The 60,948-nt window shown below is 42.1% G+C and overlaps 1 protein-coding gene across 1 annotated transcript; it reads right to left on the bottom strand.

Annotated features, from left to right (window-relative positions):
• Nucleotides 1-18,352: 18,352 nt before the first annotated feature.
• On the bottom strand, nucleotides 18,353-37,377 carry LOC121317983 (cullin-associated NEDD8-dissociated protein 1). The gene is made up of 15 exons (XM_041254102.1): nucleotides 37,037-37,377; nucleotides 34,141-34,284; nucleotides 33,816-33,970; nucleotides 30,575-30,698; nucleotides 29,768-30,024; nucleotides 29,495-29,600; nucleotides 29,255-29,400; nucleotides 28,145-28,437; nucleotides 27,608-27,749; nucleotides 25,456-26,952; nucleotides 24,944-25,039; nucleotides 22,606-22,775; nucleotides 22,307-22,471; nucleotides 20,562-20,669; nucleotides 18,353-20,137 (listed from the first exon to the last, which is right to left on the bottom strand). Exons 1-15 carry the CDS (start codon nucleotides 37,102-37,104, stop codon nucleotides 19,913-19,915), a joined length of 3,696 nt encoding a protein of 1,231 aa, XP_041110036.1. The 5' UTR covers nucleotides 37,105-37,377; the 3' UTR covers nucleotides 18,353-19,912.
• Between the last annotated feature and the right edge of the window lie 23,571 nt (nucleotides 37,378-60,948).

Consider the following 60,948-nt stretch of genomic DNA (forward strand, 5'->3'; position numbering starts at 1 on the left):
CCATCTAGCTAGCACCACTTCTAGGTATTTAAGAAATCGTGGATTTGTTACAAATCCTGTATATCTATTCCTATGTACAGATACATAGACATAAGCAGACTGTCTAAGATTGTACTTTGTGTATTACGGCTTACAGATTTATTGAACATGTTCAGTTCATTCATATGTGCATTATATTACGCTTCCATTCAACAATACTAGGAACTGCAGATCCCTCCAATATCGAAGGATTTCCATTACATGAGAGTAGATGCTAAACTTCATGCTGATTTGAACTCAGCTAGTTCTCACACACTCTTTTTGTAGCGTTTCCGTAGGAGCTCAGCTCTGTGCAATGTTGCAAGATTATCTTTTATGACCGTTTGTAACAGATTGAGTCCCAACTTCTGACTTTGTTCTGCTTTTCCCCATTGTTTCCTCAACTGTCTCCTTTCTTTAACAAAGCGTTCAATCTCCTGCTGCCGTCTAGACTTTCCAGGAATAGTTTGTACTTTTTCCTTCCTTTTTTCAATTCCAAACCATTAGCTTCCATATGCGTAGATGATGTCCCCAAATTTTTCCAGCTTCTTTTCAACTGTTCCATTTAACCTTTCCAAAGTAAAACAGAGATCCGTGTTTACTGTGTCCCACGCAGTTTTCTCACAAGCTCTTGGCCATTTAACTCCAGGCTTGTGCCCGTTGAGGTTCTTTTCACTCTTACACTGATTCGTCTGACCGGCTTCGTAAGGTTGTAGCCACGCAAGTCCTCCTCATGTCTATGACAGGGGTGCTGATATCCTGCAAACTGTGGTTTGCTTCCTGTTGCTGGATTTCATTCGACTGACTTGACTGATCAGTACTTACGAAGTCAATGGGAGGCCCTTGTCCCTTCTCCCTTAAGCATTTCATTCTCTCTTGATGAATTTTCAAACCCCTGACCGTTGTTGCCTTGCTCAAGCCGCAGACACAAACCTGGAGTTCCATGTCTTTGCTAACTGCAGATCTTGAACTAGTCTTTTGTGAAGTACTCTCCATTCTCATATCCGTTTCCATTCCTAAGTCGTTAACCGTGTTATCCAATGTTGAGTCATCTTCTGCCCCCCCCTCTCACAGACTCTAGGGGTATTTTTCTCTTTAATTTCTTAAAAGCCTTGGGCAGGTGTCTCCAGCATCCTGTTTACCTTTGAAAACATAGAGCTGGATACTGCCGACCAGCGTAGCTAACCCTTGCCAGCCCCAATGGGGTCTCACTATTCACAGCAGTCACTAGATGTATCCAGATGTTCATGATTTCCATTACATGAGAGTAGATGTTAAACTTCATGCTGATTTGAACTCGGCTCTCGCCAAGATAAGCACAAACTAAGACGTAGCTTTGCAGTAAACTAATGTGATCCATCTGCTTCTCCATCCATTTGCGTTGTTTTCCATCTGATGATGTAGATATCCTTCTGTCTGGTGTTGATTGCTGAAGTGTAATGCTGGCTCCAGGGATCAGCTCATTTTGCCTCCCCAGCCCATCAGCACACACAACAGCTGCGATGCTGGCTCCGGTGATCAACCCAGTGCAGTCTCCCCAGCGCATCAGCATGACAGCCGTTTGAATTGAGCCAAGTAGGGTACATCTCTGAGGTCTTCAAGTGGGCACCTTCATCCTCGGTGTTTTGTTGACTAGCCCACGACACCTCAAGAGGGCTCGACAGTGATTCTGGCGTCCCAGTATCACCCCCCTCCATCCCCCAATCAGCTCAGCCCAGCTTACTTACATGTACGTCAGCGTTGCTTTCTTTCTATTGTGTTTGAGATCCCCATCCAAAATCTTTCCGTCTCAACTATAGCCAGTTGCTGCTTCTTTCTGCTGCTTCAGATAAGTTCTTCACTGTGCAACACAACTCTTGGCCAATGAACCCGATGTCTCTGAGAAACCGAGTTGTAGAGTGTGCCACAAATCCTCGACAGCCCACCTCCACTGGGTAAACCCAGACTCTCCATCCTCGCTGTTCTGCTTCAGCAGCTAGTTGAGCATACCGAAGTTTCTTCCTCTCATATGCCTCATCCACAGCATCTTCCCATGGCACTGTTCACTCTACCTGAGTTTAAGCACTTTGTAGACTGAAGGCACCACGCATACTCGCAGCAAAGTGAGTTTACCAAAATAGCAACAAAAAAAAATAAAAAAATACTTTCATGATTCATTATTTCTAATCTAACAGGCTGACAGCCAACCTTAACTAAGCCTACAGGATAAGGCAAAAAAATAAAAAATTCAGTACTGAGGGTACGTAATGTATAACACTGTGTGTTTAACCACCTGAATGCTATTACTTTATTTTGAATAGTTATATTAGCTGTTAAGAACAAGCTCACTAACATGTAAACAAATGTGTTTCAAGAGATTTTATTTTAGAAGGGACCATGTCCTCTATTTTCATTGTGTGCACATTGTGTGTTGGTGAATGCTCTGTTAGTAGCAGTAGGCAGCTAGCTTGGTCCAAGGTCCAGGGCTCAGCGTGCTTTCACTCCTCACAGAATGTCTGCAATGCTGTGTGGGTGTTCTGGGAGGCCAGTCCCTCAGCAATAACCAGTGAACCTCGAAGACTCTTAAACTCTTGTGTGAACATTTACTAAGCACTCACACACAACAGGGCAGCGCTCACACACACACACAGAGCAGGGCAGCGCTCACACACACACACACACACACACACAGAGCAGGGCAGCGCTCACACACACACACACACACACAGCAGGGCAGCGCTCACATACACACACACACAGCAGGGCAGCGCTCAGATCTGCCAGCCGATTTTCTTGATATTGAACTGGCAGACATTTCCACATTCCTTTATGCCGTTCATTTCAATCACAACATCGAGAAGGAATTCTCAGTAATGCAGCGAATCAGCACGGAGTATAGCTTTCAGTTTCAGGAGCTTATGAAATGGAATAAGCCCAAATTGGAAACAGAAACACACAGAAGTGATTAGTATTATGGATTTGTATTGCTTTTGCATTGCAACACACCTCTCTGTGTCTGTGGTGGGATGCTGAATGTGCAATCCATTATAAAAGGCTCTCTCCTGTACTGACCTTTCATTAGTTGTCGGGAGGAGGCAGTGTGGTCTGTCTCTCAGGACCAAGGGCTGTTGAGTCATATAAAAACACAATTATATAAAATGTAGAATAGTGATGAATAAAGGAAAATATACATGGCTAAATACTCAATACCACAATGTCTGTATTTATTGTACCCAATCAGAAAATGGTGTACAGTCAAACAGTTTTAAACTGAAGACAAAGGGAAAAAAAAGAAAGAAAAACCATCTACAGACCCTAATCTACAGCGGAGGGTCTGTGCCTGTAATCCCATCTCTCTTTACTGGGAGGCACTGCACTGGAGAGCAGGCGAGGACTTGTGAAATGTTATTCTGTATGTCAGCGCATGCGAGGGCCGGGGCTGTCGAGTTTAGGATGATGTGCGCACTCCACAGCTCTGCAGGGCAGGATATTGGAACAGGCATGTGCCCTCCTTGTCTCTGACAGAAGTGTGAACAAGATTCTAAAACTCAAAGCGACTCCCTGCCGGGCCCAGCGTCTGTGAGGTCACTGACTCCACTTGTACCAAAAAAGAAGAGTTTATTTGTATTGGGATTAAAATAGAAAATGAAACATCAGAGAGCATATAAAGAGAAAACAGGATTCAGCAGGTAAAACTTAACAAATGCTGGCTTTGGAATAACCACTGTGGAGAACAAACATAACAGAAAAACATACACCGGATCCTGGCAGCAGTTATCAGAAAGGATGTGTTCTAGTGTGCAGGTTTACCAAACATTAGACTACATATTCTACCTCCTGCAGAGAAGCCAGTAATCATGGTTGTAGATATTAACTGCCAAGTGCATTCCAGCATGCAATTAGATCAGTATTATGTTATTGTTTCACTTCAGAATGAATTCTTGAGTGTTCGAAGTTAAGGATGAATAAGCACCAAGTATCCATGCCTGTGTATCTCAACTACACAACATTCAGAACCAAAAGGGTTATTTTGGGGATCATTTCACTGTTACTGTACATTCCAACCAGCATGCTTTTTAGCATGTAATAAATCAGAGGGCTTGATTCAGTTAACTTCTAGCTGGATGAGAATATTTCCTATGAATCCTAAACGAGTTATATATATATATATATATATATATATATTATATATATATATATATATATATATATATATATATATATATATATATATTATATATATATATATATATATATATATATATATATATATATATATATTATATATATATATATATATATATAGTTTTTTTATTTGTTTTTTTATTTGTTGTTTAATTTAGTATTTTTATTTTTTTTTTTTGTTTTTTTATTTGTTGCAACTCTAAATACAAATGCAGGTAAAGTAAACCTTTTGTCAGACAAAAAGAACTATGGTCCTTATGAAAGGATTACATCAATGGCTAAAGTACTTTCAGTACAAACATTACTGAAATATGTATTAAGTTTTAAAAAGAGTAACTAAAGGATTCAGTGGCGACACCATAAGTCAGCTATGTGATGCAGTCAGTATAGTAGTCTGAGCTCCTGCACTCAGTATACAGACATTGTCAGCTATGTGATGCAGTCAGTATAGCAGTCTGAGCTCCTGCACTCAGTACAGACATTGTCAGCTATGTGATGCAGTCAGTATAGCAGTCTGAGCTCCTGCACTGTCGGCACGATATCTGGGTCTACCTTAATAACATCAGTGAACAGCGGATTATCAAAATCACTCATAATGCAGCTGGGGTTTACTGCCCCCCACCCTTACATCACTAAATGCAATAAAAAAAATAAAAAAAACTGGAAGGTCCCATGCATTTCTGCCAGCGAAGCAACACGACTGTTGGGAATGGCTGCATGGGCAACGGAATTTCGCTGGATGCTCCACCTGGTTCCATTAGGCCAGATTCTCTTTTTCACTCCCAGATTGTCATTAGCGCATTTTTTCTGGAAGGAAAATGTTTATTTCTTGTTTAGCTTTATGGGTTGCTTTTTAACAATTGTGCAAATGGCGATTTGGAGTAACGAGCTTTGTTTGAAACAGTTTAAACTTTCTCCCTCTTTACGCTGTTAGCTAGTGCGATAAGATGAACTGATCAACAGATTATCAGGCCTGAAACATGTTTTTTTTACAATGCAATAACAAGGTGGGACAGCTGGTTTTGCACAATTACCGAAAGGAAATATCCCATCACTGCATCGATGGCCTGGGCGACGGCGTTGGGCAGGTCATTGTAATTTTGGGAAGGAGGCCTTCATGAGAGCTTGCCAGCTGAACCGTGCGGTCGGGCAGAGGGCTTTTCCAGCGCACAAATTCCAGAGGCTGCAGCAGCTCCAGGTGAGGTCTGTTCACCTGGATCTGAACACAGGGATTGAAAGTGCCATCGGCCCCTGGGGCAGGACTGGCATCAGCTGTCGCTTCGACTGTCAGCGCCAGGGCTTGCCTGTCTCTGTACACGCCTGGAGAGTGCAGGAGCTGCCGCCGCAAATATTCGTGAAGTCCTGAGAAGGGTTCCAGCAGTGTGTCTGGCTGGACAGGAAGGCTGCTTGTTTCAAACTGTTGTTCGTTCAGGTAAACTGGAAAGGGGGTTGTGACGCTGTAGGCACAGGAGGTTGCTGTCTGTGGAAAGCGCTGTTCATTGAGGAAACTGTCCGCGTTCAACAGCACGAGCTCGGCTGACACTCCGCTCCGAACAGGAGTCTCTCTCCTTATCTGAGAATGAGCCTTCCAGTCAACAGATTTCTTCAAGACAGACTTCATTGGTGGCTTCTGATTGCAGCCTCTTAAATGGCTTTCTATTTCAGGAAATGTAATTCCTGCCTCTGTTGTCAGGCTTTCGCTGTTCTCCCAGAGCGTATCGGCCAGATCTTTGCCCCTTGGCTGTGAAGGGTTTTTTCTTGATTCCTTTGCCACTGACCTGCCTGCGGCGACTCCCACGGACTGCCCTAAGCCTCTGCTGGTGTGCGAGGCAAGGCTGGAGGTGCTTGCAATGGAGAAGCTGGATTTTGTGCACTGACGCTTGTTCACTTTGTCAGCTCTGTCACTGTCCGGCGTTATCGGGAATATGTCCTGCACCTCTGGGCTGTGGAAGGTAATTTTGGCTTGAGGTACCGACTCCAATGATTTCACTTTCTCACTTCTTCTTCTGTCTGCTGGAGGTTTAGTGTGACTGATAGACCATGGATCCTGTTCAGTTTCCAAACCATCCCACCGAGTCCTTCATTAGAAAAAAAAAAGAAAGAAAATTAATCAACGTACTGATCTACTTATTCAACTCTAACTAATAACCCCCTTCTCACTAAAAGCAAAACAGATTTGTGATTGTAGGTCAGCTGCAGTTAATTCAGAGGTCAATCGATATTCCTCAGGCCACAGAAAGCTATTAGCATTTTAAAATTGCAATGAAGACTTGCATTACGATGCCTGGCACCCATAGGGTTTTAAATGAGCCCAGTTTTGCACATTGACATTCAATTTATGCTTCATCGCTCTTGATTTAAGAATTATATAGCTTGTATGATTTATTATTTGCAACACTTAGGGTTATATAGAACATTTTACAGCTTCATCGAATCACCCTGGATTGCACATACAAGCACATATTTTAGGGGGTCATCTCTGGATAACCATGGTTAGGTACATACTGTATACCAAAATATGGTTTGCTTGATATAAGTCCAGGGTCATTTCCCAGTGCTGTAAAATGCTTTAAAACATCCATTTGTGGCTTATCCCAGCAAGATATAGCCTGAGAAAATTAACCTCACAGTGAAAAAAGATCCAGCAAATACCAAACTAGTGAACAATATGGAACAAATAATAATAATAATAACAACAATAATAATAATGCACATCCTTTCCTTAGGAATGGTCTTGCATGCTAACAGTACCCAGCCTCATCTCTGCTGCACTGCTTTCAAATTAACTCAATAAGGTTTTTAGTATTTTATAATTTTAAAAGGTAACACGATTTGAAGTCCTTTGCTGAGGTTAAAAACAAAACAAAACACAAAAATAGTGTATATTGAAAAAGCCACCGCACATCCAACTTCTAAATGTGTTGCCAGTCTCTGAACTCAATCAGATTGGACTTGCTTCTAAAACACTTATACTCTGTTTCACTGTAAACAGCATTTGATAAACCTTGAGTTTTATATAACTGTTTCTATTAAATGACACTGACCAGCAAGGACTGTGTGCTAAATATAAGAGAGGTGCCGCCATAGAAATGCAGAAGCCTGGGTTTCAAACCACATGTAGTACCTGCAGCCACTTCTAGACGGAGGTCGCTCCAGCCCTCTGTTTGAGGATGATTTGGCTTTGTATATAGGTGGGAGTGCAGAGTACTTGGGACAGGTGGTGCCAGTGACTATTAACTTCCCTCTAAAAAAAATATATATTTCTATCATTAACATCTTCACAGAAGGGGTGTGCAAAAACTCCTTACTTTGAATTGTCTTTAAGAAGTGTTTTTAAAAACCGGCAAGTATTCAATTAATATTTTAAAGCAAGAAGAGCTGTCAGTGTTAGTTTACGACCTCAGCACAAAAGTAGAAATGTCCGCGCCCCAGTTGAGAGGAAGAGAGTCTCCCAGCAATCTTTAAAACACTCAATATGGAGGTCAACTGCCATTGATTAGTACTGAATTGTAAATGTGAGGGGGGCAGCTTTACTTGCTTTAAATCAATATGTTAATAAACTGATTTACTGAATACTTCTTAAAGACAATTCTGAGTTTTTGCTCATCCCTACTAAACAGGCTTAAACAAACGACATGCAGACATGCGCAAGGTTAGGAACTCTCACTCAACCAGCACCAGTCCTGTGTTTCACAACTACCATTACTGAAATGATCAGGTACCACAAGGGCCCTGTTCAATACATTGTCTCTTACCTGAAACTGCTTGAACAACTCCTAATAGCAACCCTACACGTGCAGGTGTGGTCAGTACAGCGGAGATCCTTCTACCTGGTCGTTTCAATACTATACCTACACAAGGACATGGCTTAACCCTCAGTATACAAGAACAAACCCTTCAAAACACTTTGTACTACAGCTGTGTTCTTCTTTAACACCAACCTATACAATTCAAAAAGGCACACAGGACCTTCTTCATTGATATGTTACCGGCTATCAGTATTACCTTATCCACACTAGAGATAAGAGACTGCAGGGATGGAAATAAGCTTCCTGTTGCATAGCCGTTTGTCCCATTCCACATTTTAATATGAGCCTGATTAACCACAGTGTATAGGTAACAAACTCAGGTGTGCCTGATTAGACATAGCAAAACCAGGAATGGATCGAGCTGCACTGCAATGGGAGTCTTAATACCACCCCTGTGGTGCAATCAACACGTGTAATTAGTATTTGAGCAGCATTACCCTTGGCTTCCCGATTCCAAAGCGATGGGTGGGAGCAGGGGTTTGTTATCCCACCTTCTCATAAAGCTTCTGTACCTCTTCACACTCCCCGTATCCTGAGAGGTGCTCCTCACGCTCCTCACACTCCACACACTCCTTACACTCTTCAGGCTCCTCACATCATCGTCTTCCTCTGCGTCTCGTGCAGCCTTGGGCCTGGTCACGCTCTTCATCAAGCTCTGGAGGAGATTCGCACACAAACACTTTTAAACAAGCGCAGCGATGAAGACAATAGCCATTCCCCGTACGTGGTCCATAAAGGACTTCATTTCAATTACCTATTGTAGCAGTATGGTGAAATGATCACAACTGTAACGTACAGATATAGAGAGCATTTCAACAGCCTTGTTGCATCCCATTACATACCCTGCGAGTGAGAGCCGTGGGCTCAGAGTAATAGGACAGCACTGGTGACGAGTCTCTGCGCGGTGAGTCGACTCTCTTCTTTCCTGAATGACGTTCCAGTGTGTCAGATGGCTTTCCCTGCTGTTGCTCAGACTGGTCTTCTTCCAGACACACAGGTACTTTCCTGCAGATGTTTAGAAAGGATTGAGATTGTGTTAAACTGTTAAAAAACAAACAGCGACATCCCTTCCCCTGCCCGCACGCTGTGAATACAAACTGAGTCTCGTGACAAAGAAGAGCCCCATAACAGACCCGGACACCTACCTGAGCATGCCGAGTTGCACACTTCTTCCTTTTCCTGTGTCCGCTGGAAACCACTTTCTGTAGCCCCTAAGAAACCGAGGGTGTAGAAACATAACAAGTCAAAGCCCCGTGGGTCTGTAATGCAGTGTTTAAAATATTGTTTGTTTTTAATCTTTAATTGGGTAACATATCCCCAATGGAAAAAGCAGCTCTGCAATGTATTTATTTTTTTGGTACTTTCGGAGGGCTGGTAAACAGTTTCTTTCTTTACCTGACCACCAGAGGGAAGCTGGTAGGTAAGCGAATGGTTAGGGTTAGGGTTAGGGTTAGGGTTAGGGTTAGGGCTGGTAAACAGTTTCTTTCTTTACCTGACCACCAGAGGGAAGCTGGTAGGTAAGCGAATGGTTAGGGTTAGGGTTAGGGTTAGGGCTGGTATAACAGTTTTTGTCAAGAAAAGAATGGAGTGGTGGTCTCCTTCGACCAAGCATTCGGGTTTTACCAATCCCAATCCCAGTTCCTTTCAATCCCGACCATTTGTCAAGAAAGAAATGGACTGGTGGTCTACCTTCGACCATCCAGATGGCTTAGCTGGTAGGGTTTGGTTAGGGTTAGGGTTAGGGTTAGGGTTAGGGTTAGGGCTGGTAAACAGTTTCTTTCTTTACCTGACCACCAGAGGGAAGCTGGTAGGTAAGCGAAGGGTTAGGGTTAGGGTTAGGGCTGGTAAACAGTTTCTTTCTTTACCTCACCACCAGAGGGAAGCTGGTAGGTAAGCGAATGGTTAGGGTTAGGGTTAGGGCTAGGTTTAAAGGGTTAGGGTCGGTTTGGGGTTAGGGGGGTTAGGGACCACCAGAGGGAGATCCTTGGTTTTACCTGACCACCAATGGAAGCTGGTAGGGTAAGCGAATTGGTTAGTTACAGTTTCTTTCTTTACCCCCACCAGAGGGAAGCTGGTAGGTTAGGGTTAGGGTTAGGGTTAGGGGTTAGGGTTAGGGTTAGGGTTAGGGCTGGTAAACAGTTTCTTTCTTTACCTGACCACCAGAGGGAAGCTGGTAGGTAAGCGAATGGTTAGGGTTAGGGTTAGGGCTGGTAAACAGTTTCTTTCTTTACCTGACCACCAGAGGGAAGAGCTGGTAGTAGCGAATGTTGGGTTTAGGGTTGAGGCTGGTAAACAGTTTTGTCAAAGAAGAAATGACCACCAGTGGTCTCCCTTCGACCATCCATTCGGTTAGGGTAAGAACCAGGGTTAGGGTTAATCCCAGGCTGGTAACCAGTTTTGTTCTGACTGGTGGTCTCCCACCAGAGGGAAGCTGGTAGGTAAGCGAATTAGGGTTAGGGTTGGGTTTAGGGTCTCCACTAACACATTTCTTTCGCTTACCTGACCGAACATCAAGGAAAGCTGGTTGGTAAAGAAAGAAATGGACTGGTGGTCTCCCTTCGACCATCCATTCGCTCGGATGGTTAGGGTTAGGGTTAGGGTTAGGGCTGGTAAACAGTTTCTTTCTTTACCTCACCACCAGAGGGAAGCTGGTAGGTAAGCGAATGGTTAGGGTTAGGGTTTAGGGCTGGTAAACAGTTTCTTTCTTTACCTGACCACCAGAGGGAAGCTGGTAGGTAAGGGTTAGGGTTAGGGTTAGGGTTAGGGCTGGTAAACAGTTTCTTTCTTTACCTGACCACCAGAGGGAAGCTGGTAGGTAAGCGAATGGTTAGGGTTAGGGTTAGGGTTAGGGTTGGGGCTGGTAAACATTTTCTTCGCTTTAAGAAAGAAATGGACTGGGAGGTAAGCGAATGGTCCCTTCGACCATCCATTAGGGCTGGTACCAATTTCAAATCCCTGATCCCAGAGGAAGCTCCCACCATGGTTTGTCAAAGAAGAATGGACTGGTGGTCTCCCTTCGACCATCCATTAATCATGGTTAGGGTTAGGGTTAGGGCTGGTAAACAGTTTCTTTCTTTACCTGACCACCAGAGGGAAGCTGGTAGGTAAGCGAATGGTTAGGGTTAGGGTTAGGGTTAGGGTTTAGGGTTACAGTTTTTTTTTTTTTTTTTTTTTTTTTTTTTTTTTTTTTTTTTTTTTTTTTTTTTGGATGGTTTAGGGTTAGGGTTAGGGTTAGGGCTGGTAAACAGTTTCTTTCTTTACCCGACCACCAGAGGGAAGCTGGTAGGTAAGCGAAGGGTTAGGGTTAGGGTTAGGGCTGGTAAACAGTTTCTTTCTTTACCTGACCACCAGAGGGAAGCTGGTAGGTAAGCGAATGGTTAGGGTTAGGGTTAGGGTTAGGGCTGGTAAACAGTTTCTTTCTTTACCTCACCACCAGAGGGAAGCTGGTAGGTAAGCGAATGGTTAGGGTTAGGGTTAGGGTTAGGGCTGGTAAACAGTTTCTTTCTTTACCCGACCACCAGAGGGAAGCTGGTAGGTAAGCGAAGGGTTAGGGTTAGGGTTAGGGCTGGTAAACAGTTTCTTTCTTTACCTGACCACCAGAGGGAAGCTGGTATGTAAACGAATGCGGTCTCCCTGAAGAACAATCCCAGGATGGTCCAACATTCTGCTCCTCCTGTCAGGGTGGAACTGCTGGAGAATGTGTCAACCGGTCAGGGTAAAACCTCTTCGTTTGTTGCCATCAAGCTTTTTAAAATCCTTTTCTTAACCAATCATCGGGAACCTTTTTTGTAAAAATTGTATTTTTTTTAATAAGTATTTAAATGCAAAGGTCCCGACGTTGTATTTGTTTAGAGTCTGATCGATTCTAGGAGAATTACATACAGTCAGTAGTGTCATGGCTGTTCACATGCATGTCCATGTGTAGGTGCCACTAATGAATTAATCGCCACATTTTTGAGCACAAAAACAGTAAAACTAAATCCAATAATTCTTCTGCTTCACAAAGAACAACAATGATTGATGAGTTCCTATGTGAACTCAGACAGTTTTGTGGTAAATGAATAAACAGCGCACTGTGCTGGCGCTCCCTGTCGTTATTTATTAATTCGATCAGACTGGGCTCTCACGCTTCAGGCTCGCCCCGGGGAGTATCACACAGGAATTCAAAAAATACAAAACCACATTCCACCAGTGACTCAAATGCACCAGACACTGCTTTCATTAAGCCTAACAAAACAGCATTGAAATACAACATTAAAGAAATGCCCTTCTTCTCAGAGGAGTCTTTATTCAGCTGCTGCTGTACATGCAGGAGATTGAACATTAGTAGACTGGGTTAGTTTCACAAACAAATATGGTGCTATATATAGAACGTCTGAATAGTAAATATTTTGTATCTAATTAACATAATAGATATCATTGCTAGAGGCATAACGACTCATCATGTAGGGAGGAATCGAGATTTCTTTAGGAGATGCATCGTGATAGACGCATGTATTGTGAAACAAGTCCAAATGCACAGCACAGCTCATAGCAGTTCACCAAGCAGATCTTGAATGAAGAATGAAGTGTGTTTTAGAGTTGTTATGACTGACTACATACTCTCCCTAACCATTACATGTTTGTCTTTTAACAATATAGCCCACCATTAAATTATCATTGAATTGTATTATGCATCCTGCAAGCCGATCAGGACCTTCACATGTATCGTGACACACATCTTCTACACCTGCATATCGCGATACATATCGCACCCTCACATGAGTCGATCGTTACTGTACTGCAGCTTGATATTAGAATGTATAAATGTAATTATGTTAGGCAGGACTAGATTAGTAAGTACACAAATGCGTTGTTACTATAGCTTTTAAACAAACATTGGCATACCTTGTACATAACGGAGTATGGTGATTCCGGAGAATTACTTTAATGGTATATATATATATATATAATATATATATATATATATATATATATATATATATATATATATATGTTCAAACAAGCCACTCATTATCTTACCACAATGTCCACCACAAAATGCACTGCCAGTAAGAAATCCCGAGAAGACAGTCGGGCTGTAGAAAGAGAAACGTTTATAATTTATTCACCCGAAATTTAGAGAAAACGAAATGGGTAGTCATATTTAAAAATAAAAATATATTTGGTGCAGCTACTGCAGCTTCGAAATATGCAGGTTTAGTGCCAGTAAAATCCTACAGGTGGTAACAGCTGCCAATTTTAAAACTGAATCGCTAATAAAATTGGTTTCAGTGTTAACTACATAAAATAGCTTCCTCTCCTTGAACCCTGCCGAGGCGCATACAATACTGTGACTAGTGAGCTGCCTAAATATACCATTGCAATTCTTAATGAAACCAAAGAAAACCTGACAGCATCGCTGACAAGAACGATGCATGCAGGCCTACACAAATATATATAGATAGATAGATAGATAGATAGATAGATAGATATTATATGAATGAGCGAGAGAGACAGACAGATAAAGTTTCAAATTGCTCGTATTTATCGACGACATTGTATTGATGGAGTTACTTACTTTGCTCGCAAGTCTGCTCATGTACAAGTCGTAGCGCTTGACTTGCCGTTAATGACCGTGTTGTTGTTCCATTCTCAGGCGCTTTCTTTTTTTTCCCTATACAGTGACATTAAAAGCACAAGGAAAAGATAGATGCGCTTCACCCAACCTTTCAGCTTCAGTGTTTGCAGTGTTTGCAGTGATAGACCCGCCAGGGAAGGGATTTCTCCACGGCTGGTTCGAGCAGAGTGCAGGCCACTTAACCCCGCAGAGACGGGTCATCAGTCACCCACCCCCCGCTGAGGATTCAAAGGTAAACCTCAAGCAAGAATAAATATAAAAGTAGGAAACATAGTTAGCAGAACAATAAATGGGCTCGTCTGCGCTGTTTCTTGCTTGTATCATTATACCATTACCATCGATTATTATTATTATTATTATTATTATTATTATTATTGCTGCTATTGTACCTGCTTCAAAACATAACAGCTATACATTCTGCTGGATTGCCTCAACATGTGTGTGCTGCAATGCGGGAAGAGTTACAGCAGCTCAGCAGAAAACCTCAGTTTTCTATGCCTGTGGCGTTATTATAAAAGCAATCTATAATTTCCCTGTGTTGTGATCAATGTGGTGATGCACTGCTGAGAGCGCAAGGGAATGCATTGGGAATGGGATACTTCACACTAATGCCCGAGGTGTGTTCTGTGTGCCTGCCTATTTTGCCAGGTGATAATTAAGGGCCATTTACTCACTTTATCCACTAGAGGGCGAAATGAAACTAATGTTACTGCTATGGAGATGTTTTCAAAACTTGTTCACTAGTTTTCAGAAGTATAAATCTGCTTTCTTTTCATATTTCAACTTGAAATGCAATGTTCAATATTGCCCTTATAGGACCTGTTGTTAACATCTAATTTATTATCTGTTTAATATCCCTTTATCTGTGTTCTCTGCTGTTGTACAGGATGTGCTGAGATCATTAATGCCATGCTTACTAACTCTCCAAGCTTCTGTTTCTTATGAAGAGGGGGGTACAAAGAAAACGCAGCAAACATAAAAAGGGTACTAAGAGAAACAAACTAAGAAAATTACATTTGAAGCTGCTTTAAAAGGATTGTGGTGTAAAAGCAGTGGAGTGCACTGCAGGGTTAGGATGGCTCTCTCTCAGAGTTGAGAAAAATATTGGCTGATGTTACCAGTTCAGGAGAACCCACAAAACCACAGCAGCTATAAATGATTCTGTGCCTTAAAAGTCTTCAAGTGCCTGTTTTAGCAGCAGCTCGTATCACCAACATACCTGCCCATGTGCTTTTAAAATCCACTCAACCTACTTGTACGGCAGGTCACCTACCTTCTCGGCGAGGGCCTTGTCAAGGAATAGTGCACAGCACAGGTGAGACTATATATAGGTCACCCTGAAGAAAAGCACAGCTTTTTTCTGCAGTACCAGATGGTACTTGGCCTGAAGCAAGAAAAACGTTTACAATCCTGGCGAGATTTGAACTGGTTCAGCAGAGCCCGAGAACAGTCCAGGTTTGATTTTGATTTTTACAGTTTTGGAACTATTTCATTTCTTTCCAATTTAATATCCAATGAATTTCTCTACTAGTTTTTTGGGAAAGAAGTCAGTATAGATGACCAGTCACCATATCATGTGATTGCTCAAGAACCAGGAAGCAAAGACGCATGACAAAATGATATGTGCCTGCAAGCAAGAGGACAGCCAGTTACAGGCAGCAATGTGTACAGTGTTTACACAGTGGGGTGGTGGCAACCCAAAATCTCACTGCTCAAGGAGAAAAGGTGCAATGGTACTTGACACAATCATGGAACAGCATCCCAGATGCTGCTGGATTTTGTCCCCAATATACTGATTAAGTCAGACTATTCCTACATCTTGAACAATAAAGCTAGTTTATAAAGGGAACTGTGAGGTACCCGTGTCATATTGTACACGTGTCACCACATGGGAAGGGGGGGGGGGGGGGGGGGGGGTTGTACATAATTGAGGTTTGATACAATATTTCACGAGTGCCTCAATTAATTTGGCCTTCCAGTTATATGAAAATATAGCAGAATAGTAAACTTACACTAACCTTATAGCAATTTGTTTACATGTAACAATACATTATCTTTACTACTGTAGTCTACTTGGCTTGGAAAAGTGGCAAACATCACATTTATATAACATTGTTTAGACCAAAAACACCTTGTATACTAATTGATGCCATTTTAACAAGAGTTAAGCAGTTTTATAGAAAAGCCTTTTCCTCATTTACAGAAAGTTGTATATCCATCATTAGGAATATCTAAATAAAAAATATGCACTAGTTTGTACTGTAATTAAAGATAAACCAATACTTTAACGGGGCATCAACACTTCACAAAAGGCTTGGGGGGGGGGGGGGGGGGGGGGGATATCTTCCCTTAATTCCAGGATATTTCCAGGACATTAAAAAAAGAATAGCGATGATTATCTTGATGACTTTTAGTACTATATTAGTAAAAATAATAGCAAGTATCATTTTACAGTTGCACCAGCTCAAAAAGAGAATAAAAACTACCGGTGGCACGAGTTTAGCTTTTAGTTCCCTCTTCGACTCATTAACTTCTTAATTGGTTAAAATGGCACTTGCTATTATCAGGGCTGGAGGTCGGTTTTTGTGGGCCATGGGCAGTGGACCTCCAGTGTCTCCCCCACCCACATTCACCACTAAATCACAAATATATTTCTATCAAAGAGGTTTTCATAACCAGTAGCCCCTCACTAAACCAGACATGTCTGGAGACATGACTTATAGGATTAAAAAAAAAAAAAAAGTAATAAATCTGTAGTCGGCCTATACACAAATCAAATTAATAACTTAGCACACTTTTACTTCAGCCTACCAGTAACACCAAATAAATCATGCTGCTGCATTTTACAAATACTGACATGTCATACCTTGTATCACTTTTTTATAAGCTGCTGCAAAATAATTTTACACATTACTGTACAGTATGAACATAGTGAAAAAATATGTTTAATTAAATATACCAGTGTAGGATTTTAGCACATTTTCTTTTTTCTGTAGCTTCAGGAGTACACAATTAACAAAACACACACTTTACAAAAACAGTGTGTGTATATATATATATATATATATATATATATATATTATATATATATATATATATATATATATAATATATATATATATAATTTTTTTTTTTTACATAGAAAATTTGATAAGTGTACTTTACTGCAGTAGTTTTTCTTCAGTTTTAGACATCCAGGTTTGAGTTTCTTTTTATTTGGAGATTCAGCAGGTTTAATTTATGATACCTTAAAATCGTATCATCATGAAAGTCTTGATTGTTGGAAAGTAACTGTGCCAATTATAATGTCTTTAATTGGTACATTTGTATAATATAGGTCGAGATTAGCCAATAGCTTTCAGCTTTACAAAGCCCTGGGGAGGACGGAAGCCAAAGGGAGTGAGACGAAGCGGGATTAAGGGAACAGGAGGCAAGCAAGAAAAGAGGATAAAGGGGGGAGTTCTGAAAAATTTCACAGCACTACACGCACAGTGAAAACTAAAGGCTGCTTGAGCAGGACAGCTGGCACAGAAATAGTACATGTATTCATATTTCCAATTTTATTTCTGTATGTATGTGATCCCCCCTCTGGCATCGGGCCCCCATGTGCTTTGCATAGTTACTGTGACATAATAGATCTTATAAGCCAAGCGCTTTTACGGTTAAGTTTTACTTTAAGTTCCCAGAACACATCTTAAACACTTGAATAGAATTATTAGCAAAGTGTGCCTCTCTCTTCAGCTTTTTGTAGCACAACAGCTGTTATCATAAATTTAGACTTTCAACAAATGCAAATCATCGCAAAAACTTGAGAGAGGCTGTTGCTATGATGTTTTTATAGGCAGAACAATTTTAAAATTTTAAATTTTAAACATAGTAGCACTGCAGCTTTTGGCAAGAAAGAAAGAGAATGTTTCATTTAACAACGTTACATTGTCAGGCCAGTCGCTGCACTTGTGATGTCCCAAAGCATGAACACTTTCCTTTAAGCCTTTTCACTTCTCACAGAAACTGCCATTTGGGAGCTCCCTGGAGAGCTTGGCAGGGGCAGTCGTCGTCATCACCCCACTCACCCAAATGGGCTACCTGGACATGTTGAGGCAAAAATCACTTGGATCCTTTAAGAACAGACTTGACCATGTTTTGAGATCAATCAGTTACTAAGCCCCTGGACAAACGTAGATATGTCCAGTGGCCTTCTCTCGTTTCTAAATGTTGTAATGTAGTATACAGTATCATGTTTTCTAAAAGGTCAATATTCCAATAATGAATTAACAGGTATGTAAATGTTGCACCATACAATTGTACATGAAGCTTATGAAATGTACTGTGTTGTTTAATACCCATTATGATAATTTTCATGTAATAGAGAAAAATTATGCAATTAACCAGGTCTCACATTCCTTGCTTATACCTCATTATTGGTATCCACAACATATGGTAGAGTTTGCTACTGCACATCCTAATGACACAGGAGTGTGTCAATTCAAACAGTAAAGTGATGTAACCCAAAGTATAAAATGAAAGCAAGGTACTTCACTGTATCACGACTTAATAACATGTCTACCATGCAGCATACAAAAAACTGTAGTACTACAATAGGTACAGTATGACATTCAAAAGAAAATATATTGAACATATCTTAAATGTGGACTTCAGATGCAGACCTTTAAAAGAACAAGAACTCTTGAAACTTTTTTTTTAAGAATTTGCAATAAGAATCACATTGGAAAGGGTGAAGTAGACTGGAGCAGGTTTTATTTCACTTTGGTGGCAGTCCTAGGGAAAAGGAATTCCAGACAAAATTATCAGATTGGGGAGGTGGACAGAACAGAAACCTTTATCATAAATTTAGACTTTCAATAAACCAATTTCTTCAATGAGGAATTCAAGAGGTGTCTATTTGTGGACAGGTGGGTGGCTAAAACTCTATACTGAAGCAACAGAACTCAGATAGATTGCAAATATCCTAAAAAAGGTAAAATACATACTACACTCTTGCATTGCCTTTCAAAACAATGCTTCCCAATTTCAAAACCCCACGACATCAGTTTAATTGCATGAAGAAGCACACAATCCCCCTACTCCCAACCACACTGTTTAAGCATTAGCAAAGTGTAATGTTAGCATCTGGTGTTGATAGAGGTATGTCTACAGTGTGAAGCATTCAATTAAGTACAAAAAATAAAACTGCACACCGCTGTATGGATTTAAAATGATGGGTTTTCTGATCTGTAACAAATTCCAAGTATATTAAAGTTTAAATATTTAAACTTGTTTATTCTCAAAGTTTAAAATGTTCTGGAAATTAAACAGAATCTAATCAACCCTACTAAAAAACTGCACGTCGTCCAATGGATGAGGACAGTAACAGAAAAACATTCCTAGTTGTGGCTGCCCAGTAAACTGAGAAAAAAATTCTGTTTTGCATGGAAATAATCTATATTCTGCCTACTTCTTTCTGGTGTAGTTACGTTTCAGTGACAGAAACACACTAACACTTTTCACACTTTACACTTTAAAAGTTAATTTACCCTCAACATTTTCAATGTTAGAAAGACACATTCGAAATGGTTGCAGACTGACAGTAGACATGTATTGATTTAAGTGTACATGCGATTATAATACAAGCTATACACTGGGTTTCTAGCTCATGCAAAAAAAAAAATGTATTGCCAAGGTACACTACAATAGATAGCTCTCCATTCACCTTAAGAAATGACATGGAGATATTACTTGCATTTTTACCAATTGTGCCACACCACTTTAATGTAATGTAAAATCTTACAAAAGCAAGTTCTTTTTGCTGCCAGTCATAGTTTGTATCCGGGCAACTGGGACAAAGATAGATTAGGCAGAAATGGTAACATTTCAATTGTACAAAACACAATTGTATGTGAACAGCATGAAAACTCAAAAGGAATGGGGGGAAAAAAAATGGTCATGAACTTACACAAGGTTTAAATCCTACCCTTACCCCCAAGTCTAGTGAAAAAACATATCAGATGCTACTCGTACACAGTAACTCCATAAATCTCCCATCAGCAACTTAAAGCGGAGCGCGGTTTTATTTTTTTCGCTACCCAGTGCTGTGTGGAAGTACTCTCTGCACTTTGCAGCTTCATGGAATAAACACTAGAAGAAAAGCAAAAAACAAACATACCATTTTGTTGAAAGTAAAAGTTGAACAGTGATAAGCTCTGAATCTTACCAATGTTTTCTTTTTAATTTTTGCTTTTAAACTGTAATTTCAGTGCAATGCATGGAATAATAAAAGGGTCCTCGGCTCGAAGCAGACATTTTAACTGGTGTCCATGCACTCCATGTTAGTGGAGGAGGAGTCCTTCTGGATGCTCTCGAAGATGGCTGCCAGCTCGGGGTTGGAGCTGATCTGAGACTGGAACTCACTCATTAGTGGACTCTTCTCCGCTTCAGGAATGGTCAGGAGTGCTGCTACTGCCCGCATGGCCGACCTCTTCAGCTCATCCTGCTTCTCAAACTCCTGCTTCACTGAGTTGGCCTTCACCTGCAAACGCAGGGAATTGCAACGTGAATGTGAAGAACTCTGCAGGAGGAGTTCATTCGTGGCTTTAAAACAGGGAGATGTCATCTCCTACAGTATGGGCAGTCAATGACCGATGACTTTAAATTAAAGTTTCAAAAGATAAATCTTTATCAATGTAAATATAGGTTTGTCCTAAATTATTAGTCACAGCCATATTCAGAGACAACTGAGAATGAGGAACTACCAAGTGTTTTTGAATATGGTCATAGTTTTCTTTTCAGTATAATGTTGTTACAGTAACATTAATAAAAGCCCATACTACCTTTTGCAAGTTTATTTTTTAAATATAATTTTCATGTTTTCTTTCTCCTGAACTTTTTGAAATAATCCAACACACAAGCATGTGCACTTACCTCATGTGCCCCATACAGAAGTGCATGCCTACCTTAGTTGTGCATGTAGCTCGCAATGGTTCCACTAGCCTGTCCAATCTTTGCAGAACCGCACTGGGACAGAGCGAAGAGAGTCTAGCTAGCATCAAGAAAGTCAGCATCTGCAAAAGGAACAGCACTTCAAATCAATGTCCACTTCTAAGCAAAAAGACAATTTGTACTAGGGATGGGTCAGTGTAGTTTAATACACAATAAACTATTCAAATAACATATTGCATATTTGAGTACACGAAAAAAAGCCTTATATATTAACTACTATTAGCAAACACATACTTTAATAAACCGAAATAAAAACTAAAAAATAAAATATAAATATATTACATATACACACACACAATATCTATATATATATATACACACACACACACACACACACACACACATATATATATATATATATATCTATATCTATCTATCTATAGATATATATATCTATATCTATATCTATATATATATATATATATATATATATATATATATATATATAGATAGATAGATAGATAGATAGATATAGATATAGATATAGATATAGAGATAGATAGATAGACAGATAGATAGCAAGTACTAAAAGGAGGAAGCCAAACTTCGGTAACATTGAAATTAGAAAATTAGAAAGGTAATTTAACTATTATGAATATAAAAGACATACTACATGCTAAGCAGAACAACGCAGTGACTAATAAGAAAAAGCAAGATACTTGGAAAGGAGTTACTTTTTAACTCTGTACTGCAGTGCAATGTAAAACATCTAATGATGTCTTTCTGTGAATGGATAGTAATGTTAACATTTTCTCTGACCATTAACAGTACAACTAGGTAAGTTCCTAGTTTTGAATTATTTACAGTTTAATGAATAAACAAAGTAACTTGACTTGGATTCATCTAATGTCAGTGCTTAATGGCTAGTTGCAATGGTAGTAATGCTACACTATTGTAAAGTATTTTCTATTGTCTTGGCCAGGTTACAATATTTGCAACATTTAGATTTAATGAAAGTTATGTGTTAGAATTAAACAGATGTAGAATATTTAGGTTCCTATAAGTTATTTTAGCTTTAAGTTTGTTAGCTTTAATTGGAAGAGATATGTGCTGTGAATGCATCTTGGTACAAGTGTATTTTAATTCAGTAAACAAACAAAAACCTGTAAATCTCATATTCGACATTGTTTGTATACTTTGTGAACCCAGGTGGATCCTTCTAAGAGTATTTAGACTTTAATGGCTTACACTGTTTGCTGTCTGCTTGTAGTACACAATTAGCTTTTTATTCTTGGGAGTGTAAAAGCAGGGACTGGAGTTAGGGTAATCAAATACACAGAAATTTGTACCCTGTGTATTTGAATAGGAAACTATTTGAAATTCCTACCCCTAACAATTACTCAAAATTATAACAGCGGCTGAAAATAAGACATGCTGATTTTTCAATAGCTATGTCCTTAAGGGAGTATAACACTACCCTTTCATGCATGGCGACCTCATACGGGGACAGACTAAAATAAATTATAAAATAACACTTCTTGTCTTCAAAAAGAGATATATAGAAAACACAAATGCATGACCTCATAGGAGGGTGCCATCTCTCTCTCTCTCTCTCTCTCTCTCTCTCCACACACACACACACACACACACACACACACACACTGTGTCCAGCTATTTTGTAGGGTTAATGATTGATCCTGCAGACAATGCATAACGTAAGCACATTTTCACATATTCTATACATTGTGTCGAGGGATACCTTGATATCATAATGGTCCTTTAATCCATCTTCTACATGGTTAAGGAATTCAAAGATGTCCAATCTATCTAAACAGCTATCCAGAAGCGTGTACATGCACTCAAAGGCTGCCTTTCGGATATCCAAGCCATCGTCCACTGTGTGTTTAAATGGTCCCATTTCCACCTGGGGGGGGGGGGGGGGGGGGGGGGGGGGGTTTAGAGAACACAAGACACACCATGTTCAATTGTAAATGAGAGATTTAAACAGGCTGGCATTTTAAACAATGAATATGTACGTGTGGGGTTGTGTGAACGTACCTCTCTGATCAGCTCCTTTCTGACTTTTGTTTCATTGTAGAGATGAGGGAGAACTGTGTCTAAGAGGTCTCTTATAAGAGAAGGTTTATTGTGTGCTGCAGAATTGAATGTGACAAGAGTCACTCTCCTTACGTTGAGGTCTGGGTCTTCCAAAGTCTTTAGGAAATCGCCTATTAATGTAGAAATAAATAAATATTGCAGATTTATAATAGTCATATTATGAAGGTCATTTGCACTGAAAGGAATGTTTGATAAACCAATTATAAATCTACCTTGACTAAATAAAACACACAAACAACTTTATGCATGTTTCAGTTGACCTTTCACTTTATTTCACATAAATTATAGCACACTCAGACCCTTAAAAGCTGTATGACATGGAAGTTCGAAAAACAACCAGCACTATATATTTCAAAGGCTTTAACTCTGGTGGGGGCGGTTGAGTGGAAGGCACATAACGATTCAGTCTGACTGCAAACATAGCAAGGAATGATTGCTGCTATAGCCAAGAAATGTGCTTACTACCACCACTGAGGTCTAGCATCTAATAAAATCATAAACGGTTTTACTTCAAATTATAAAAAATTCTGAGTCATTTCACCACACACACAACCAGTCAAAAGTTTGAGTACACCTGCTTGAAACCAGGTTTTTCATGTTTATCTATGCTTTTAACTGTATAAACACTTAATATTTCATTATATGATACATGTACTTATATAAGCTGATAATCATAACTGCATTGCATTAAAAAATTTAATTTTTAAATGAAAATGTAAATCTTGTCAATTTCAATGAAATGGTCACCCAAAGCAAGGGGATTTGAGTCTGAAGCCCAAGTCAGTTAAAAGTCTGAAATGTGTATAACACTGTGTTAGAACACTGGCCTAAGTATAAAAGTGTCTTTGTTAGATGTTCTCTGAGTTAACTAGCATGTTACCTAATTAACCTTTTGTCACCAATTATTGTTAACAGGGAGGGTCCATGATTACTATAAATATAAGTAGCATAGGCACAAGTTTGTCATTCCTGAATGTAAGGGAGCAGAAAATGGCTAAATACGCTCAGTTAAGCAAAGAAAAAAAGACTGTAATTACTTTAAAAAATGAAGGTCAATCTTTAAGACAAATCGCAAGAACTTTGCAAGTGTCTGTAACTGCTGTGGCTAAGATCAAACGATTTGAAGAAACTGGCACTCATGAGGACCAAACAAGGTCAGGCAGGCCAAGGGTGACCTCAGAATCAGAAAACAAGTTCATTTGAGTCACAAGTCTGCGAAACCGGCAATTAACTGCCCCAGAAATACAAGCTCAGTTAAATGCTACTAGAAGTACAGATGTTTCAACATCAACTGTTCAGAGGAGATTGCGTGAAGCTGGCCTAAATGAAAGAACTTAAAGAAACCATTAAGAGTGTTGAACAAGAGGAAGAGACTTGCCTGGGCCAAAAAACACAGAAACTGGACGTTTGAGGAGTGGAAGTCGGTCTTATGGACCAAAGAGTCGAAATTTAAAATATTTGGGTCTTACTATTTGGAGAGGGTGAGCGCATGAGTTCTGCATGTGTGGTTCCCACTGTCAAGCATGGAGGAAGGCAGTATCATGGTCTGGGGTTGCTCTGCTGGTGACAGAGTTGGTGATCTTTACTAAGTCCATGGCAAGCTCAACCAGTATGGCTATCATAGCATACTCCAGAGGCATGCCATTCCATCAGGATTACAGCTAGTTGGGCAGTCCTTCATTCTTCAGCAAGATAATGACCCGAAACACACCTCAAAGTTGTGCAAGAACTATCTGGCGGAGGAGGAAAGTGAAGGACAACTCAATCCAATGACCTGGCCCGCCCAGTCTCCAGACCTCAATCCCACAGAACTTGTATGGGACGAACTAGACAGAAGAATCAAAGCAAAGCTACCCACAAGTGCCCTACATCTCTGGAAATTGCTGCAGAAGAGCTGGGAAGACATGTCGGGTGGTTTCCTGCTGAAAGTGGTTAACCGAATGCCTCATGTTTGTGAGGCTGTTATTAAGGCAAAGAGTGGCTACTTTGAGGAATCCAAGATTTAGAGACAATTTTCAATTTTCTTGAACGTTGCTTTGATACTCCTTCTGTTTTGTTTTGTATATTGTAACATGTGTCTTCATTTTCAAGTATTTACAGAAACGTATACGGCGTAAAACATTGTTAATTATGAAAAAAATCTAGTTTCAAGCAATGTATTCAAGCTTTTGACTAGTACTGTATATATTTCCCAGATTTGAAATTCTTGTAAGCAATCATTGCACCCCACCCCAGCTGACAGACTGAAGTCAGCATGTTTCAGTATTAGTATTATTACCTATGCAGTTCTTTAGAAGAGGATCAATTATCTGCGGGTGATCGGAAATTGTAAACTTCACAGCAGTTACCACTGAGCTACGTGCATATGAAGAACCTGTGGAGAGGAATAGGGGCAGTTTAGTCAAGGTTAAATAACATTTATCTGATTTTACCTGAAACAGTACTTAACTGTATTTCTTGCTGCAGACTGGGAGTGTCTTATCAGGCTTAAAAAGGCACAAATGTATGTATCAACAGATTACCCTGTCACATGATAAGACTTCTACCGTAAAGAAAAAAGGAATATTACACTTGAACTTCTGTTCTAAAAGGAATAATAAAAAACAGGCAAACCTTTTTAGCAGCATTCTGCACATTGCTGCATACCTTTTTACACTACAGCAACGCCAGCGTTGTGGTATTAATACAAAGAAGAGACTCATCATATATTAATAAAATAATGCAGCAAGAATCATGACAGCTACAGTACTGGCTCTATTGCAGAGACATCCAAAGAGTGATGGAACACACCTGACAGCAGGTATCCCTTGAGTCGTGGCAGCAGTGTCTCGGGGTCTATCAAGGTCAGCTTGCCCAGGCATTCCGCCACCACATTCCTGGTCCCTTCTTCTGTGCACTCGCAGTGCTTCAGCAGTAAAGCCCACACACTCTCCACATAGGGCTTGAGGCCGGCCACCGAGGCGGAGCCGATGATCTCCTTCAGGGAATGGAGGAGCAAGTACTGCCGTTTGGGCTGGCTGGAGATCTCCTGCAGGACAAAAGGCAGGTACTCCGGCAGGTTGCCTACGCTGATGCTGCCCAGCGCGTAGGAGGCTGCCGACTTGACCTCTTCGCTGGTGGATGAGAATGCGTCCAGGATGACCGACTTCAGCTCGGGCTGGCCGCTCAAGTCGATGTGGTGTCCCACCTCCCCCAGAGACAGCAGAGCCAGGAGGCGGATGGAATCGGTGGACCTCGAGTTCTTCACGTCTTGGATGAACTGTCCAACCACCGCTGGTCCCTCTTTGGGGCACGCTCGCGTGAGTGCCGCTACGCATTTGGCAATGGAATAATAAGACTGCTTGTGGGTAAGTGCTGTGCTCTGTGCGTAGACTGGTCCTGTCAACATGCGCAACAGGTCCATGTAACCTAGACTGGCTGTACGAGTGGCCACCAGAGCCTGGAAAAACTCAAGCATGGCGCCAAGGGCACCCCCCTGCAGCAGCGGTGACCGCACTAGCGCAATCAGTTCAGTGAGGATAGAGCCACTGATCTTGGAGAGAGAGGCCGGGTGCACTTTAGCCAGGGTGGTGAGGAAACTGATCGCCATCTGAGATACGTGCATGTCGCTCTCGCTGATCAGTGGCGGAAGCTCCACCAGAACGGCGTCAATCATGGCTGGAGTCACGCTGTCACTGTAATTCTTCATCAAGATATCCAGGCCAGCCAGGGTGCTCAGCTTCAGCGCCCGCTGGTTCTTCCTGAGGAAGGAGGCCAGGATAGGCACCCCCTCCCCAAGAATAGGCCTCAAGTCTATCTTGAGGGGAGAGCCAGCAATGAGTGTCAAAGCCTTCACCGTGGTGAGCCTGGTGATCTCGTTCTTCAGCCGCTCCAGGAATATCTGCAGGGTGCTGGGCAGGTCGCTGCCAAGACTGTCTCCCAGATTGCAGATGATCTGACCCATGCAGGATATCGCCCTCTCCTTCACCTCCTGGTCGATGTCTGCCGCCTTCAGCCTCTTGATGGTGCAAGTGAAGAGATCTTTAATGTACGGTGTTGCGTCAAAATCAGATGTCTGGGGGTACAGCGGGCGTATGACTTTCACAAGCTGCTGCGTGACCAGCAGGGCCTCGGATGTGATTTTATAGAAAGGGTCCCCAACACAGGCCACTACTGGAGGTACTACAGCCTGCACGTGAGGGTGGAAGACTTGAGGGGTGTGGTTACACAGAATGACATACAGACAGGAGAGAGCGTCTATCTTCAGGTTTGACGAGCTGGATCTATCATTGAGTGAGAAAATTATGCCTGTGAAGAAAACAGAATAGCAGCTTTAAATTTATTTTATTTAATTTTATAAGCAGCCAATAGTAAACTGTCAGCTTTGACAGTTTAATATTTGTTTAGCAGTTAAATATTCCCAAAGCACATGTTGGAAGCTGATTTCAAACTGTTTAAAAGATTAAAAAGACATTGTCATACAAATGTTTCAAGTTTAGCATTGTGTCTCAAGTAATAATTTCAATAAATCTAGCAATTCTGGTGTCCATTGAGATTATTCAATCATGTGCTTTTTCTAACCATAAGCTAGACTGACAGTATTTTGAGTCTGGAGTTTACTGCTTGGTCATTGGTAGCTGCAGACTTAGCTTCACTGCCTGTTTGCCACACACACACACATTCATTCATTCATTTATATTTATATATAAATTATTTTTTTGTAAACATGTAAACCGCCTATAGTAAGCTGAATACCATTTTATTTAAACAGTGGGGATTAGAGAGTACTTCTCATTCCAATATAATTTTTTCTTAAGTAGCAGAATAGCCTTACTTCAGAGCAGGGTAGTGAAGCTAACACTGCAGGCTCCCAATGTGAAACCTGCAGTCCACCTCAGCCTCCACTACTCAAGCTTGCACCTTTCTTGAGGAGATGAGCGAGCCCTGCGCTTGCAGTGCATACCTGGAACGAGAACAGGAATGTGCTGTGTGAGCGCCCCAGGTAACACGTTCACCAGCTCCGTTAGCATGTTGAAGCAACACTGCCGAGTCTTCACGCTCTTCTCCTTCATCTGCTTGTGAAGGGCTTTCACAATGTTAGGAACCTATCGATAGACAGAGGATTAAGTTATTTCTCAGACGACACTTGTGTAGTGCATGTACTCAAAACCAAGCTTGGAATACACACAGCATTACCAGGTAATTTTTACTATCAGACAGCACAGTTTTAGTGAACAATGAAATAGGGCTATGTGAATACGGATTATTCCATTCCTGAAACAGAAGTATCTACTGACCGATTGTGAATCATTACGTGCATCAGTATTGAGTCCAAAATAAACATAATGCAAGTTTTCAGGCACTCATGCAACCTTCCACAGTGCTCAACACTAAACCTAGACTAGAACATCTCCTGTGCTGCAGTTATCCCAAAGAATATCTCACAGATATCTTTATACGATATGTGGAGCGTGTATTGTTTAAATATAGTGAGACGCACCTGACTCTGAAGCATCGTCAGTGGGGTCTCCCCTTGCTCCATGGCGTCAGGATCACACAGCCAGCTCTGGGCTGGTCGAGTCTGCTTAAGCAGCGACAAGTACGCGTGAAATACATCCGCTTTGACATTCTCCTCCCGCTCCTTAAACCTGCCGATCAGTGCAGGGGAGACGGTCTTGTAGAACTCAGGTAACATCTCGTGTCGAGTGCTGACCACAGCGTCCAGGCACTTGGCAGCAGCGCGCCGCACCTTCCAGCTCATGTCGTCATCGTCGCTGTACTCATCATCACTTCCTATTGGATCAAGAGAAAAGGAATCATACAGGGTATAAGATAAAGTAAAGCAATGCAGGTATATTTTTCTATTATAAATTAAGAAGGAATATTTTGTGGATAATGATTAGAATTTTTTTTTAATTTTATCGCAGCACATTGAAACACCATGGCTGAACAACAAGGATGCTAACTGCAACACACATCCCAATCGGACCGCAAAATCAGAACTGCAACAGGGTCAAAATGAACATCTTCTGAGAAAGCAAGACACCTTCATACAATGTTGCAGCAATGTCACTTCTCATCCACTTTTGTTATGATCATGTTGGCTCTAGGGCAATCCACAGCTGGGTACAAACTATTCAGGTTAAGCATAAACATAAAACAAACATAAAAAGCAGTTCAGTGTGAAAAATTCAAGGTGGTTTGCTATTTGGTGTAAAGCTAAAGAACAACTAGACCAATCCGTGAAAATCATTCTCGGCTTCAGAAGTGCAAATTCAATCACCACTGGCGAGTGTGGAAAGGCAGCAACACATCTTCAATTTTTTGTTCCAGATATTGGTGAAGATCTTTGGAAATGTGGAGAGGGTGACACTTAGCCAGGACACTTGGGTTAGCACACATGTTCTAAAAAGTGCGATGGTGTCTTATAACTACTATTGAATAGCACGCCCCTAAATGCATATGCTAGTGCTCATTTGAGACCTTCTATATCCCATTACTCTAAAACAACTGTAATTGGATAAAATACAGAAGCAGCAATATTCTACCACCTAGAAATTGTACCACTGAGGGTTCAGTGACTTCATTTTAAGGGCCAAACCCTGCGTACCTTGATAATCTTCATCGCCTCCATCTGCTTCCATTGCATTCTCATCTTCATCCTCATCGTCGTAGTTGTAATTGGGGTCATAGGTCAGGTACTTTAGACAGATTGCAATAACAGTGGAAACGTGGGGATAGACTTCTTTTGGGCACCTTGAAAGGAAAAAAGTAAGAGTTCTCCTTTAAAAGGTGTAATAAATCAAAAACACAAACTCAAGTTATGTCCATACCTCAAGACTGTCCATACCTCCTTACGAAAGATTCAAAGGCTTGGATGCAGTATTCCCTTAACTCATCATCATCTACGTTACAGAATTTAACCACCAGGGGAATGATCTTCTCCAAATATTCACCTAAATTTAAAAAAGAAAAAACAAACCACCTTGCAGATGACATGAAGCTGTTAATTCACAGAGTGACACAATGGCAAGGAGGGAAATATTGTGTGCATTAAGGGTATGCTACGCTGCAGCTTTAAGCAAAGTGCACAGCTGTCCCTCGCGTGCTCGGTATTGCTTACCAATTCTATGGCCTGCTTGTCTGCTGATTGCAGCGATGCACTGTATGTAGGTCCTGGTGGTTGACATGGACTCATTCTTGGACAGCTCTGCGAGCAGGTGCTCGATAAGGTCCACAAACACTAGATTCCCGCAGCTCATGACAAGGTGGCCCAGAGCGATGATTGTTCTTTTCCTCACAGCCAGCCTTGGGCTAGTCAGCTGTGGAAGTAGGCAGCTCAGAATTGATGGGTGGAAATTAACCAGAAGGCCCCCTTGCCTAGTGCAAAACAGCAATAAGACAGAGTCATTTTAATGGACTGAAACAGAAAACTTAGTCACGTACAGTTTACCTCAATCATTACTAAAAAAGTAAGTCGTTAATTTTAGCCAAGCCAGTCGGTTCTGATGTGAAGCAGCGCTCCCGGATTTGAGCACTGAGCAAGATCTTTATCTTATGCATTTATTAAAATGGAACCACACAGCATTAATCTTCAAACCTCAAAAAATAAAACATCACTTTCTTGGATCAATAGCTGAAAAAAATTATCATGTTAATTTGAAATTCGCTTATCTTCGCTTACTGAGATCTGTCTCTTTAAGACAATCACACACACACATATATGTGGAAGATTTCTTAAACTGCTAAAAACAGTATAGCACCTTGGTCACATTTTCCTCATCAAAAATAACTCACTTTGCATGTGTTTACTCCGACCCACACATCTACATGTCCTGCTAGTCATAAGAAAATCTCCTACAAACAAACAGATCTAAAATTGTAAAATAAATATGCAAAAAAAAAAAAAAAAAAAAAAAAAGCTCCCCACCTGCACAGCATATCTGCCATTATGTCTAAGGCCTCTAACTGAACAGAGACATCTTCTTGCTTGGCTATGGCACTTGTAAGACGACCTGTAATCTTTTTACAAACGCTGGCAGCTAGAGCAGAGCCTACAAGAAAAATGTAGACATGAATCATGGTAATGAAAAGCAGATCTAATGTATACCTTAATCTATGTCCTTATATTTATTTTTCAGTATAACACACAAACTATGTAATTAGTTAGCTCAAGGCATTTGAGCTAACTAATTACTATAGGGTAACTTAGTGTTGAAAAAGGTAATTATAATTGTATCTGTTGCTTTACTTGACCTGTGACCACTTTCAAAATTAAAGTTTGTTACACATATACACACATATCAAAAGTCAGAGATGAAAGTGCAAAGTAAAAAAAAAAATTTTTAAAAAAAAGCTGAAAAGTGGCAGGAATCTGGGATCTACTGTCGTGTTGGATTATTTGCTCAGGAACCCAAACTGAAGATTCAGATTACACCTGAAATTAGAATGTAAAATAAATAAGTGAACTTTAACTGCTGGTTTCACAAACCCAGAGATGCCAATACTTGAGATTGAACAAAACCGCACATGCCAAGCAAAATTAGGTAATTAGGTTGGCTTTTTTTCAGGACAGTAAAATAGGGTCTGTGAAATGTGATAATGTGAAGTACTCAGTCAAATAAAGTTAAGGTAAAATATATATTTAGTTTCAAGTGAAATATTTATTTAAGAAAAAAATAGCTTGTGATAGAAATATAATTATTCTTGGTTGTATATCTCCCTCCCGACCTGTGAGGGTGCTAAGCAGCAAGAACAGAGTTCCTTGGACGGGCTGGTCAGAAAGTTCTTTCCCAGGGTTCAGGGAAAGTCGGCCAGCCTGGAAGGAGGCGAGACTCCGTTGCAATAAAGCATTGACCCGGAAGGGAAACGACATGGCAGCCGCTGACTGGACAGGCGGATGCCCTCCGGATGGAGAATCATAAGAACATAAGAAAGTTTACAAACGAGAGGAGGCCATTCGGCCCATCTTGCTCGTTTGGTTGTTAGTAGCTTATTAATCCCAAAATCTCATCAAGCAGCTTCTTGAAGGATCCCATGGTGTCAGCTTCAACAACATTACTGGGGAGTTGATTCCAGACCGTAATCATAATCTGTTCCTCTGCATTGGTTTACATGGAGAGAACCGAGAAGGACTGTGAGACCCCATTAAAAGTATTGTGAAACAGTATCGTAAGTGTTTTGTTTGTCTGACAGCCAGCACTAAAGCCGGAACAGAACTGCACTACTGTCACAAACAAACTGTACCACCCACCACGAGCACTAGTGCACTCACCCAGGACGGGGGACTGTGTATGTATAATTGTGGGGCGGATACGTGTGGTTTATTATTATTGTTTGGGTCTGTAAACTCATTATTGTTTATTGTTACTGGTCATCAGACATGGATACAAAAATAAAAGACCCCTGCACCTGCACCCACTCAGCCACTTTGTCACAATGCTGTATAGCATGTCTTTTCTTTTAATGTTCTTGTTCGTTTGGATCTCGAATGCAACTTGTTTACATCAGAAAGTCACTCCCTTTTAATTGTTAAAGGTCAAAAAAGGACCATGTATAATCAATTGTTCTTGTTAATTTCTATTTTCGTGGCACCTTCCTTTCCCCTTTTGAGCTTTAAAAATAACAATTATTATTATTATTAATAATACCTAAACACTGAACCTACAAAAGAAGCCACACAAAATACTTTCAGTGCAGGCACACGCAAGTCAAGAACTCTTGAACTTGAGCTAATCATCCACTCGTTTGGGCCTTTTTGCAATGCTAAGCATTTAATATTGTAAATGTTTATTTTAAGCACAAAGTTGACATTTTCTACTTCATTTTATGTTACCATGGAAAAAAGTAAGAAAATATAGTGCTAATAAAAATAAACGCTAATTGCTTATGTCATGTTAAAAATAAAAAATAAAAAAAGTTTAAACTTAGAGTCCGTGCACAACTTAAAACAAATCTTAACGCTCTGTTCATAAAGTTTGAAAAATCAAGAAGTAATTTTACTCTGTCTGTGTCTTCTGGGGGAATCAAATGTCAGGCAACTTCTTGTTTTTTAAAAGCTGCTTGTTTAAACATGGGGTGTATTTTATAATTTCGCTGGATCACCATGTCTGCCTCCATCAAAATCAGGTCACAAAGAAAAAACCAGTTACTGCGACAAGTATTTATTAGGACTACATGTTTTCTGCAGAGAATATGGCTTTCCGACACCTTGTATCCTCTTTCATAATCAGGGGTTCACATAACTGGTACGCAGGTGGGCCAATAAAAAAAATGCAGACTTAGTTATTGTTGTATAAGACGCAAGCGCACCGTCAGTATATTTTTTCCAGGAAAGCATTTCTAATAAAGGCACAGCTGGTGCTCCCAGTTTGAAAGTGAGATATACATGCCTAATGTACCGGGAGATATACATGCCTAATATTCCAGGAGAGTGGGGGCTGACAGGGTTTGTCAACAATTTCCATGATCAAACCCGCCCACCCCGCTCACTCGCTCCACAAGCAAAACAGAACAGAAATATATATCTATCTTAATTTTGCGCCAGCAACTTCCTTCAGTTCCATTATTTGCCATTTTCTGCAATGTGAACTGTAGAACTGCACCATAACTTAATTCACAGTACTGTACTTGTTTGTGGACCAATGAAATAGAAACTGGCCAAGACAGCCGTCTGCAAGCACCAATCGGGTTCGTAATATAAAAGCAACTGCCTTTTTTTTCTGTTACTTTGCCGAGATCGATTTATATAATAATTTAGCAGTGTTACACTGCAAAAACACTTTACACCACCTGTCATAAATGTGTTAATAGCTTCCCCCCGGATCTGCCCTGATCACATCAGTAGCCCTGGGGGACTGAGTAAAAGCGGAAATCCGCCAATTAGTGTAATCCCCCCCACTTCAAAGAGAAGAGAAAAGACGAGTCCTGTAGCGTCCAGCTAGCAGAATCAATTATTCAAAGAAAAATTAAGTCAACCGGGACGGCCAGGTACATCAGAGGAGTTCCTCTAGCATTCTAACTAAATCTACAGTATGGCTCTCAGAAAAAACAGAAACAGACAGGTTTAATACAACTGACTTTAAAACAGGTAAAGAAAAAGCAATGCTTCTTAAAAAGCAAGTACTAGCAGTGTTGTAGAATTAGAGTTATTTTATTAAAGCACTCCTTACCACTGGAAGCTGGAGGAAGTTCTCCAATCACTGTTTTTAAGCCGATGCTGGAGATATCCCTCAGCTGTTCCTTGTCTGACAGCATGTTTGTACACAGTGTATCTACAATAGTCTCCACTTGATACTCCTTCACTTTACTGACCAGTGGTCCGAGACTGAAAACAAAAAAAAAACCACAATGTGTATTTAAAAAAAATACTATTATCAATATGCAATACTGTTGCATGTTGCGTTATAAACGTCAGAATACTCAGATCTCTCAAGAACTACTATGTTGTGTTTGTTTTTGTTTAAAAGACTGCACTTGTATCTAATCACTGCTTACCATTTGACAGCCAAGTTCTGCACCTCTCCATTCTTATCCTCAAGTAGCTTCAGGATCATCTTGACCACCTTGCGCTCACTGTCATCATCCAACTTGATCGAATCTTTCTGAAGTTCAGACATCAAATCATTGGTGGCCATGAACCTATTGAGAATCATAAAGGGAGATTCCTTTAAGATGACAACTCCAACAGAACTTTAAGAAAAAACATCCTAGTTTTTTTAGCTGAGGAGTAATGTCCTCCATGCACAACCATCCTGTTCAAACACATGCACAAGCATACAGAATAATAATAACAGCAATAATAAAGTCATCTGTGATATTCATAATGAGCATCTTTATACCTCAGCTCAAAGTGATGTTTTTTCTCTCAAAGAACCAGTGATAAAGCCAGATTGCCTACAGCCAAGTTTCAACTAGGTGCTTCAGAGAAAAGCAGCACACAAGCATCAAATGACTCTTTTCTTTGAAGAGTATACTGTAACCTATTAATTGACAAATACTTAGCGCTTTACAGAAATTTTATTTTGCAAGCCAGTTGTACGAAGAATAAGGTTATGATGTCCAATTTAAGAATCCAATGTTAATATGTGCGATGGGTTTTTAACTGAATTAGCACTTAATGTGTATTGGGTATTTAACTTAATTATCACTTAACTCAATTAACTTTTCCTTTCTTCAGTGGTGGCGATCCAGGCTAATGTAGTTACTTTGAGTCCTTTAAACAACATTTAGGTCTTCCGAGTTTAATGAATCATTGGGGTGTTTTAGCTTGGTGTTAGTTGCTGGAGAGCCGATGTTCCAAGTTTTTCTTGTCTGCTCTCTTTTCCTCTGTCTGACTAGCTATCTCTCTAAAAACACAGACTGCTCTGCTGTTGTTCGTTACATAACTACAGACACATATCAGTGCCTCTTTTCTCATTAACAGATCAGGCTGTAACAATATTGTGAATTCTAAGGAGTTACCCTAGCTAACTAGAGGGCCATGTTACTGTGGCCAGTCCGCTTCATAAATCACCCTTTCGTTGCAATTTAGGAGGTGCTTGTTTAACCCTTTGACTACTCTTATGATCCTACATAGTCATGGCCCAAAAAAGCTCTATTGATGCTTCTCCTTTGCAAGAATACTGTATTTTGGCAGTTAACTAAGAGCATCCTGTCGACCTCATACTGTCCTTGCTAAGAAATTGGTGGTTCCACATTGCAACAGCATGTAAATTCACATTTTAGACTCCTGGTTGTGTTTTAATTCAGCAAGTAAGTTAAAAGCATACATTTATATCATAACCATTACCAATATCATTAAGTAGGCCAAAGCAGTCTCCGCGTGCAGGAACACCTAAGAGAACACTTCAAAGGGAACACCCTTATGGTGAAATAGATTTTTTCCACACTGTAAATGCTCTGGCTAAAGTAACTTCGCTTAAAAGAACATTTTTGGCACTGATAGCGATTCGTTCAAAACTGACACAGTACTGTTTTGTAACTTGATAAATTAACAAAACAAAATCAAAACAAATTAAAATTGGTTTATTCACTCTTTTTAAATGTGACTTGTAAAAATACTTTATAAGACTTTCAGGATTTCTAAATTTAGCACAAATGTGAGTTTAACAGTTATGGACGATTCTCCTATATTAAGCAGTTTAAGCACCTGACTTCTCTTTGCTCCTGGAGTCCTGTATCAAAATATCTGTTAGAAATTGGATGTCCTTTACTTGTTTTTAAACATTAATAGGCCTAGACAGCAACAAGACAGAGAGCTAGACATATTAGCACAACACAAAAAGCATGTTTACTTGCAGGTTTTAGTCATGAATAGCTATCCCCATTCTAGATACTATAGTTTCTCTGATTCTAAATGACCAAAACAGGAAAAGATTTGTCCATTTAAAAGATTCGCCATTTAGTGTCAACATTTAAAAACAGGTCCTTTACAAAACAAATATTACAGCACAAAAAGCCAGTCGTTATATGAACTGTGTAAAAATAGAACTATGTTATGGTTTGACATTATAAACAACCATAATGGCTGTGTTTCTACAATGCTTACTTATAACCACGTCTGTGCAAAGCTCCTTACATTGTATAAACTATGTTGGCAGAAATGAACCCCATTGATGATCAGAATCAAGCGCTGCAATTAAATATGCAATACTTATTACATTACTGTCATAGTGCAGAATGATAATGATATTAATCACCCACCCCACCAGCACAGACCGTAACAAGTAATGTGGCTTTCCTGTCACTGTCAAAAAAAAATCAAAGGATTATACGTTTAACGTGGTTCGTCAGTTTGGTAAAATCCTTAAACAAATTTTAAAAAACACTACTAGTTTTACTTATGTGTTTTACCGTTTGTACACCAGGTAGCCAGATGTCATCATTGATACCGCGAAGCTCAAGTTCAATTCACAACTTAGCCACATATATAGATGAGGTTTATTTTGGGTTATATTTTACACATCAAATTATAACTAATACGACATTGACAGGAATACTGTTTATAATAACATACACGGAATGGCATGCCAGCAATGATGACCACGACAATGAAAAGCGGTTGTTTTCATTTCTGAATAATAATATTATTAATAACAACAATAATAAAAAAAATATAGAGCAGTAGATTTGGGCAGCAGGAGAGAATGATAAATAAAATACGAAATAATTTAAAAGAGTTGTAACGGTGTTACTTTAACGCAAAATAAACCATAAACAGCCACCTAAGGCCTACTAACTCGGGCTTGCTGAAAATCTTTTTTTTTTTTGTCTGGGCTCGAGCGTCTTCACGATTTTTAAAAGAAACTTTCAAAGCTGGGGAGCGAATGTAAAATAAAACGAGCTACACCAACTGTAGGAATGATTGTGCTTCTAATGAAACGCTGTTTACCTGAAATCCTTATCGCTAGATGTCATTTTCTCCAAAAGATTGGAGATGTGGTAGGAGGCGCTCGCCATGTTTGCAGTGTTGCTGGAGAGTTGCTGTCAGTGTTTCTCCGGTAAGTGTTGTTCTTGCTCCCCCCTCTCTCTCTCTCTCTCTCCCTCTCTCTCTCTCTCTATTGGTTAAAGTTCGTCTTTCTTTTCCTCTCCGCGGTGAAGGGTGCTCGCTTGTTTCGCTGCTCTAATGCCTGTGTGCTGAGAAGAGTCTCATTCCCGGGAGTTTGGATGGGTTTGAATGGACACCCAGCTACACTCGCCTCAATGCAGAGGGAGGCGGAACCTGGAAGTACTGCCGCGGCTCTGGGCGTAAAAGATCAGAGTTGACCAGTTTTCACTGGGGCGGGACTACAAACGCAATTACAGGTCTCTAACTTGTTTAGATCAGTGTCAGTCAACAGAATGTGTGAAGGCGCTTCCTGTTCTTTTTTCACTTTTTGACGCCCCGCTTGGAGGAGGCGGGTGTAATCTGTGGGCGCCCAAGTGTTGTTTTTGTTTAGCAAGCTCACACACAATCGGGGTAGCGGGCAGTTCTGGACACTTTGCATTTGAAGAGACTGTCAACATCTCATCAATACTTCTCATCTTGTACTGTATGTTGCAAACAAACACTGGCTCTTGTGATGCACGCAGGCTTCATGCACTGCTGTTATTTAAAACAAATCAGAAAACACAGATATTAATATTAGCAATGTCTAAGTTTCTGCCTTGCGTATTTTTGGATCATATTGTGCAATGGTTGCAATGATAATAGATTGGATTCTTAATAAAACACCAGTTTGTTTTTTGTGTTAACTGGAAATAATCAGTTGATAAGTCGTGATTGTTTTGTTTTTGCTTCCGGTATTCATAAACTATTACAGATCATCCACAACTTGTCAAGACTTCAAGATAACAACCCACTTTAAGACCAAAGGAGCTTATTGGACTGACCAGCTACAGTCAACTTTCGACCCTAATTTTCCAGATCTTACCAGCTAAGCAAGGTTGGTCTGGTCAGTTTTTGGACAGAGCACTGCCATGGAAATCAGGTGCTGTAGAAAGTGATCTTGTTGGCCACTAGGGGCACAATACCCTCTGAGCCACAGTTCATTCAATTCTGTAGCATGGTGTTGGTATAGGAGACCCTGGGGCATACTTACAAAGGGTTTACTTACTTTATTAATGCCTATTTCTTTTTAAACACCTATTCATTTTACAAGACTAGAACCAAACAATTAGGTGATATATTTACAGTTCTCTTAAGCAGCTTGATGTGTTTTATTTTTCACTTTGTAACATTAACATGATTTTTTTGTCCTTTTCAAAAAATAAGAGTTCATAAATGAATGGTGGAAACACTGTAACAATGCCCCCCTGTGTCAACCTGTCACCCTACAACACTGCTTCTAGCTGATGTAAGAAAGTAGAACGCTCTGTAAGACTCTGCCTACAACTGAAAGCCAAAAATGTACATTGTTTCTCCTTTAATGGAACTATCATAGAGGGTTATTTAGCTGAGAGGAACTTGTCTGTGGCCTCATTCTTATTTTTCCCATGTGTAAGGAAACACTATTTATGAAGCATTGTTTATGAATTTGTCTGTGCGAAGGAGCACACACAACAAGGATTTAAGCAGAATTTAACAAGTTTCCTTTATCGATTTTAATAATCAAAAGTCACAATTTTACAGCGTAATCATTATCATTAGACACAATAATGAGGCCACTAGTTATTAACAAAAATGAAGCAATGACATCAGTTACCAGTTTGTTGAAGAAGCATTGGACACTACACTGGTGTGTGTTTACAGAGGGATTAATGCTTCTCAAATGAACGTCCACAGCATAGCATAGTACTGACTGTATACAAACACCACAGCATAGCATAGTACTGACTGTATACAAACACCACAGCATAGCATAGTACTGACTGTATACAAACACCACACCATAGCATAGTACTGACTGTATACAAACACCATAGCATAGTACTGACTGCATACAAACACCACTGCAGAGCATAGTACTGACTGTATACAAACACCATAGCATAGTACTGACTGTATACAAACACCATAGCATAGCATAGTACTGACTGTATACAAACACCACACCATAGCATAGTACTGACTGTATACAAACACCACAGCATAGCATAGTACTGACTGTATACAAATACCAAAGCATAGCATAGTACTGACTGTATACAAACACCACTGCATAGCATAGTACTGACTGTATACAAACACCACAGCATAGCATAGTACTGACTGTATACAAACACCATAGCATAGTACTGACTGTATACAAACACCATAGCATAGTACTGACTGTACACAAACACCACTGCATAGCATAGTACTGACTGTATACAAACACCACAGCATAGCATAGTACTGACTGTATACAAACACCACAGCATAGCATAGTACTGACTGTATACAAACACCATAGCATAGCATAGTACTGACTGTATACAAACACAGCATAGCATAGTACTGACTGTATACAGCATAGCATAGTACTGACTGTATACAAACACCACAGCATAGCATAGTACTGACTGTATACAAACACCACAGCATAGCATAGTACTGACTGTATACAAACACCACAGCATAGCATAGTACTGACTGTATACAAACACCACAGCATAGCATAGTACTGACTGTATACAAACACCATAGCATAGTACTGACTGTATACAAACACCACAGCATAGCATAGTACTGACTGTATACAAACACCACAGCATAGCATAGTACTGACTGTATACAAACACCACAGCATAGCATAGTACTGACTGTATACAAACACCACAGCATAGCATAGTACTGACTGTATACAAACACCACAGCATAGCATAGTACTGACTGTATACAAACACCACAGCATAGCATAGTACTGACTGTATACAAACACCACAGCATAGCATAGTACTGACTGTATACAAACACCATAGCATAGCATAGTACTGACTGTATACAAACACCACAGCATAGCATAGTACTGACTGTATACAAACACCACAGCATAGCATAGTACTGACTGTATACAAACACAGCATAGCATAGTACTGACTGTATACAAACACCACAGCATAGCATAGTACTGACTGTATACAAACACCATAGCATAGTACTGACTGTATACAAACACCACAGCATAGCATAGTACTGACTGTATACAAACACCACAGCATAGCATAGTACTGACTGTATACAAACACCACAGCATAGCATAGTACTGACTGTATACAAACACCACAGCATAGCATAGTACTGACTGTATACAAACACCACCATAGCATAGTACTGACTGTATACAAACACCACAGCATAGCATAGTACTGACTGTATACAAACACCACAGCATAGCATAGTACTGACTGTATACAAACACCATAGCATAGCATAGTACTGACTGTATACAAACACCACAGCATAGCATAGTACTGACTGTATACAAACACCACAGCATAGCATAGTACTGACTGTATACAAACACCACAGCATAGCATAGTACTGACTGTATACAAACACCACAGCATAGCATAGTACTGACTGTATACAAACACCACAGCATAGCATAGTACTGACTGTATACAAACACCACAGCATAGCATAGTACTGACTGTATACAAACACCACTGCATAGCATAGTACTGACTGTATACAAACACCACAGCATAGCATAGTACTGACTGTATACAAACACCACTGCATAGCATAGTACTGACTGTATACAAACACCACAGCATAGCATAGTACTGACTGTATACAAACACCACAGCATAGCATAGTACTGACTGTATACAAACACCACAGCATAGCATAGTACTGACTGTATACAAACACCACAGCATAGCATAGTACTGACTGTATACAAACACCACAGCATAGCATAGTACTGACTGTATACAAACACCACAGCATAGCATAGTACTGACTGTATACAAACACCACAGCATAGCATAGTACTGACTGTATACAAACAACACAGCATAGCATAGTACTGACTGTATACAAACACCACAGCATAGCATAGTACTGACTGTATACAAACACCACAGCATAGCATAGTACTGACTGTATACAAACACCACAGCATAGCATAGTACTGACTGTATACAAACACCACAGCATAGCATAGTACTGACTGTATACAAACACCACAGCATAGCATAGTACTGACTGTATACAAACACCACAGCATAGCATAGTACTGACTGTATACAAACACCATAGCATAGTACTGACTGTATACAAACACCACAGCATAGTACTGACTGTATACAAACACCACAGCATAGTACTGACTGTATACAAACACCATAGCATAGTACTGACTGTATACAAAACCACCATAGCATAGTACTGACTGTATACAAAAACACCACAGCATAGTACTGACTGTATACAAACACCACAGCATAGCATAGTACTGACTGTATACAAACACCACAGCATAGCATAGTACTGACTGTATACAAACACCACAGCATAGCATAGTACTGACTGTATACAAACACCACAGCATAGTACTGACTGTATACAAACACCACAGCATAGCATAGTACTGACTGTATACAAACACCACAGCATAGCATAGTACTGACTGTATACAAACACCACAGCATAGCATAGTACTGACTGTATACAAACACCATAGCATAGTACTGACTGTATACAAACACCATAGCATAGTACTGACTGTATACAAACACCACAGCATAGCATAGTACTGACTGTATACAAACACCACAGCATAGCATAGTACTGACTGTATACAAACACCACAGCATAGCATAGTACTGACTGTATACAAACACCACAGCATAGCATAGTACTGACTGTATACAAACACCACAGCATAGCATAGTACTGACTGTATACAAACACCATAGCATAGTACTGACTGTATACAAACACCACAGCATAGCATAGTACTGACTGTATACAAACACCACAGCATAGCATAGTACTGACTGTATACAAACACCACAGCATAGCATAGTACTGACTGTATACAAACACCACAGCATAGCATAGTACTGACTGTATACAAACACCACAGCATAGCATAGTACTGACTGTATACAAAAACACCATAGCATAGTACTGACTGTATACAAACACCACAGCATAGCATAGTACTGACTGTATACAAACACCACAGCATAGCATAGTACTGACTGTATACACACCAAAGCATAGCATAGTACTGACTGTATACAAACACCACAGCATAGCATAGTACTGACTGTATACAAACACCATAGCATAGTACTGACTGTATACAAACACCATAGCATAGTACTGACTGTATACAAACACCACAGCATAGCATAGTACTGACTGTATACAAACACCACAGCATAGCATAGTACTGACTGTATACAAACACCACAGCATAGCATAGTACTGACTGTATACAAACACCATAGCATAGCATAGTACTGACTGTATACAAACACCACAGCATAGCATAGTACTGACTGTATACAAACACCACAGCATAGCATAGTACTGACTGTATACAAAACACCATAGCATAGTACTGACTGTATACAAACACCACAGCATAGCATAGTACTGACTGTATACAAACACCACTGCATAGCATAGTACTGACTGTATACAAACACCACAGCATAGCATAGTACTGACTGCATACAAACACCACAGCATAGCATAGTACTGACTGTATACAAACACCACAGCATAGCATAGTACTGACTGTATACAAACACCATAGCATAGCATAGTACTGACTGTATACAAACACCACAGCATAGCATAGTACTGACTGTATACAAACACCACTGCATAGCATAGTACTGACTGTATACAAACACCACAGCATAGCATAGTACTGACTGTATACAAACACCACAGCATAGCATAGTACTGACTGTATACAAACACCACAGCATAGCATAGTACTGACTGTATACAAACACCACAGCATAGCATAGTACTGACTGTATACAAACACCACAGCATAGCATAGTACTGACTGTATACAAACACCACTGCATAGCATAGTACTGACTGTATACAAACACCACAGCATAGCATAGTACTGACTGTATACAAACACCACAGCATAGCATAGTACTGACTGTATACAAACACCACAGCATAGCATAGTACTGACTGTATACAAACACCATAGCATAGTACTGACTGTATACAAACACCACAGCATAGCATAGTACTGACTGTATACAAACACCACTGCATAGCATAGTACTGACTGTATACAAACACCACAGCATAGCATAGTACTGACTGTATACAAACACCACAGCATAGCATAGTACTGACTGTATACAAACACCACAGCATAGCATAGTACTGACTGTATACAAACACCACTGCATAGCATAGTACTGACTGTATACAAACACCACAGCATAGCATAGTACTGACTGTATACAAACACCACAGCATAGCATAGTACTGACTGTATACAAACACCACAGCATAGCATAGTACTGACTGTATACAAACACCATAGCATAGCATAGTACTGACTGTATACAAACACCATAGCATAGCATAGTACTGACTGTATACAAACACCACTGCATAGCATAGTACTGACTGTATACAAACACCATAGCATAGCATAGTACTGACTGTATACAAATACCATAGCATAGTACAAACTGTATAAAAACACCACTGCATAGCATAGTACTGACTGTATACAAACACCATAGCATAGCATAGTACTGACTGTATACAAACACCATAGCATAGTACGAACTGTATACAAACACCACTGCATAGCATAGTACTGACTGTATACAAACACCACTGCATAGCATAGTACTGACTGTATACAAACACCATAGCATAAAAACTAAAACAAATATCAATCCTTTCCACCAAATGTCACTTCAGACATATGTAGTGTTCTGTATAAGGTGTCATTCTCAACTGGAGGAATTTATTAAATTTATAAAATTTATTTAAAAGAATACGCGTCTGACTATTTTTTATTAAGCAGATCTAAGCAGAAACAACACATAATGTGTGTGTGTGTGCGTGTGCGTACATGTTCGTATGTCTGTGTGTGTGTGTGTGTGTGCATGTTCGTGCATGTGTGTGAGTGCGTGCATGTGTGTGCTTGCGTGCGAGTGGGTGCGTGTATTTATGTATATACATTTAAAACATTTAAAGCTTGTAATAAAGTATGACTAGTTGACATAAACAAATCCATTCCAGTTCCAACATCTGAAACATCATTAAGCTAAATTCAAGGAACTTGAGCTGGTATGTAAAAAATGTGATGATCAATATTCACAGTGTGCTTTAGTAAATTAACTTCTGTTTACATCCAGGGTCTGGGTCATACATTATCTTGATGAATACTCATGGAACACAGTTAATGCATTCTTCTTGGTGTGATGCATTCAAGCTGCCAGCAAAATAAAGCGGTATAGCAAAGAAGCTCCTAGAGAATAGTGATCCCAATCCCAATGCGTGAGTGTGCGATACAGAGAGAGGCGCTGTGATCGTCTGCGTCACAGAGAGAGGCGCTGTGATTGTCTGCGACACAGAGAGAGGTGCTGTGATTATTTGTGACAGAGAAAGGCGCTGTGATCATCTGCGACACAGAGGGACTGTGACCACCTGCGACACAGAGGCGCTGTGATCACCTGCGACACAGAGAAAGACACTATGATTGTCTGGTACACAGAGAGAGGCGCTGTGATCATCTCCGACACAGAGAGAGGCACTGTGATCGTCTGCGACACAGACAGAGGCGCTGTGATCGTCTGCGACACAGACAGAGGTGCTGTGATCGTCTCTGACACAGAGAGAGGCACTGTGATCGTCTGCGACACAGACAGAGGCGCTGTGATCACCTCGACACAGACAGAGGCGCTGTGATCGTCTGCGACACAGACAGAGGTGCTGTGATCACCTGTGACACAGAGAAAGGCACTATGATTGTCTGGTACACAGAGAGAGGTGCTGTGATCGTCTCCGACACAGAGAGAGGCGCTGTGATCATCTGCGACACAGAGGCGCTGTGATCGTCTGCGACACAGACAGAGGCGCTGTGATCATCTGCGACACAGACAGGCACTGTGATCATCTGTGACACAGACAGAGGCACTGTGATCGTCTGCGACACAGAGAGAGGTGCTGTGATCTTCTGCGACACAGACAGAGGCGCTGTGATCGTCTGCGACACAGATAGAGGCACTGTGATCATCTGCGACACAGATAGAGGCACTGTGATCATCTGCGACACAGACAGAGGCGCTGTGATCACCTGCGAAACAGAGAGATGCGCTGTGATCTTCTGCGACACAGAGAGAGGCACTGCGACACAGACAGAGGCGCTGTGATCGTCTGCGACACAGACAGAGGCACTGTGATCATCTGCGACACAGACAGAGGCGCTGTGATCACCTGCGAAACAGAGAGATGCGCTGTGATCTTCTGCGACACAGAGAGAGGCACTGCGACACAGACAGAGGTGCTGTGATCACCTGCGACACAGAGAGAGGCGCTGTGATCGTCTGCGACACAGACAGAGGCGCTGTGATCGTCTGCGACACAGACAGAGGCCCTGTGATCATCTGCGACACAGAGAAAGGCACTATGATTGTCTGCGACACAGACAGAGGCACTGTGATCACCTGCGACACAGAGAGAGGCGCTGTGATCTTCTGCGACACAGAGAGAGGGCTGTGATCGTCTGCGACACAGACAGAGGCGCTGTGATTGTCTCCGACACAGAGAGAGGCGCTGTGATCTTCTCCGACACAGAGAGAGTTGCTGTGATCGTCTGCGACACAGAGAGAGGCGCTGTGATCGTCTGCGACACAGACAGAGGCGCTGTGATCGTCTTCGACACAGACAGAGGCGCTGTGATCGTCTGCGACACAGAGAGAGGCGCTGTGATCGTCTGCGACACAGACAGAGGCGCTGTGATTGTCTGCGACACAGAGAGAGGCACTGTGATTGTCTGCGACACAGACAGAGGCACTGTGATCACCTGCGACACAGAGAGAGGCGCTGTGATCTTCTGCGACACAGAGAGAGGCACTGCGACACAGACAGAGGCGCTGTGATCGTCTGCGACACAGACAGAGGCACTGTGATCATCTGCGACACAGACAGAGGCGCTGTGATCACCTGCGAAACAGAGAGATGCGCTGTGATCTTCTGCGACACAGAGAGAGGCACTGCGACACAGACAGAGGTGCTGTGATCACCTGCGACACAGAGAGAGGTGCTGTGATCGTCTTCGACACAGACAGAGGCGCTGTGATCGTCTGCGACACAGACAGAGGCCCTGTGATCATCTGCGACACAGAGAAAGGCACTATGATTGTCTGCGACACAGACAGAGGCACTGTGATCACCTGCGACACAGAGAGAGGCGCTGTGATCTTCTGCGACACAGAGAGAGGCACTGCGACACAGACAGAGGCGCTGTGATTGTCTCCGACACAGAGAGAGGCGCTGTGATCTTCTCCGACACAGAGAGAGTTGCTGTGATCGTCTGCGACACAGAGAGAGGCGCTGTGATCGTCTGCGACACAGACAGAGGCGCTGTGATCGTCTTCGACACAGACAGAGGTGCTGTGATCGTCTCTGACACAGAGAGAGGCACTGTGATTGTCTGCGACACAGACAGAGGCCCTGTGATCATCTGCGACACAGAGAAAGGCACTATGATTGTCTGCGACACAGACAGAGGCTGTGATCACCTGCGACACAGAGAGAGGCGCTGTGATCGTCTGCGACACAGAGAGAGGCGCTGTGATCGTCTGCGACACAGACAGAGGCGCTGTGATCGTCTGCGACACAGAGAGAGGCGCTGTGATCGTCTGCGACACAGAGAGAGTTGCTGTGATCGTCTGCGACACAGATGTGATCGTCTGCGACACAGACAGAGGCGCTGTGATCGTCTGCGACACAGACAGAGGCGCTGTGATCGTCTGCGACACAGACAGAGGCGCTGTGATCATCTGCGACACAGAGAGAGGCGCTGTGATCGTCTGCGACACAGAGAGGACTGTGATCACCTGCGACACAGAGAGAGGCGCTGTGATCTTCTGCGACACAGAGAGAGGCACTGCGACACAGACAGAGGCGCTGTGATCATCTGCGACACAGACAGACTGTGATCACCTGCGACACAGAGAAAGGCACTATGATTGTCTGGTACACAGAGAGAGGTGCTGTGATCGTCTGCGACACAGAGAGAGGCGCTGTGATCGTCTCCGACACAGAGAGAGGCGCTGTGATCGTCTGCGACACAGAGAGAGGCACTGTGATCGTCTGCGACACAGAGAGAGGTGCTGTGATCGTCTGCGACACAGAGAGAGGCGCTGTGATCGTCTGCGACACAGACAGAGGCGCTGTGATCGTCTCCGACACAGAGAGAGGCGCTGTGATCGTCTGCGACACAGAGAGAGGCGCTGTGATCGTCTGCGACACAGAGAGAGGCGCTGTGATCGTCTCCGACACAGAGAGAGGCGCTGTGATCGTCTCTGACACAGAGAGAGGCGCTGTGATCGTCTGCGACACAGAGAGAGGCGCTGTGATCGTCTGCGACACAGACAGAGGCGCTGTGATCGTCTGCGACACAGACAGAGGCCCTGTGATCATCTGCGACACAGAGAAAGGCACTATGATTGTCTGTGACACAGAGAGAGGCGCTGTGATCGTCTCCGACACAGAGAGAGGCGCTGTGATCGTCTGCGACACAGAGAGAGGCGCTGTGATCGTCTGCGACACAGACAGAGGCGCTGTGATCGTCTGCGACACAGACAGAGGCGCTGTGATTGTCTGCGACACAGAGAAAGGCACTATGATTGTCTGCGACACAGACAGAGGCGCTGTGATCGTCTGCGACACAGACAGAGGCGCTGTGATCGTCTGCGACACAGACAGAGGCGCTGTGATTGTCTGCGACACAAAGAAAGGCACTATGATTGTCTGCGACACAGACAGAGGCGCTGTGATCGTCTGCAACTCAGACAGAGGCCCTGTGATCATCTGCGACACAGAGAGAGGCACTGTGATCGTCTGCGACACAGACAGAGGCACTGTGATCGTCTGCGACACAGAGAGAGGCGCTGTGATCGTCTGCGACTCAGACAGAGGCGCTGTGATCATCTGCGACACAGAGAAAGGCACTATGATCGTCTGCGACACAGACAGAGGCGCTGTGATCGTCTGCGACACAGAGAGAGGCGCTGTGATCGTCTGCGACACAGAGAGAGGCGCTGTGATCGTCTGCGACTCAGAGAGAGGCGCTGTGATCGTCTGAGACACAGACAGAGGCTCTGTGATCGTCTGTGACACAGACAGAGGCACTGTGATCATCTGCGACACAGAGAGAGGTGCTGTGATCGTCTGCGACACAGAGAAAGGCACTATGATTGTCTGGTACACAGAGAGAGGTGCTGTGATCGTCTGCGACACAGAGAGAGGCGCTGTGATCGTCTGCGACACAGAGAGAGGCGCTGTGATCGTCTGCGACACAGAGAGAGGCGCTGTGATCGTCTGCGACACAGACAGAGGCGCTGTGATCGTCTGCGACACAGACAGAGGCCCTGTGATCATCTGCAACACAGAGAAAGGCACTATGATTGTCTGTGACACAGAGAGAAGCGCTGTGATCGTCTCCGACACAGAGAGAAGCGCTGTGATCGTCTGCGACACAGAGAGAGGCGCTGTGATCGTCTGCGACACAGACAGAGGCGCTGTGATCGTCTGCGACACAGACAGAGGCGCTGTGATCGTCTGCGACACAGAGAGAGGCACTGTGATTGTCTGCGACACAGACAGAGGCGCTGTGATCGTCTGCGACTCAGACAGAGGCCCTGTGATCATCTGCGACACAGAGAAAGGCACTATGATTGTCTGCGACACAGACAGAGGCACTGTGATCACCTGCGACACAGAGAGAGGCGCTGTGATCGTCTGCAACTCAGAGAGAGGCGCTGTGATCATCTGCGACACAGAGAGAGGCACTGTGATCGTCTGCGACACAGACAGAGGCGCTGTGATCGTCTGCGACACAGACAGAGGCGCTGTGATCGTCTGCAACACAGACAGAGGCCCTGTGATCATCTGCGACACAGAGAAAGGCACTATGATTGTCTGCGACACAGACAGAGGCGCTGTGATCGTCTGCGACACAGAGAGAGGCGCTGTGATCGTCTGCGACACAGAGAGAGGCGCTGTGATCGTCTGCGACTCAGAGAGAGGCGCTGTGATCGTCTGAGACACAGACAGAGGCTCTGTGATCGTCTGTGACACAGACAGAGGCACTGTGATCGTCTGCGACACAGAGAGAGGTGCTGTGATCGTCTCTGACACAGACAGAGGCGCTGTGATCGTCTCCGACACAGAGAGAGGCGCTGTGATCGTCTGCGACACAGAGAAAGGCATTATGATTGTCTGGTACACAGAGAGAGGTGCTGTGATCGTCTCCGACACAGAGAGAGGCGCTGTGATCGTCTCTGACACAGGAGAGGTGCTGTGATCGTCTGCGACACAGAGAGAGGCGCTGTGATCGTCTGCGACACAGACAGAGGCGCTGTGATCGTCTGCGACACAGACAGAGGCCCTGTGATCATCTGCAACACAGAGAAAGGCACTATGATTGTCTGTGACACAGAGAGAAGCGCTGTGATCGTCTCCGACACAGAGAGAAGCGCTGTGATCGTCTGCGACACAGAGAGAGGCGCTGTGATCGTCTGCGACACAGACAGAGGCGCTGTGATCGTCTGCGACACAGACAGAGGCGCTGTGATTGTCTGCGACACAAAGAAAGGCACTATGATTGTCTGCGACACAGACAGAGGCGCTGTGATCGTCTGCAACTCAGACAGAGGCCCTGTGATCATCTGCGACACAGAGAAAGGCACTATGATTGTCTGCAACACAGACAGAGGCACTGTGATCACCTGCGACACAGAGAGAGGCGCTGTGATCGTCTGCAACTCAGACAGAGGCCCTGTGATCATCTGCGACACAGAGAAAGGCACTATGATTGTCTGCGACACAGACAGAGGCGCTGTGATCATCTGCAACACAGACAGAGGCGCTTTGATCGTCTGCGACACAGAGAGAGGCGCTGTGATCGTCTGCGACTCAGAGAGAGGCGCTGTGATCGTCTGAGACACAGACAGAGGCTCTGTGATCGTCTGTGACACAGACAGAGGCACTGTGATCATCTGCGACACAGAGAGAGGTGCTGTGATCGTCTCTGACACAGACAGAGGCGCTGTGATCGTCTCTGACACAGAGAGAGGCGATGTGATTGTCTGCGACACAGACAGAGGTGCTGTGATCGTCTCTGACACAGAGAGAGGCGTTGTGATCATCTCCAACACAGAGAGAGGCGCTGTGATCGTCTCTGACACAGAGGCGCTGTGATAGTCTCTGATACAGAGAGAGGCGCTGTGATCGTCTCTGACACAGAGAGAGGCGCTGTGATCGTCTCTGACACAGAGAGAGGCGCTGTGATCGTCTCTGACACAGAGAGAGGCGCTGTGATCGTCTGCGACACAGACAGAGGCACTGTGATCGTCTGCGACACAGACAGAGGCGCTGTGATAGTCTCCAACACAAAGAAAGGCATTATGATTGCCTGCGACACAGAGAAAGGCACTATGATTGTCTGCGACACAGACAGAGGCACTGTGATCGTCTGCAACTCAGACAGAGGCCCTGTGATCATCTCCGACACAGAGAAAGGCACTATGATTGTCTGCGACACAGACAGAGGTGCTGTGATCATCTGCAACACAGACAGAGGCGCTGTGATCGTCTGCGACACAGACAGAGGCGCTGTGATCGTCTCTGACACAGAGAGAGGCGTTGTGATCATCTCCAACACAGAGAGAGGCGCTGTGATCGTCTCTGACACAGAGGCGCTGTGATCGTCTCTGATACAGAGAGAGGCGCTGTGATCGTCTCTGACACAGAGAGAGGTGCTGTGATCGTCTCTGACACAGAGAGAGGCGCTGTGATCGTCTCTGACACAGAGAGAGGCGCTGTGATCGTCTCTGACACAGAGGGAGGCGCTGTGATCGTCTGCGACACAGACAGAGGAGCTGTGATCGTCTGCAACACAGAGGTGTTGTGATCGTCTGAGACACAGAGAAAGGCACTATGATTGTCTGCGACACAAAGAGAGGCGCTATGATCGTTTCAGACACAGAGGCACTGTTATCGTCTGCGACAGAGACAGGCAGTGTGATCGTTTGTGACAGAGAGAGGCTATGTGATCATCTGTGACAGAGAGAGGCGTTGTGATTGTCTGCGACACAAGAGAGACGCTGTGATCGTCTGAGACACAGGTGCTATGGTCGTCTGCGACAGAGAGAGGAGCTGTGATCATCTGAGACACAGAGAGGCGCTATGGTCGTCTGAGACACAGAGAGGTGCTGTGATCGTCTGCAACAGAGAGAGAGCAGCGCTGTGATCATCTGCGACAGAGAGGAGTTGTGATCTGATTGCAGTCACAGCGCATTGTAAAGGCAGGTTGCAGCACCACAGCTCCAGTAACAAGCACTGCTGTGACCCCAGGCAAATATATTTCCCTTCTCAAGACATATGAAGAATAGCATTCTTGACAAATTATTTGCTGTGTCTCTTTGTTGATGTGCTTGGTTGCATAGTACAAAGTGTTGTGTACAGATGAAGGGAGGTTATTGTGTGGTGGTGCAGTATAATGCCCTGGTGAGACCACACTGAGGATACTGATTTCAGATCTGGTCTCCACACTATAAAGAGCCCATTTCAGAGAGTTCACAGAAGAGCAGCTTGAACAGCACGAGCAGCTGCAGTTCTCTGCACCAGGCACAACGGGTATAAAGAAGTAGCTTTAGCTTTAGCACCTGGACAGAGGTTTCATTGGTGATGATAAGTTATCATGTTGCTATCATTCATGAGCCGTTGAGATGGGCTCCTGGTGTCAATTAGATACAAGCATCAGACAGAACTGTTCTTGTGCTGAAGCTGAATGCTCACCTGATTGAAATCTTTTAATAACAATTTACAAACCACTGTCTCAGCGTCTTTTATTGTAGAAAATCATTATTGAGACAAAAATAAAGCATTGGGTTTATAGAGATTATACAGGGACCTGTGCAAGAGAAATGCAATATGTCAGGCCTGAGGAGTTCCTTACCAGTGGGGTTGGAGAGCTGTCCTTGCGTTAAAAAATGGGGTTTGTAGCCCTGATGTGGTATTAGAGTAATACTGGGAATGCCCAGTAGGTGGTGGTAGCGAGATTTAATCAGACATACAGGACAGCAGTGAACTCCAGCCCTGGTCCTGGAGAGCCCCAGTCCTGCAGGTGTTATAGGTGTCTTTACATCATCAATGGCTAAAGACATGGAACACGTTAGACTTGACTAATTAAGCCAATAATTGGTGCAATTAAGTAACTGAGAGCTCCATTGCAATGAAAACCAGAAGACCCAGATGGAAACCCCTGCCCTACAACATGGACAATGACACTGAACAGCTAAGCAATAACACACTAAATAGACTCTCTGTATTTCATAGAGGCCAGGCGTATTATATCCTCATTAGTTATGATACGTACCTAACGGATGTATCTGTAGGAGAATCAGCATTAAAGAGACTGAAGCAGTGAACAATGCCATTCATAAAAGAGACTGAAGCGGCGAACAATGCCATTCATAAAAGAGGCTGAAGCGGTGAACAATGCCATTCATAAAAGAGACTGAAGCGGTGAACAATGCCATTCATAAAAGAGACTGAAGCGGTGAACAATGCCATTCATAAAAGAGGCTGAAGCGGCGAACAATGCCATTCATAAAAGAGACTGAAGCGGTGAACAATGCCATTCATAAAAGAGACTGAAGCGGTGAACAATGCCATTCATAAAAGAGACTGAAGCGGTGAACAATGCCATTCATAAAAGAGACTGAAGCGGTGAACAATGCCATTCATAAAAGAGACTGAAGCGGTGAACAATGCCATTCATAAAAGAGACTGAAGCGGTGAACAATGCCATTCATAAAAGAGACTGAAGCGGTGAACAATGCCATTCATAAAAGAGACTGAAGCGGTGAACAATGCCATTCATAAAAGAGACTGAATCGGTGAACAATGCCATTCATAAAAGAGACTGAAGCGGTGAACAATGCCATTCATAAAAGAGACTGAAGCGGTGAACAATGCCATTCATAAAAGAGACTGAAGCGGTGAACAATGCCATTCATAAAAGAGACTGAATCGGTGAACAATGCCATTCATAAAAGAGACTGAATCGGTGAACAATGCCATTCATAAAAGAGACTGAAGCGGTGAACAATGCCATTCATAAAAGAGACTGAAGCGGCGAACAATGCCATTCATAAAAGAGACTGAAGCGGTGAACAATGCCATTCATAAAAGAGACTGAAGCGGCGAACAATGCCATTCATAAAAGAGACTGAAGCGGTGAACAATGCCATTCATAAAAGAGACTGAAGCGGCGAACAATGCCATTCATAAAAGAGACTGGCGGCGAACAATGCCATTCATAAAAGAGACTGAAGCGGCGAACAATGCCATTCATAAAAGAGGCTGAAGCGGCGAACAATGCCATTCATAAAAGAGACTGAAGCGGTGAACAATGCCATTCATAAAAGAGACTGAAGCGGTGAACAATGCCATTCATAAAAGAGACTGAAGCGGTGAACAATGCCATTCATAAAAGAGACTGAAGCGGTGAACAATGCCATTCATAAAAGAGACTGAAGCGGTGAACAATGCCATTCATAAAAGAGACTGAAGCGGTGAACAATGCCATTCATAAAAGAGACTGAAGCGGTGAACAATGCCATTCATAAAAGAGACTGAAGCGGTGAACAATGCCATTCATAAAAGAGACTGAAGCGGTGAACAATGCCATTCATAAAAGAGACTGAAGCGGCGAACAATGCCATTCATAAAAGAGACTGAAGCGGTGAACAATGCCATTCATAAAAGAGACTGAAGCGGTGAACAATGCCATTCATAAAAGAGACTGAAGCGGTGAACAATGCCATTCATAAAAGAGACTGAAGTGGTGAACAATGCCATTCATAAAAGAGACTGAAGTGGTGAACAATGCCATTCATAAAAGAGACTGAAGTGGTGAACAATGCCATTCATAAAAGAGACTGAAGCGGTGAACAATGCCATTCATAAAAGAGACTGAAGCGGTGAACAATGCCATTCATAAAAGAGACTGAAGCGGTGAACAATGCCATTCATAAAAGAGACTGAAGCGGTGAACAATGCCATTCATAAAAGAGACTGAAGCGGTGAACAATGCCATTCATAAAAGAGACTGAAGCGGTGAACAATGCCATTCATAAAAGAGACTGAAGCGGTGAACAATGCCATCCATAAAAGAGGCTGAAGCGGTGAACAATGCCATCCATAAAAGAGACTGAAGCGGTGAACAATGCCATTCATAAAAGAGGCTGAAGCGGTGCTGAACACATTTGCAGGTATTATTCTTTCAGATGTACTCTGGGGCGAAAACAGCAGCCATGTTCCTTATTGAAAAGTTATGTGAAAAGCTGCCTCTTACATTTTAGAAATGAATGGGACACGTAAGGTTAAGGTTGCTGGAGGTTGATATTAAATGAATATGTTCATGTGGGACAGGACATATTTAGCTGCTGTTGAAGGATCTAGTGTGAAGGAGCCCATAAAATTTGCCTGGGCAATATTGCCGTATTAAATGTATAAATGTCTAAAGGGGAAACATTTTTCTTTTGTTTAGGGAATGGTTTAGTACAGGTCATTTTGTTACTCACAATGCAGGCAAAGGCATGATAATACTTTTTTTAACTACAAAAAAGGGAAGAATATGTGTGTGTATGTTGCTGTTATTTTGTAGTCAAAGGGATTGTAGAAAACAAAATTATTCCATCAACCTTACCCTTGTGCACTGCCATTCGCTACATAGCTCTTAAATGTGCAGTTTTGAAAGAAACACGTTATCGTAAACACATATTTTTATTATTAGATCTGCTAGAATGCTAACTTCAAGGAATCTTATTTTTGCAAACGGTGCTTTCAGATTGTGTTGCTCTTCCTTGGTCATTTCCCCACCCTTTCAACGATTTCTTTCCTGTTATTAACCAACCAGTTGCTTCTCCTATTGACTGACGTGCTTTCAGCCAGTGACATCCTTTGACCCAGAAGACACTGTCTCTGGAGAAATGATGTAGGAGATGCAGGTATAATAGGTTTCTTGAGAGCAAAACATTTTGTTTATGCACTACAGAAGGCAAGGGAAGTCTTATTATCTTGCAAGGGTCACTTGACAAATGTGAATAACAAGGCTGTAAACTCCTGTAGTACCTTTACTGCTAATTATATTAGAATACTGTTCTTGCTATAGTCTAAGAATTTCCCAAAAAGAAATAAGTTGACTTTTTTAATGCATGATTTCTCTAGTGGCCCTAGAGTAATGATTTAACAGCAGCAGAAAAAAATACGTCTGCTGCTTAAATAACTGGGGCCTTCTCTTCCATCTACAGCTTAGAAAAAAATCCACTAAGTTTCACAAGCGCTGTTAAGAGCCACGGTGCACAAAGGGCCAGTCTAAATGATCTTCACTTTCGAGATCTGTGTTCAATGCTGTGCTTTGCTGTTAAGAGACATGGTGCACAAAGGGCCAGTCTAAATGATCTTCACTTTCGAGATCTGTGTTCAATGCTGTGCTTTGCTGTTAAGAGACATGGTGCTCAAAGGGCCAGTCTAAATGATCTTCACTTTCGAGATCTGTGTTCAATGATGTGCTTTGCTGTTAAGAGACATGGTGCACAAAGGGCCAGTCTAAATAATCTTCACTTTCGAGATCTGTGTTCAATGCTGTGCTTTGCTGTTAAGAGACATGGTGCACAAAGGGCCAGTCTAAATGATCTTCACTTTCGAGATCTGTGTTCAATGCTGTGCTTTGCTGTTAAGAGACACGGTGCACAAAGGGCCAGTCTAAATGATCTTCACTTTCGAGATCTGTGTTCAATGCTGTGCTTTGCTGTTAAGAGACATGGTGCACAAAGGGCCAGTCTAAATGATCTTCACTTTCGAGATCTGTGTTCAATGCTGTGCTTTGCTGTTAAGAGACACGGTGCACAAAGGGCCAGTCTAAATGATCTTCACTTTCTAGATCTGTGTTCAATGCTGTGCTTTGCTGTTAAGAGACACGGTGCACAAAGGGCCAGTCTAAATGATCTTCACTTTCGAGATCTGTGTTCAATGCTGTGCTTTGCTGTTAAGAGACATGGTGCACAAAGGGCCAGTCTAAATGATCTTCACTTTCGAGATCTGTGTTCAATGCTGTGCTTTGCTGTTAAGAGACATGGTGCACAAAGGGCCAGTCTAAATGATCTTCACTTTCGAGATCTGTGTTCAATGCTGTGCTTTGCTGTTAAGAGACACGGTGCACAAAGGGCCAGTCTAAATGATCTTCACTTTCGAGATCTGTGTTCAATGCTGTGCTTTGCTGTTAAGAGACATGGTGCACAAAGGGCCAGTCTAAATGATCTTCACTTTCGAGATCTGTGTTCAATGCTGTGCTTTGCTGTTAAGAGACACGGTGCACAAAGGGCCAGTCTAAATGATCTTCACTTTCGAGATCTGTGTTCAATGCTGTGCTTTGCTGTTAAGAGACATGGTGCACAAAGGGCCAGTCTAAATGATCTTCACTTTCGAGATCTGTGTTCAATGCTGTGCTTTGCTGTTAAGAGACACGGTGCACAAAGGGCCAGTCTAAATGATCTTCACTTTCGAGATTTGTGTTCAATGCTGTGCTTTGCTGTTAAGAGACACGGTGCACAAAGGGCCAGTCTAAATGATCTTCACTTTCGAGATCTGTGTTCAATGCTGTGCTTTGCTGTTAAGAGACACGGTGCACAAAGGGCCAGTCTAAATGATCTTCACTTTCGAGATCTGTGTTCAATGCTGTGCTTTGCTGTTAAGAGACACGGTGCACAAAGGGCCAGTCTAAATGATCTTCACTTTCGAGATCTGTGTTCAATGCTGTGCTTTGCTGTTAAGAGACACGATGCACAAAGGGCCAGTCTAAATGATCTTCACTTTCTAGATCTGTGTTCAATGCTGTGCTTTGCTGTTAAGAGACACGATGCACAAAGGGCCAGTCTAAATGATCTTCACTTTCGAGATCTGTGTTCAATGCTGTGCTTTGCTGTTAAGAGACACGATGCACAAAGGGCCAGTCTAAATGATCTTCACTTTCGAGATCTGTGTTCAATGCTGTGCTTTGCTGTTAAGAGACACGGTGCACAAAGGGCCAGTCTAAATGATCTTCACTTTCGAGATCTGTGTTCAATGCTGTGCTTTGCTGTTAAGAGACATGGTGCACAAAGGGCCAGTCTAAATGATCTTCACTTTCGAGATCTGTGTTCAATGCTGTGCTTTGCTGTTAAGAGACACGGTGCACAAAGGGCCAGTCTAAATGATCTTCACTTTCGAGATCTGTGTTCAATGCTGTGCTTTGCTGTTAAGAGACACGGTGCACAAAGGGCCAGTCTAAATGATCTTCACTTTCGAGATCTGTGTTCAATGCTGTGCTTTGCTGTTAAGAGACATGGTGCACAAAGGGCCAGTCTAAATGATCTTCACTTTCGAGATCTGTGTTCAATGCTGTGCTTTGCTGTTAAGAGACACGGTGCTCAAAGGGCCAGTCTAAATGATCTTCACTTTCGAGATCTGTGTTCAATGCTGTGCTTTGCTGTTAAGAGACACGGTGCACAAAGGGCCAGTCTAAATGATCTTCACTTTCGAGATCTGTGTTCAGTGCTGTGCTGTGCTTTTAAAAGAAGCCAATCTAACATGACTGTGCATCAGAATGAATGGCTTGATAGGATCTTTCTGTTCAGTTAGCTGAACACTGCATTCATAAGGTTTCAATGATGACGTTGGCTCCTTTTGCAGGTTTTATTAAGGAGACGTTAACTGCTTTATTACTTGCTGCTCCGGGATTACATTTGAATCTGGTGCCAAATAACAGAGCAAGTTCATCATTAAGTGTAAATAAATAATATATGGATTGTCACATTTATGGTTAAATTTGTTGTTTAGATCTTTAAAACATTTATTCCAAGCCAGATTGCTCACTCTATGTACATTGAAATTAGTGACAGACTTTACTCTGTTTTTCCCCACAGGGCATCATATAGGAGTTTCCAGCTGGCTATCTGAAATTGAAAGACAGCGTTACTTCTGTCAGAAACACTACTAGCTGCCAAGTCCTGATTTTCATTAATTGAGAGTAGCTGTTATTTACTTTTGCCAAGATAAAATGAGATAGCAGTGGTGGGGACCAACCAGCATGTACAGTAGCTTCACTGTATAACATACAAGCCTTCAGAGCATTTCCTCCACCAGGTAAAGTGGATTCCTATTGGCCTGGTGTTGATGCTGAAGTGTAATGCTGGCTGCAGGGATCAACCAAAGTGCGGCCTCTCTAGCGCCTCAGCATGGCAGCCGTCTGGAATGGGCTGCATGGGGCACTTTGCAGGGGTCATCGCTTTATTGGCAATGGAAGACAGCAGGCACTTTCTTATATGCGCAGTAATAGCAGGCTTGGGGTGTTTGAGATGTCTGACTGTCAATTTTCAGAGCCAGTTAATTCAGGGTTGGTTTATTTAAATCAAGTTGATTTAAATCACTGATTTAAATTATGATTTAAATCACTTGATTTAAAAAAAAAAAATTTAATTTTTTTCATTTACTACCTATTTTATATAGTTTCTCAAGGAAAAGACATGAAAAGTATGTTTTAAAAACCTGTTATTAACACACAACAAGCTTACACTCTTACTGTCTATAAACTAAAACTCTTTGGGGCTGTATTCTGATCACAATGCAGATGTGAGTGCCAGTGTGAACGACACCTGCCCCCGATTCTGTGGCACATAAACGGAGCAAAGACCTAAAAAATAAAAATGGTGTTCTGAAGATATGTCTTGCCCTGTTATAGAGTGCCTGCCCCATCATTAACATATTCGCCGAAGCAATTCTGATGATAGTGCAGGGGGGTCCCAAATAAACAATTGAGCACTACGTTAAGACCCGCTGAAACCAGGGTTATTTAGAGGTGCAATCAGTACCTTTATCAATTGAACACATTATAAAAAGCAAAGTAGTCCTAAGTAGCAACTGAACGTGTTTGGACTGACACAGAAAGAGCAAATCAAAGAAAGAAAAGTAAAAGAAAAGAATGACTGGGATGAGTAAGGGGTGTTTTTCTCTGACATACTCCTTCGCTGAATTATTGTAGTTCACATATTGTAGTTCACATTGACCATCACGATAAATAATTTGCTTTACTTATGTATTCATTTAAGATTGAGTAGTTTGGGGGGCTCCTGATTGGCGCATTCAGTAAAAGCGCTCCACATGGAGTGCAGGATGTGCCCTATAGCCTGGAGATTGCAGGTTCAAATCCAGGCTATGTCACAGCCAACCGTGACTGGAAGTTCCTAGGGGGCAGCACACAATTGGCCAAGCACCACCCAAGTACGGGAGGGCTTACATCAGCATGAGAATCCATCCCTGTTGCCAGTAATAGGGTGCCTGTGATTCTGCAGTGCAATCCCTGTGGACACCACGGAGTCTGTGTTGTCACTCCATGTTTCACTGTTGTCCCTGCAGTGCAGCTGTAATGGAACTCCCACAGTAAGTTCAATTGATAATTATTGCATAAGTACACTCAGTGTGTCATATAGCTTTTTAAAATACAAACTGGGCATTGCATCCCACAAGACAGATTCCCTTTACTGCTCATAACAGCATTGTTCTTGTATTTTCAAACACTTTTAATGACCCCATTTGTGTCAGAAACAATTCTGCTGTGCAGTGTGTAGCATTGTAACAGAATCACTGTAATTGCAGTTCAGAATGTGGATTCCACAGTAATTGCAGAATCATATTATAATTGCAAGTTTAGAAACAGTTCTGCTGTAATTATAATTGAATAGTCCTAATCGTATGTATAATTGCAAGTGGATACCTCAGAAACAGTTCTGCTGTAATTGTACAATTGAACAGAATCATATTATATATTGCAAGTGGATAGCTCAGAAACAGTTCTGCTGTAATGAAACTGTAATGTGAATAGACAGGAATGTATTATAATTGCAAGTTCAGAAACAGTTCTGCTGTAATTGTAATTGCAGTGCAGAATCAGTCCTATCACTGTGATGTGTGCAGTGCAGTGTGTGGATACCACAGTAATGCAGTCCTATCACTGTGATGTGTGCAGTGCAGTGTAATTGGATACCAGAGTAATGCAGTCCTATCACTGTGATGTGTACAGTGCAGTGTGTGGTACCACAGTAATGCAGTCCTATTGTAATGTGTGAAGTGCAGTGTGTCATACCACATAAATGCAGTCCTATCACTGTGATGTGTGCTGTGCATTGTAATTGTAATGCAGTTCAATCACTGTGATTAATGCAGTGCAGTGTGTTTATTGAATACCACAGTAGTGCAGTCCTATCACTGTGATGTGTGCTGTGCAGTGTAATGGATACCACAACAGTAAGTAATGCAGTCCTATCATAATGTATGCAGTGCAGTGTTCAGATACCACAGTAATGCAGTCCTATCACTGTGATGTGTGCAGTGCAGTGTGTGGATACCACAGTAATGCAGTCCTATCACTGTGATGTGTGCAGTGCAGAATCATATTATAATACCAAGTAATGCAGTCCTATCACTGTGATGTGTGCAGTGCAGTGTGTGGATACCACAGTAATGCAGTCCTATCACTGTGATGTGTGCAGTGCAGTGTGTGGATACCACAGTAATGCAGTCCTATCACTGTGATGTGTGCAGTGCAGTGTGTGGAT

The sequence above is a fragment of the Polyodon spathula genome, chromosome 7, assembly GCF_017654505.1.
Source record: "Polyodon spathula isolate WHYD16114869_AA chromosome 7, ASM1765450v1, whole genome shotgun sequence".
Taxonomy (NCBI): Eukaryota; Metazoa; Chordata; class Actinopteri; order Acipenseriformes; family Polyodontidae; genus Polyodon; species Polyodon spathula.

Coding starts and splice junctions, on each gene's coding strand:
- LOC121317983 (XM_041254102.1), bottom strand. CDS start 37,104: ATGGCGAGCGCCTCCTACCACATCTCCAATCTTTTGGAGAAAATGACA. Junction 29,601..29,767: donor ACAAGCAGGCCATAGAATTG/GTAAGCAATACC, acceptor TTTTAAATTTAG/GTGAATATTTGGAGAAGATC. Junction 22,472..22,605: donor GAAAGGAGCTGATCAGAGAG/GTACGTTCACAC, acceptor CCCCCCCCCCAG/GTGGAAATGGGACCATTTAA.